We start from the raw sequence: 72,089 nt of genomic DNA, 5'->3' as shown, positions 1-72,089 counted from the left end.
ATTTTTCAAATGTGGCCTACACAAGTGTTAAGTTGTGTTTGGTGAACTTAACTTTTTTTTTGGTGCAGATCGGGCTACAGAGCTAGTTTAAATCACACGGAGACCGTGCAGACAGCCGTAAACGGCGCTGCAAGGCCAAAAAACCCTCCTCTAGGTTATCCTATATAGTGTTTTTCCACTATTTAGCTGGATACAAGTGCAAAGACACTAATAGGAATTTTTTTTTTCAAATTTTAAACTGGCTGCACTATTTGAAAAAAAGGAAATTGTTTTTCAAGGTATGAGGCAGTAACGCACCCTGAGCTGAATCCAACCGGCTATGGCTGCACACAGACTACAGGGCGAGCTGCGCTCACACAGAGACCGTGCAGACAGCCGTAAACGGCGCTGCAAGGCCCAAAAAAAACCCTCTAGGTTATCCTATATAGTGTTTTTCCACTATTTAGCTGGATACGAGTGGAAAGACACTTATAGGATTTTTTTTTTTTTCAAATTTTAAACAGGCTGCACTATTTGAAAAAAAAGGAAAATTTTTCTCAAGGTATGAGCCAGTAACGAACCCTGAGCTGAATCCAACCGGCTATGGCTGCACACAGACTACAGGGCGAGCTGGGCTCACACGGAGACCGTGCAGACAGCCGTAAACGGCGCTGCAAGGCCAAAAAACCCTCCTCTAGGTTATCCTATATAGTGTTTTTCCACTATTTAGCTGGATACAAGTGGAAAGACACTAATAGGAATTTTTTTTTTCAAATTTTAAACTGGCTGCACTATTTGAAAAAAAGGAAATTGTTTTTCAAGGTATGAGGCAGTAACGCACCCTGAGCTGAATCCAACCGGCTATGGCTGCACACAGACTACAGGGCGAGCTGCGCTCACACAGAGACCGTGCAGACAGCCGTAAACGGCGCTGCAAGGCCCAAAAAAAACCCTCTAGGTTATCCTATATAGTGTTTTTCCACTATTTAGCTGGATACGAGTGGAAAGACACTTATAGGATTTTTTTTTTTTCAAATTTTAAACAGGCTGCACTATTTGAAAAAAAAGGAAAATTTTTCTCAAGGTATGAGCCAGTAACGAACCCTGAGCTGAATCCAATCGGCTATGGCTGCACACAGACTGCAGTGCGAGCTGGGCTCACACAGAGACCGTGCAGACAGCCGTAAACGGCGCTGCAAGGCCCTAAAACCCCCCTCTAGGTTATCCTACGTAGTGTTTTTCCACAATAGAGCTGGAGACTGGTGGAAAAACACTAATAGGAAATTTGAGAAAAAATGTGCAGCAGGCTGCACTAAGAGCAAAAAAGAACAACTGTGTGAGGCAGTGTGAACCCCCCCTGAGCTGAATACAACCGGGTATATGGCTGCACACAGACTACAGAGTGAGCTGCACACACACACACACACACAGAGACCTTGCAGAACGCTGTTAAAACAGCGCTGCAAGGCAAGAGCAAGGTGAACAGTGAAGAACACACAGCGTTTTGCTAAATTAGCCTTTGGAAAGGAAAATAAAGCAATTAGCAAGCTCAACTGGCCCTCAGTTAGAACACAGCGTCCTGTCCCTAACTGAAATCACAGCAGAGTGAGCGCAAAATGGCGGCAGCGCTTTTTTATAGTGCAGAGTGACATCATTTCAGCAGCCAATCCCAGCCTTGCCAGTACTTACATGCCCACCATGCTAAACAGGATGTGCCCACACTTTCATTCATTCCTCATTGGCTGCTGCGTTCAATTTGAATTCTGGGAACTTCCGATTCCGGTATCCGATACGCGGGAAGTATCGGAATTCGGTATCGGAATTCCGATACCGCAAATATCGGCCGATACCCGATACTTGCGGTATCGGAATGCTCAACACTAGTGCTCAGAGATTTAGTTTTTATCACCGCAGCTGAAAGATTTACATCTCTTCCCCAACATAAGTACATGTTGGGGTTGCCTGGTTGCTAGGGAATCCCCACATGTACTTATTCTGGCTAAGAGATGTGAATCATTCAGCTGAGGTGATGAAAGCTAAATTTCCGAGCACTAACAAATACTCGGAGGACACCCAAGCGTGCTCGGGAAATCTCGAGTAATGAGTATATTCACTCATCACTACTTATAAATACAATACAAAAATCTGGATTCTAAAATACAGATATTTCTGTTGCAACTATTTATATGAGTGTTGAACCATAGCTCCCAACTATCCTGTATTCAGCAGAACTGTTCCAACTTCCTCTCATTCTCTTTGTCGGCTCCGTGATCCTCCTTAGGCCGGTGTCACACTAGCGTATTGCATCCGATGCGAGATCATCGGATGCGATATGCTAATGACACTCAGCTCCTGCTCGCAGCAGAGCAGGAGCCGAGTGTCATGCGTCTGTGCTCCGATTATCTCGCACAGGGAGGATCGGAGCACAGCTGCGGAGGAGGTGGAGAAATTAATTTCTCCATCTCCTCCATTGCTGGGGTCCGCTTATAGCGCACATCACTCGGATGAAATTCGAGTGGTGTGCACTGTCTCCCTCGCACCCATAGGCTTATATGGGTGCGAGTGAGCCGAGAGTTTTCCTCGGTCCGAGACAATCGCAGCATGCTGCGATTGTCTCGGACCGATGAAAACGGCCGACAAAAACTCGGCTGCTGGGAGCGGCCCCATATGGTAACATTGGTCCGAGTGCAATGCAATTTTTTATCGCATTGCACTCGGCCGTTTTAAACGCCAGTGTGACGCCGGCCTTAGTGACAGGATCTCTGCTCACATGTACATACATTAAATAAATAATTATCTTCTCTTGTAGATCCGAAAATCCTAACTTGCAGCCTCCATGTTTGCAGGCAACAGCTCTGGCTTTGTGTCACAGCCGTCATTGTTGAAGATAGAATTTGGTAATCTGGAGCTCTAGTGCAGTCAGTGAACCCAGAAGCAGATGATACTGATACAGTACAGAGAATGTTAGGGTATGTGCACACGTCCGGATTTCTTGCAGAAATTTCCTGAAGAAAACCGGAAATTTTCTGAAAGAAATCCGCATTTTTTTTTTGCGGTTTTTTTTTGCATTTTTTTCACGTTTTTTTAGCATTCTGCAAGCGTAATTAGCTTGCAGAATGCTAAAGTTTTCCAAGCGATCTGTAGCATCGCTTGGAAAACTGACTGACAGGTTGGTCACACTTGTCAAACATAGTGTTTGACAAGTGTGACCAACTTTTTACTATAGATGCTGCCTATGCAGCATCAATAGTAAAAGATAGAATGTTTAAAAATAAAAAAAAAAAATTAAAAAATGGTTATACTTACCTGCAGACAGCCGATCTCCTTGGCGGCGTCCGTTCCTATAGATGGTTTGTGTGTGAAGGACCTTCGATGACGTCGCAGCTTGTGATTGGTCGCGTGAGCAGTCACATGAGCAGTCACGCGACCAATCACAAGACCGCGACGTCATCGCAGGTCCTTCACACAGACCATCTAAAGGAACGGAACCGGCAGCATGCACCGGAGAGGCGGGAACACTCCTGGGGCCATCAGAGGGTGAGTATATCACTATTTTTTTATTTTAATTCTTTTTTTACCAATTATATGGTGCCCAGTCCGTGGAGGAGAGTCTCCTCTCCTCCACCCTGGGTACCAACCGCACATAATCTGCTTACTTCCCGCATGGTGTGCACAGCCCCATGCGGAAAGTATGCAGATCAATGCACTCCTAGGTGTGTGGAATCCCCGCAATTCCGCATATTTAATGAACATGTTGCTTTTTTTTCCGCGATGCGATTTTTTCGCGGAAAAAAATGCAACATTTGCACAAAAAATGCGGAATACCCTGCAAATAATAGGAGGCATATGTTAGCGGTTTTTTTTTTTGCGTTTTTATCACATTTTTATAGCGAAAAAACGCGAAAAAAACGCAAAAAATCCTGAACGTGTGAGAAAGTTTAAAGGGACCTTCAAGGTCTTTGTGTACAATCTTAAATCTGAAAGTAAGGCAAAGTTGATGTTGTGCTCAAGAGAGATTTTCCTTTGCTGGATTTGAAAATTGTTTATTCATAGAGAAAGAGGACTTGAACTCTAGTGCTAACTATTGGATGTAGCAATGTTCCAAATCAATATTGACCCTTTAACAAGCCATGCAATATGAGAAAGCTTCATTGTGAGTTGATGAAAAATAGGCACTTCTCAGATTATAACTCTAGATCACCTGTGTATAAGACAGGTGCTTTAACCTACTAGGCCACAGGAGCATCACCATAGAGATACATCTGTATATAGCAGTGTATTTCTATGTATCTGTATTCTGGAGTTGAAGAACAAGTCAGATTTTTTTTGTTCCGATAAAACTACAAAAAATAATAGAAATTAATAATAGATGCCAAAAATTATATTTTCTCTTTTTTTGTATGCCTCTTTGGGACTTGAACTGACAATCTCTGTAATGACAGACAACAGCTAAAGCAAAGAGCCACAAGCTTCAGTGACGTCAGTGAGAGAATTTTGTATACTTGAGCTACATTGCAGACACAATACCCACAGGCAGATAATATAGGTACATGGAGATGCATCTTTACACAGCAGTGTATTTCTATGTCCCTGGATTCTAGAAGGAGCATAAAAGAGATGTTTTTTTCCTATAAAATTACTAAACTATAATAAAAAACAATTACAATAATGTTTATTTTTAATGTGCTTTTATTAAAGTATTAAACATCACTAGTGATGAGCGTGTATACTCGTTGCTCGGGTTTTCCCGAGCACACTTGGGTGGTCTCCAAGTATTTGTTAGTGCTTGGAGATCTAGTTTTCGGTCTCTGCAGCTGCATGATTAATGGCTGCTAGACAGGCTGAATACATGTGAGGAATGCCTGTTTATTAGGGAATTCCCACATGTATTCAGGCTGTCCAGCAGCCGTAAATCATGCAGCTGAGGGGACGAAAACTAAATCTCCGAGCACTAACAAATACTCGGAGATCACTCGAGCGTGCTCGGGAAAACCCGGGCAACGAGTATACTCTCTCGTCATCACTAAACATCACAAATCAGCAAATAGTAAACATACTTGGTGTCCCTGTAATCGCAACGACCTAAACAACACAGCGATCAGATTACTTATGGTGATTGGCAAATGGTGTTAAAAAATTAGCAAAAATTAATTTTTTCTCTATTAAACCCATAAAAATATAACATAGAGGCTGTGTTCACATGCAGCATAAATGCTGCATTTTTTCCACTGCTTTTTTTCTGCATCTGTCCACACCACGTAACACAATAACAAACTTCTCTGCTTATTTCATGTTTGCTGCGTTTCTTTAACCTCTTTCTGACCTCGGACAGGATAGTACGTCCGAGGTCAGATACCGCGCTTTGATACAAGGCTTCGGCGGTGAGCCCACATCAAAGCCGGGACATTTCAGCTGTTTTGAACAGCTGACATGTGCCCGCAATAGCGGTGGGTGAAATCGCGATTCACCCGCCGCTATTAACTAGTTAAATGCCGCTGTCAAACGCTGAAAGCGGCATTTAACCGGCGCTTCCGGCCAGGTGGCCGGAAATGACCGCATCGCTGACCCCCATCACATGATCGGGGGTCAGCGATGCTTCTGCATTGTAACCATAGAGGTCTCAAGGACCTCTATGGTTACTGATCCTGGCTAGCTGTGAGCGCCACCCTGTGGACGGCGCTCATAGCACACCTGCATTTCTGCTGCATAGCAGCGATCTGATGATTGCTGCGGTGTAGCAGGGCCGATCGTGTTGTGCCAGCTTCTAGCCTCCTATGGAGGCTATTGAAGCATGGCCAAAGTTAAAAAAAAGTAAAAAAAATTGAAAAAAATAAAAATATATAAAAGTTTAAATCACTCCCCTTTCGCCCCATTCAAAATAAATCAATAAAAAAAAATCAAACCTACACATATTTGGTATCGCTGTGTTCAGAATCGTCTGATCTATCAATAAAAAAAGGATTAACCTGATCGCTAAACGGCGTAGTGAGAAAAAAATTCAAAACGCCAGAATTACGTTTTTTTGGTTGCCGCGACATTGCATTAAAATGCAATAACAGACCATCAAAAGAACATATCTGCACCAAAATGCTATCATTAAAAACGCCAGCTCAGCACACAAAAAATAAGCCCTCACCTGACCCCAGATCATAAAAAATGGAGACGCTACGGGTATCGGAAAATGGCGCAATTTTTTTTTTTTTAGCAAAGTTTGGAATTTTTTTTCACCACTTAGATAAAAGAGAACCTAGACATGTTTGGTGTCTATGAACTCATAATGACCTGTAGAATTGTATTGGCAGGTCAGTTTTAGCATTTAGTGAACCTAGTAAAAAAGCCAATCAAAAAACAAGTGTGGGATTGCACTTTTTTTGCAATTTCACCGCACTTGGATTTTTTTTCCCATTTTCTAGTACACAACATGCTAAAACCAATGATGTCAAACGCACAACTTGTTTCACAAAAAATAAGCCCTCACATGGCCATATGGATGGAAAAATAAAAAAGTTATGGCTGTGGGAAGAAGGGGAGCAAAAAACGAACACGGAAAAACGGAAAATCCCAAGGTCATGAAGGGGTTAATGTGTTTTCCCTCTCACTTGATGCTTTTTTGTACAGATGTCAACCTTCATTTTTATTGCCATTTTATTACCACAGAAATGTTTTTATTCTCCACTTACAAATGCAACAATGTTTTTTCTGCATATGCTTTTTTGAGGCTCTCCATTGAAGCTTATGGAGAAAAAAAGCACCAAAATCACAACATTCAGCAGTGTCTTTAGATTCTGATACAAAATCATATCCGCTTTGCTTGGACATTCAAAGTAGGATAAATGCTGTATTTCTTCAGCTGCTTTTTTTGCCCAGAAATTCTGCTGTAGCTAAGCAAATCAGATGTGATTTCATGAAAAGGGTGCCCTTTTTGTATCTAAAGAAACTTCTAAACTATGTGGAGCCCAAAAACAGAAAAATCTAATTAAAAATGCTGCTTCACATGTGCACCAAAAACATATCAAATAAGGGGAAAAAACATAAAAAAATGCAGTAACAACACAATAGTACAGGGGATTATTATTATGTAGCTTGGTGCGGACACCTGCAGAAAAGATAGTATTTATGGAACGTGTGTGTGGCACCCCAGGAGTTCAGGTACCACAGTCGTATTCCCTTCCTCTCGGGGAGGGTGATGTCATGCCTGGAAGCAAGGAGAATCCCTTTAACAGTTAGCACATACATGCAACATGTTCTGACTCCAGGCCAGAAGGGGGAGCTCTAGACACAGTTTCAGGGGAACTTCCCTATATATGTTCTGGCTTAGAGGAGGAGTTAGTTAATTTTTCAGAGAGTGTGACGGAGGACAGGAGAAGTGAGGAGCTGGAGGGGAGCTGTGACTGATCTCCCTCCACGCTGAAGCACAGGAACCGGACACAAGGAGTCCAAGGCTGAGTGGGACTGCATGCCCCACAGCATAAACCGGAGGGCAGGAGATTAAAAGTTGCCTTTCCACAACTACACCTGAAGGCACATCAGCGTACAGAGCCCAGAGTCGTCACAGTAGAGACACCTGTAAGAAGGCTCGAGTTGCCTGCCATGCGGGTACTGTCCTAGGACTTTGAGAGAGAGGACCTTGTGAAAAGCCCCAGTCAGCAAGGGACGCACATTACGGCACCATAAGGAAGGCTTCCTACCCCACCTAGTTAAAGGGACTCTTAATCGCTTCCAGGCTGCCCGGACCTCACCATACACTAGATTCCTTGATAGGGCGTTGATCCAGGGAACTAGTCTGATTGCCGTATGTGGAGTCGGGAAGGAATTTTTTTCCCCAATTTGGAGCTTACTCTTTGCCACATGGGTTTTTTTGCCTTCCTCTGGATCAACATGTTAGGGCATGTTAGGTTAGGCTATGGGTTGAACTAGATGGACTTATAGTCTTCCTTCAACCTTAATAACTATGTAACTATGTAACTATATATAACCATGTGATCTGTGCCCAGGACTGTGGCAGTATACCACCAGTAAAGGGTAAAGAGACTGCAACATTGTGTTCTCCAATTATTTCCGGAACTACACTGTCTGCCATCTTTACCCACTACACCGTGAGCCCTGGGGATCAAGCTCTACATCTGGGAAGTTATACCATCCCTGCTGCAGGACCATCATCCAAGTGGACCCCTTTAAGCAGCGTCAATGATCCCTGACTGAGCACCTCTGTTGGCATCCCAAACATTCTTTTTTCAGAACAACCCCTTTAAAGACTTTCCCTCTAACTTGGATTCCCAGGGCCATGGACCAGGTCACTGCCACCATGACTACCACTTTAATGACCGACGGACCTTGCCTGAGTACCCCAGGGTCCTAGCGGGCGATCCATGTGAACACCATGATATGGACACCAAAAAGCCTGTTATGGTATAGCGAACGTTACCTCAAGATATGAAAGTTCTGGCTGCTATGACTGTGAATGAATGAATAAAAAATAAATCCATATGTTTCAAATAGAGATGAGCATGATGCTCAGATGATGTCCATCCCACCAGCCCTGGCTAATCTAAAGCTGAGCTGGGGATGCTGGGAGGTAAGAAATTTCCGGCCTCCTGTCCAACCACCAGGCACCACTGATTTGGACGCTAGACCAAAGTCCCGTGAATAGATCCACCACTCTCTAGTCCTAAACATCCTTGTTACAGTAGGAAGGACAGTCCCAGATTTGGGTCTACGCCCTGCATTCTTAGGCATCTGCTGAATGTCCCACACTGTCACCAGAGTAGAAAGATATGGCAAATAGGTGTGGCTTGGGATGTGGCCAGAGGCATGGCCATATATCTGAATAACACATCTGTTATTGTATAAGAATGATATACATTATAGGTGGACTGTCCTGTGAAATGAAAAGCAAATAAGGTCAGTTTTATGCTATATTTCATTAAACAGTATTTTTGTGACCCATTTAGGGGTGTTGCCTAGTGGAAACAATGTTGAGCTTTATATATATATATACAGTGGGGCAAAAAAGTATTTAGTCAGTCAGCAATAGTGCAAGTTCCACCACTTAAAAAGATGAGAGGCGTCTGTAATTTACATCATAGGTAGACCTCAACTATGGGAGACAAACTGAGAAAAAAAAATCCAGAAAATCACATTGTCTGTTTTTTTAACATTTTTTTTGCATATTATGGTGGAAAATAAGTATTTGGTCAGAAACAAACAATCAAGATTTCTGGCTCTCACAGACCTGTAACTTCTTCTTTAAGAGTCTCCTCTTTCCTCCACTCATTACCTGTAGTAATGGCACCTGTTTAAACTTGTTATCAGTATAAAAAGACACCTGTGCACACCCTCAAACAGTCTGACTCCAAACTCCACTATGGTGAAGACCAAAGAGCTGTCAAAGGACACCAGAAACAAAATTGTAGCCCTGCACCAGGCTGGGAAGACTGAATCTGCAATAGCCAACCAGCTTGGAGTGAAGAAATCAACAGTGAGAGCAATAATTAGAAAATGGAAGACATACAAGACCACTGATAATCTCCCTCGATCTGGGGCTCCACGCAAAATCCCTCCCCGTGGGGTCAGAATGATCACAAGAACGGTGAGCAAAAATCCCAGAACCACGCAGGGGGACTTAGTGAATGAACTGCAGAGAGCTGGGACCAATGTAACAAGGCCTACCATAAGTAACACACTACGCCACCATGGACTCAGATCCTGCAGTGCCAGACGTGTCCCACTGCTTAAGCCAGTACACGTCCGGGCCCGTCTGAAGTTTGCTAGAGAGCATTTGGATGATCCAGAGGAGTTTTGGGAGAAAGTCCTATGGTCTGATGAAACCAAACTGGAACTGTTTGGTAGAAACACAACTTGTCGTGTTTGGAGGAAAAAGAATACTGAGTTGCATCCATCAAACACCATACCTACTGTAAAGCATGGTGGTGGAAACATCATGCTTTGGGGCTGTTTCTCTGCAAAGGGGCCAGGACGACTGATCCGGGTACATGAAAGAATGAATGGGGCCATGTATCGTGAGATTTTGAGTGCAAACCTCCTTCCATCAGCAAGGGCATTGAAGATGAAACATGGCTGGGTCTTTCAACATGACAATGATCCAAAGCACACCGCCAGGGCAATGAAGGAGTGGCTTCGTAAGAAGCATTTCAAGGTCCTGGAGTGGCCTAGCCAGTCTCCAGATCTCAACCCTGTAGAAAACCTTTGGAGGGAGTTGAAAGTCCGTGTTGCCAAGCGAAAAGCCAAAAACATCACTGCTCTAGAGGAGATCTGCATGGAGGAATGGGCCAACATACCAACAACAGTGTGTGGCAACCTTGTGAAGACTTACAGAAAACGTTTGACCTCTGTCATTGCCAACAAAGGATATATTACAAAGTATTGAGATTAAATTTTGTTTCTGACCAAATACTTATTTTCCACCATAATATGCAAATAAAATGTTAAAAAAACAGACAATGTGATTTTCTGGATTTTTTTTTCTCAGTTTGTCTCCCATAGTTGAGGTCTACCTATGATGTAAATTACAGACGCCTCTCATCTTTTTAAGTGGTGGAACTTGCACTATTGCTGACTGACTAAATACTTTTTTGCCCCACTGTATATTTATATATATATATATATATATATATATATATAGCATCTTGGAATGCAATCATGTTTTAGAATAAAAAATAATAATGTAAAGGGGTTTTACACAATCTAAGTAGTTATCCATTGCATAGGTCATTAATGGCAAATGAGTGGGGATCTACCAAATGTGAATAGTAGTGTTGAGCGATAACTTCCGATATTTGGAAATATCGGGATCGGATTGTATCGGCTGCTATCCAAAAATATCGGATATCGCCGATACCGATACCGGAAACCAATGCAAGTCAATGGGACACAAATATCGGAATGAAAATAAGCCCTTTCTTTCCTTGCACATCCTGTTCCTGATGGGGAAAGAGTGTGGGCGGTGCGGGGCCGAGACTGCGTGTCTGTGTGGGACCGTGGGGGGTCTGAGCGGCCCTGCCGGGGGTCTGTGTGGGCCTCTCGGGGGACTGTGCGGGATGCCGGCGGTCTGTGTGGGCCTGCTTGGGGTTAGCACAGGTCTCTCGGGGGTCTGTGCGGCCTGCTGGGAATGTGTGTGGCCCACCGGGGGTCTGTATCCGCCATTTTCTACCACGCATGCGCGCCCGAAACTCCGCCCTCTTCTACCCGGACTTCAGAATGGGCAGCGGATGCATTGAATAACTGCATCCGCTGCCCACATCGTGCACAAATTTCACAACATGCGTCGGTATGTCGGCCCGATGCATAGCGACCGACCCGAACCGACGCAAGTATGAAAGAGGCCTTAAGAGCGGTTAATTTAAAAAAATGGAAAAAAACGGCGTGGGCTCCCATGCAATTTTCTGCGCTAGAGGGGGAAAGCCGACGGCCGGGGGCCAATATTTGTAGCTTGCTATAAATATCAGCCCGCAGCTGTCTGCGGTGGGATATGGGGAAATAAGGGGTTAATGTCACCTTGCTATTGTACGGTGACATTAAGCTGGGTTAATCATGGAGAGGCGTCAATAAGACGCCTATCCATTATTAATCCAATAGTAAGAAAGGGTTAATAAAACACGCACACATTAGGAAAAAAGTATTTTAATATTCTTCATTTAACCATACTTACCATACTTCAGAGCCTGCAAAAACGTAAAATAATAAACTGTATACTACCTGTCCGCTGTAATCCAATTAATAACGAGTGTCCCACAACGATCTCCCCTATAGAACAGTGACATCGGGTGATGTCACTGCGCTATAGGACCTTCAGTGACACACTGACAGGAGACAATGGCTCCTGCAATGCATCACTGAGAGGTTACTAGAGTTCAAAGTCTCACTTTATGGCAATTGCTGCATGGGAAAATTTCTCACACAGCAATGCCAAAAGTGAGACTAGGGACTATTTTTTTACAGCGGCGGAGGAATACAGTGCGGAAGCATACCTTCCTCCCATCATTGTATTCCTGAAGCCCCTAGAGAGCGGTCGCATCAGCAGATGCTGCTGTTCTCCACGGGATATCGTTGTGGGACACTCGTGGATTTCTGCGGATCAGGGAGTATATTGTTTGTTTGTTATTTTAATCTTTTTTACAGATGACACTGGCTTCGGGGATCAAAATGACAAGTGATGGTAAGTATGTACTCTATGTTATTTGTACTGTATGTCTGAAGATGTATGTATTTTGTGAAATGTATGAAATTATTGTCGGTAGTATGTATGTCGTATGTATGTATTATGTATGTAGTATGTTGTATGTATGTAGTATGTATGTAGTATGTATGCACGTATGTATGTAGTATGTATGTAGTATGTATGTAGTATGCATGTAGTATGTACAGTATGTAGTATGTATGTATGTAGTATGTAGTATGTATGTAGTATGTATGTAGTATGCATGCAGTATGTATGTATATAGTATGTATATAGTATGCATGTATGTAGTATAGTGTTGAGCATTCCGATACCGCAAGTATCGGGTATCGGCTGATATTTGCGGTATCGGAATTCCGATACCGAATTCCGATACTTCCCGCGTATCGGATACCGGAATCGGAAGTTCCAAGAATTCAAACTGAACGCAGCAGCCAATGAGGAATGATTGGAAGTGTGGGCACATCCTGTTTAGCATGGTGGGCATGTAAGTACTGGCAAGGCTTGGATTGGCTGCTGAAATGATGTCACTCTGCACTATAAAAAACGCTGCCGCAATTTTGCGCTCACTCTGCTGTGATTTCAGTTAGGGACAGGACGCTGTGTTCTAACTGAGGGCCAGTCGAGCTAGCTAATTGCTTTATTTTCCTTTCCAAAGGCTAATTTAGCAAAACGCTGTGTGTTCTTCACTGTTCACCTTGCTCTTGCCTTGCAGCGCTGTTTTAACAGCGTTCTGCAAGGTCTCTGTGTGTGTGTGTGTGTGTGTGTGTGCAGCTCACTCTGTAGTCTGTGTGCAGCCATATACCCGGTTGTATTCAGCTCAGGGGGGGTTCACACTGCCTCACACAGTTGTCCTTTTTTGCTCTTGGTGCAGCCTGCTGCACATTTTTTCTCAAATTTCCTATTAGTGTTTTTCCACCAGTCTCCAGCTCTATTGTGGAAAAACACTACATAGGATAACCTAGAGGGGGGTTTTTGGGCCTTGCAGCGCCGTTTACGGCTGTCTGCACGGTCTCCGTGTGAGCCCAGCTCGCCCTGTAGTCTGTGTGCAGCCATAGCTGGTTGGATTCAGCTCAGGGTTCGTTACTGGCTCATACCTTGAGAAAAATTTTACTTTTTTTCAAATAGTGCAGCCTGTTTAAAATTTGAAAAAAAAAATTCCTATTAGTGTCTTTCCACTCGTATCCAGCTAAATAGTGGAAAAACACTATATAGGATAACCTAGAGGAGGGTTTTTTGGCCTTGCAGCGCCGTTTACGGCTGTCTGCACGGTCTCTGTGTGAGCCCAGCTCGCCCTGTAGTCTGTGTGCAGCCATAGCCGGTTGGATTCAGCTCAGGGTTCGTTACTGGCTCATACCTAGAGAAAAATTTTACTTTTTTTCAAATAGTGCAGCCTGTTTAAAATTTGAAAAACAAAAATTCCTATTAGTGTCTTTCCACTCGTATCCAGCTAAATAGTGGAAAAACACTATATAGGATAACCTAGAGGAGGGTTTTTTGGCCTTGCAGCGCCGTTTACGGCTGTCTGCACGGTCTCTGTGTGAGCCCAGCTCGCCCTGTAGTCTGTGTGCAGCCATAGCCGGTTGGATTCAGCTCAGGGTTCGTTACTGGCTCATACCTAGAGAAAAATTTTACTTTTTTTCAAATAGTGCAGCCTGTTTAAAATTTGAAAAACAAAAATTCCTATTAGTGTCTTTCCACTCGTATCCAGCTAAATAGTGGAAAAACACTATATAGGATAACCTAGAGGAGGTTTTTTTGGCCTTGCAGCGCCGTTTACGGCTGTCTGCACGGTCTCCGTGTGAGCCCAGCTCGCCCTGTAGTCTGTGTGCAGCCATAGCCGGTTGGATTCAGCTCAGGGTTCGTTACTGCCTCATACCTTGAGAAAAATTTTACTTTTTTTCAAATAGTGCAGCCTGTTTAAAATTTGAAAAAAAAATTTCCTATTAGTGTCTTTCCACTCGTATCCAGCTAAATAGTGGAAAAACACTATATAGGATAACCTAGAGGAGGGTTTGTTGGCCTTGCAGCGCCGTTTACGGCTGTCTGCACGGTCTCTGTGTGAGCGCTGCTCGCCCTGTAGTCTGTGTGCAGCCATAGCCGGTTGGATTCACCTCAGGGTGCGTTACTGCCTCATACCTTGAAAAACAATTTCCTTTTTTTCAAATAGTGCAGCCAGTTTAAAATTTGAAAAAAAAAATTCCTATTAGTGTCTTTCCACTCGTATCCAGCTAAATAGTGGAAAAACACTATATGATAACCGAGAGCAGGGTTTTTTGGCCTTGCAGCGCCGTTTACGGCTGTCTACACGGTCTCCGTGTGATTTAAACTAGCTCTGTAGCCCGATCTGCACCAAAAAAAAAGTTAAGTTCACCAAACACAACTTAACACTTGTGTAGGCCACATTTGAAAAATAATAATGTTTAGTCCACAATTTACAACATTAGTGTTTCTTACACCTGTTAGGAGGAGCATTTCAGGAATAAGCACACTAAGGCCTTAGTACTTTTCTGCTTATCTTTATCTGTCAACCAAGATGAAGAGGGCAGGGAGTAAGGCACGTGGGCGTGGGCGCGGAGCAGGGAGAGGAGCAGGGAGAGGACGTGGTGATTCTGTGCCTGCTGCGGGCGCCGGTGACTCGTCGTCACTCAGTTTCAGCAGGGAACAGTCCTTCATGCGCAGCTTTGTCGGAGAGCGCCGTGCACCGCTGCTACGTGAAGACCAAATTGAAGCCGTTGTCGGGTGGATGGCAGCTAACGCCTCGGCATCGACTTCAGTTAGTGCCACATCCTCTCAGGCACAGAGCACTGGAGAGCAGCCATCTGTCTCTTCACCACCTGCCAAATTGGCCAGGCAGTCAGAGAGCCCAGGACAGGAGCCGTCTCTACTTCTGTTCTCTGAATCTCTTGGCTTGGAAACAGGGGGCCAGCCAAGCAGCATTGGAGAAATGGAAGAAGAGGCAGTGTGCAGTGATGCCCAAAAGCTTTATCTCTCTGACTCTGAAGAGGCAGGTGGGCCAGTGCCTCCGGTGACCACAGCGCAGTACGCATCTGATGATGAAACTCAGGTGCCGCTTTCTGATGCGTACTGTGCTGCCGAGACTACCCAGGAGGAGCAGTTGGTGGCAGAGGGTAGTGGAGATGATGAGGTCCTTGACCCATCGTGGCGTGAGGAACAGGAAGGTGGTGGGAGCAGCTCTGAGGAAGAGCTTCCCCTTACGGGCCAAAGAGGGAGAGGGAGGGGAAAGACTGCGGAGCCTGTAGCCTCCACTTTGGCACCCGTTAGGAGCCTGTCTCTTTCCAAAGCCAAAAAGGGCGCTCCCAAGACTTGCAGTGCCTGGTCCTTTTTTGACACAGTTGCAGATGACATTTGTTTTGTCAAATGCAAGCTGTGTCATCAGAAAGTAAAAAGAGGTAAAAGTGTCAGCAACCTCAATACCACAAATATGTGGAAACATGTGCGGAACAGGCACGTGGTGGAGTTACAGAAACACAGTGAAGACGTAGGCCAACCAACAGCGGCAGCTACCCCCTCTTCATCTCGTGTTGCCTCTTCCTCCACTGTTGTCCAGAGACCTAGTGTAATTCCACCCACAGCACCACCTTCCCAGTCATCCTCACACTCCCAGTCTACTCTACAGCCATCGGTAGTACAGGCATGGGAGAAAAGGCGGGCATTCTCGGCCAACCACCCCCGAGCACAGGCTCTGAATGCAGGCATTGCCAAACTGTTGTCCCTGGAAATGCTCTCGTTCAGGCTGGTGGAGACTGACAGCTTCCGTGACTTGATGGCATTGGCAGTCCCACAGTACAAGGTGCCCAGCCGCTTTTACTTCAGCAGGCAGGCTGTCCCTGCCCTGCACAGGCATGTTGAGGCAAACATAAAACATGCGCTACTGAACGCCGTCAGTAGCAAGGTCCACCTCACCACCGATGCGTGGACCAGTCAGCATGGACAGGGGCGATATGTTTCCCTCACTGCCCATTGGGTTAATGTTGTTGAGCCAGGTACAGATCGTGCGAGTGGCGCAGGACGTGTCCTGCCCACTCCAAGGATTGCAGGAATCCAGTCTGTACGCATCGACTCCTCCTCTTACACCAGTTCCTCTGATTCCTCTCTGCAGGATCCGTCACAGTCCACCTCCACATGGACCCGTGAACGTTTACCTATGACCGACATGAGCACAGCCGTGGCCAAACGTCAGCAGGCCGTCTTGAAACTAGTTTCATTGGGGCATCGAAGCCACACAGCGCAGGAGCTCTGGAATGCCATCAAGCAGGAGAGCGATGTGTGGTTACTGCCAGCGAATCTCCAGCCAGGCATGGTAGTGTGTGACAATGGCCGAAATCTGGTGGCAGCTTTGGCCCTTGGCAACCTCACTCACATCCCATGTCTGGCACATGTGCTCAATTTGGTTGTGCAGAGTTTTCTGAGGGACTATCCGGATCTTGATGCCCTGCTGCACAAGGTCCGCCTAGAGTGTGCTCACTTGCGGCGTTCCAGCTTGGCCAGATCCCGCATTGCTGCTCTGCAGCGCCGATTCCGCCTTCCGGAACACCACATCATATGTGACCTACATACCTGGTGGAATTCCACGTTACATATGTTGGAGCGGTTGTGTGAGCAGCAGCAAGCAGTTATGGAGTACCAGCTGCATCAGGCGCAAAGAAGTCGCAGTCAGCGCCGATCAGACTTCACAACCACAGAGTGGGCCACTATGAAGGACGTCTGCCAGGTTTTGCGTCCTTTTGATTATTCCACGCGGATGGCAAGTGCAGATGATGCACTAGTCAGCATGACTGTCCCCCTTATCTGCCTGCTTCAGCAAACTTTGCAAGGGTTAAGGGATGATGTGGTGGAAGAGGTGGAGGATGAGGAGTCACCTTTTCCATCAGCTTCTGGAGAGTCAGCGCCACGTGGTTCCTCACAAAGGGGTAGGCAGGGGCCAATTTGTGAGGAGGATGAGGAGGAGTCAATGGACGAGGAAGAGCTCCGTCCAGAGGAGGGAGCGACACAATTGTCCAGTGGTCAGTGTGTACAGCGAGGGTGGGGTGATGACGAGCGGGCAGAGATCATGTCTCAAGCAGGGGACAGCGTTTCTGGGCCAGTTGGCACTCTGCAGCACATGGTGGATTTCATGCTGCAGTGCCTGAGAAACGACCGCCGCATCGACCACATTCTCAACATGCCTGATTATTGGGTGTTCACCCTCCTCGATCCTCGCTACCGGGACAACGTCCAAAACCTCATCCCTGCGTTGACCCGGGAGCGTAAATTGCGGGAGTACCACGACACACTGGTGAATTCCATCATCTTCTCCTGTCCAACTGAGAGGAGTGCTGCTAGTGCTTTACAAAGCAGCTCAGTGCGTCGAGGCAGTGGGGGAGGCTCTGCCCAAAGAGGGAGCAGAAGCAGTGCCTCTGCCCAAGGCAAGCCCAGTATGGCACAACTCTGGCACACTTTTGTGTGCCCGCCCCAAATGTCTACACCATCACCGGCGGCTCCAGTCAGCAGGAGGCAATGGTTCCGTCAGATGGTGACAGACTACATGGCTTGCCCTCTTACTGTACTCCCAGACGGCTCTTCCCCGTTCAAGTTTTGGGTCTCTAAGCTGGATACATGGCCAGAGCTAAGCCAGTATGCATTGGAGGTGCTGGCTTGCCCTGCGGCTAGTGTCTTATCGGAACGTGTCTTTAGTGCCGCAGGTGGTGTACTAACAGACCGTCGCATGCGACTATCCTCCGATAACGTTGACCGGCTTACTTTCCTGAAAATGAACCAGGCATGGATCTCGCAGGAATTTGCCACTCCTCTGCCTGATTAAGTAATTGGGTGTCATCCAGGTCTCCTGCTGTGTTCATCTTTCTACCACCTGAACTGCTATTCCTGGGCTCCAACACCGCCAGTTGCGGCTCAGAAGTGCAGGCTGCACAGTAAAAACATACGACCCAGTGTTATTGGGTTTCAGTAACGTCAGCTGATCCCCAGCTGTGTAGCCGGCAATGTGTCCTGCGACCGCCACGCTGGCACAACAACCTAAATGTAAGGGAACCTGTCCCCCCCCCCCCGTCGTTTGTTACTGAAAGAGCCATCTTGTGCAGCAGTAATGCTGCACAAGGAAAAGGTAGCTCTTTTTTTTTAGCTCTTTGCACACGCAGAACTTAACACTTATAAAATGTGTTCACTGATACCGTTATACCGTCCCGGAGCTGGGACTTTCCTTCGTAATGTGACGCAGCACGGCCGTCATTCCTACCCCCTTGGTGCCATGCGCTGCCTCCTCAGCGTTGTTTTAAGCTGTCACGGAGCCTGCGCTGTTCTGTTATCCCTTGGGCATGCCCTATTTGCGCTGCCTGTCTTCTGACATAATTTGGTGTCAGGCTGGCTGCGCCTGTGCGGCCGCGCTGCCCGAGATCCCGCCTCGCAGTGTCTTCTGATTGAGTCACACTGCGAGCCTGGGATCCATGGGCATGCGCAGTGCATATCTTCCCCTCGGGCTCTCGCTCATTTCCCTCCGCCTTCTTTAGACTGTGCGCCGTCAGCTGATCCCTAATAGCATGCCACGGCCGTGACACCGCACAGTCTGAATTAGAGGGAAGGAGGGGAGTGAGAGTCGAGGTTATGCACTGTGCATGCCCATGGTTCCAAGGCCCGCAGTGGGATTACGTTAGACGAGACTGCGAGGTGGGATCTGGAGCAGCGTGGACGCACAGGCACTGACAGCCTGACACCAAATTATGTCAGAAGACAGGCAGCGCTAATTGGGCATGGCCAAGGGCTAACAGAACAGCGCAGGCTCCGTGACAGCTTAAAACAACGCTGAGGAGGCAGCGCACGGCATCAAGGGGATAGGAATGACAGCTGTGCTGTGTCCCATTACGAAGGAAATTCGCACCTCCGGAACGGTTTAACGGTATAAAGGGACACATTTTTAGTGTTTACTTCGGTGTTTGCAAGGAGCATAATTAAAAGAGCAACCTTTTCCTTTTGCATCCTTAGTGCTGCACAAGATGGCTCTTTTAGCTACAAACGTCTTGGGGGGGGGGGGGGTTAAAGGTTTCCTTTCAACTTGCTCCAATCAGGCTTCGGCCTACACTCTGTTCCTCTGCTCCTCCTGCTGTCCCTGGGCTCTAACACCGCCAGTTGGTGCCTGGAAGTGCTGTGTGCACAGTCAACAGTCGCTCCTCTGTTATTGGGGTTCAGTAACGTCAGCTGATCCCCAGCTGTGTGTGCGGCAATACCTCCAATCTGCTCCTCCTGCTGTCCCTGGGCTCTAACACCGCCAGTTGGTGCCTGGAAGTGCTGTGTGCACAGTCAACAGTCGCTCCTCTGTTATTGGGGTTCAGTAACGTCAGCTGATCCCCAGCTGTGTGTGCGGCAATACCTCCAATCTGCTCCTCCTGCTGTCCCTGGGCTCTAACACCGCCAGTTGGTGCCTGGAAGTGCTGTGTGCACAGTCAACTGTCGCTCATCTGTTATTGGGGTTCAGTAACGTCAGCTGATCCCCAGCTGTGTGTGCGGCAATACCTCCAATCTGCTCCTCCTGCTGTCCCTGGGCTCTAACACCGCCAGTTGGTGCCTGGAAGTGCTGTGTGCACAGTCAACAGTCGCTCCTCTGTTATTGGGGTTCAGTAACGTCAGCTGATCCCCAGCTGTGTATCCGGCAACGTGTCATGCGACCGCCACGCTGGCACAACTAAAATGTAAGGGGACCTGTCCCCCCCCCAGGCGTTTGTTACTGAAAGAGCCACCATGTGCAGCACTAATACTGCACAAGGGAAAGGTCGCTCTTGAAATTATGCTCCTTGCAAACGCTGAACTACACACTCATGTAATGTGTCCCCTCACACCGTCCAACCGTCCCGGAGGTGGGACTTTCCTTTGTAATGTGACGCAGCACAGCCGTCATTGCTACCCCCTTGGCACCGTGCGCTGCCTCCTTAGCGTTGTTTGATTCCGTCATGGACCCTGCGCTGTTATGTTATCCCTTGGCCATGCACAGTTTGCGCTGCCCGTCCTCTGACATCATTAATTTTTGTCGTCCTGGCTGCGCCTGTGCGTCCACGCTGCCCGAAATCACACCTCGCAGTGTCGTCTAATGTGATCCCACAGTGGGCCTGGTATCCATGGCCATGCGCAGTGCATATACTAGCCTCTCACTCCCCTTCTTCACGCTTCTTCAGACTAGGCGGCGTCAGCTGATCCCTAATAGCATGCCACGGCCGTGACGCCGCACAGTCTGAAGAAGCAGGAAGGAGGTGAGTGAGAGGCGATGATATGCACTGCGCATGCCCATGGATCCCTGGCCCGCAGTGGGACTACATTAGATGACACTGCAAGGTTGGATCTCGGGCAGCTTGGACGCACAGGCACTGCCAGCCTGACACCTACATGATGTCAGAAGACGGGCACCGCTAACTGTGCATGGCCAAGGGATAACATTACAGCGCGGGCTCCGTGACAGAACCAAACAACGTTGAGGAGGTGGCGCCCGGCACCAAAGGGGTTGGAATGACGGCTGTGCTGTGTCACATTACAAAGGAAAGTCCCACTTCCGGGATGGTTTGACGGTGTGAGGGGACACATTATATGAGTGTGTACTTCAGCGTTTGCAAGGAGCATAATTTTCGGAGCCACCATTTTCCATGTGCAGTATTACTGCTGTACAAGATGGCTCTTTCAGCAACAAATGCCTGGGGGGGGGGGGGGGGTTAAAGGTTCCCTTTCAACTTGCTCCACTGCAGGCTTCGGCCTACACTTTGCTCCTCTTTGATTCCCTGGGTTTCAACACTGTCAGTTGCCACCTGGAAGTGTTGTCTACACAGAAAAAACACTAGGTGATGTGTCAGTGGGGTTCAGCACCGCCAGCTGTTCCCCTGCTGTGTAGTAGGCAACGTGTCCAGCACAAGCCACGCTGCCACAACAGAACAAAAGCTGCCACCAGTGCAGGCTTCGGCCTACACTCTGCTCCTCTCCTCCTCCTGCTGACCCTGGGCTCAAACACCGCTAGTTTTTGCCCGGAAGTGCTAGGTGCACAGAGAAAAACACCAGCCAATGTGTTAGTGGGGTTCAGCAACGCCAGCTGTTCCCCTGCTGTGTAGCCGGCAACGTGACCTGCAAACGCCACGCAGGCACATGAACTGAAATTAAAGGGAACCTGGCCCCACCCCCCAGGTGTTTCTATGTATAACAGCCACCTAGTACAGCAGTACTGCTGCATTTGTACAAGGTGGCTGACTTTTTCTCCTTGCCCACGTGGAACTCAACACGTACAAAATGTGTCTCATTGAGACCATTCCACTGTCCCTGAGGTGTGACTTTCCTTTGTAATGATACGCAGCACCACCCTTGTTAGCGCTGCCCGTCTTTTGACATCATTGGTTAGCTGGCTGCGCCTGTGCGTCTGCCCTGCTCGAAACAACGCCCCTCGGTGTCTTATTTTTTTGAACAGCGAGGGTGTGATTGATGGGCATGTGCAGTGCATATGTTTGCCTGTGTTCACTCATCTCCTTCCGCCTTCTTCAGACTGGGTGTCCTCATGGCCGCGGCAGGCGATAAGGGATCAGATGAGGCCGCCCAGTCTGAAGCAGGTGTAAGGACATGTGTGAGCGTCAAACATATTTACTGAACAAGGCCACGAATCCCAGCCACGCAGTGTGATTTTTTGAAAACACACTGTGGGTCTGGGATTCATGTCCATCGCTAACCGTAACGGCCGACATTAAATGAGGTCAGAAGACAGGAAGCGCTCACAGCGCATGGTCAAGGGATCCCAATAGCGCAGACTCCTGTACAGCAAATAACAACACTCAGGAATCTGCGCACAGCAGCTAGGTGTAAATTTGTACACCTGTGCTGCGTCTCCTTAAAAAGACTAGTAGTCACGCCTCCACTACTGTTTGACAGTATAATGGGCTAAATAGTGTACGTGTTTAATTCAGCGTGTGCAAGGAGCAAAATTAAATAGAGCAACCTTTGACTTGTGCATCATTAATGCTGTTCAAGGTGTGGCTCTTGTACCTTGCAACACCTGAGGGGGGAGTTAAAGGTAACCTTTGAAATTGGTTCAACTAGGCTTCGGCCTACACTCTGCTCCTCTACTCCTCCTGCTGACCCTGGGCTCAAACACCGCTAGTTTCTGCCCGGAACTGCTAGCTGCACAGAGAAAAACACCAGTCAATGTGTTCGTGGGGTTCAGCACCGCCAGCTGTTCCCCTGCTGTGTAGTTGGCATCGTGTCCAGCACAAGCCACGCTGGCACAACCGACCAAAAGCTGCCACCAGTGCAGGCTTCGGCCTACACTCTGCTCCTCTCCTCCTCCTGCTGACCCTGGGCTCAAACACCGCCAGTTTCTGCCCGGACATGCTAGCTGCACAGAGAAAAACACCAGTCAATGTGTTAGTGGGGTTCAGCACCGCCAGCTGTTCCCCTGCTGTGTAGTCGGCATCGTGTCCAGCACAAGCCACGCTGGCACAACTGACCAAAAGCTGCCACCAGTGCAGGCTTCGGCCTACACTTTGCTCCTCTCCTCCTCCTGCTGACCCTGGGCTCAAACAACGCCAGTTTCTGCCCGGACATGCTAGCTGCACAGAGAAAAACACCAGCCAATGTGTTAGTGGGGTTCAGCACCGCCAGCTGTTCCCCTGCTGTGTAGCTGGCAACGTGTCCTGCAAACGCCACGCAGGCACATGAACTGAAATTGAAGGGAGCCTGCCCCCCACCCCCCCAGGTGTTTCTATGTATAACAGCCACCTTGTACAGCAGTACTGCTGCATTGGTACAAGGTGGCTGACTTTTTCTCCTTGCACACGTGGAACTCAACAAGTACAAAATGTGTCTCATTACAGACCATTACAATGTCCCTGAGGTGTGACTTTCCTTTTTAATGACACGCAGCACCCCCATTGTTAGCGCTGCCCGTCTCCTGACATCATTGGTTGGCTGGCTGTGCCTGTGCGTCCCCCCTGCCCGACACAACGCCCCCCGTTGTCTCATATATTTTGACTGCGAGGGTGTGATTGATGGGCACGAGCAGTGCATATGTTCCCCTGTCTTCACTCCCCTCCTTCCGCCATCTTCTGACTGTGCGGCCTCATGGCCGCGGCATGCGATAAGGGATCAGCTGAGGCCGCCCAGTCTGAAGCAGGTGTAAGGACATGTGTGAGCGGCGAACATATTTACTGCACAAGGCCACGAATCCCAGCACTGCAGTGTGACTTTAGGAAAAGCCACTGTGGGTCTGGGATTTATGGCCATCGTTAACCGCACCGGCCAACATGAAATGAGGTCATGAGACGGCCTGCACTAACAGGGTATTGCCAAGGGATAACACAAGAGCGCAGTTTCCTGTACTGCAAATAACAACGGTAAGGAATCTGCGCACAGCACCTAGGTGTAAATTTGTACACCTGTGCTGCGTCTCCTTAAAAAGACTAGTAGACTAGTCACGCCTCCACTACTGTTTGACAGTATAATGGGCTAAATAGTGTACGTGTTTAATTCAGCGTGTGCAAGGAGCAAAATTAAATAGAGCAACCTTTGACTTGTGCATCATTAATGCTGTTCAAGGTGTGGCTCTTGTACCTTGCAACACCTGAGGGGGGAGTTAAAGGTAAACTTTGAAATTGGTTCAACTAGGCTTCGGCCTACACTCTGCTCCTCTACTCCTCCTGCTGACCCTGGGCTCAAACACCGCTAGTTTCTGCCCGGAACTGCTAGCTGCACAGAGAAAAACACCAGTCAATGTGTTCGTGGGGTTCAGCACCGCCAGCTGTTCCCCTGCTGTGTAGTCGGCATCGTGTCCAGCACAAGCCACGCTGGCACAACTGACCAAAAGCTGCCACCAGTGCAGGCTTCGGCCTACACTTTGCTCCTCTCCTCCTCCTGCTGACCCTGGGCTCAAACAACGCCAGTTTCTGCCCGGACATGCTAGCTGCACAGAGAAAAACACCAGCCAATGTGTTAGTGGGGTTCAGCACCGCCAGCTGTTCCCCTGCTGTGTAGCTGGCAACGTGTCCTGCAAACGCCACGCAGGCACATGAACTGAAATTGAAGGGAGCCTGCCCCCCACCCCCCCAGGTGTTTCTATGTATAACAGCCACCTTGTACAGCAGTACTGCTGCATTTGTACAAGGTGGCTGACTTTTTCTCCTTGCACACGTGGAACTCAACAAGTACAAAATGTGTCTCATTACAGACCATTACAATGTCCCTGAGGTGTGACTTTCCTTTTTAATGACACGCAGCACCCCCATTGTTAGCGCTGCCCGTCTCCTGACATCATTGGTTGGCTGGCTGTGCCTGTGCGTCCCCCCTGCCCGACACAACGCCCCCCGTTGTCTCATATATTTTGACTGCGAGGGTGTGATTGATGGGCACGAGCAGTGCATATGTTCCCCTGTCTTCACTCCCCTCCTTCCGCCTTCTTCTGACTGTGCGGCCTCATGGCCGCGGCATGCGATAAGGGATCAGCTGAGGCCACCCAGTCTGAAGCAGGTGTAAGGACATGTGTGAGCGGCGAACATATTTACTGCACAAGGCCACGAATCCCAGCACTGCAGTGTGACTTTAGGAAAAGCCACTGTGGGTCTGGGATTTATGGCCATCGTTAACCGCACCGGCCAACATGAAATGAGGTCATGAGACGGCCTGCACTAACAGGGTATTGCCAAGGGATAACACAAGAGCGCAGTTTCCTGTACTGCAAATAACAACGGTAAGGAATCTGCGCACAGCACCTAGGTGTAAATTTGTACACCTGTGCTGCGTCTCCTTAAAAAGACTAGTAGACTAGTCACGCCTCCACTACTGTTTGACAGTATAATGGGCTAAATAGTGTACGTGTTTAATTCAGCGTGTGCAAGGAGCAAAATTAAATAGAGCAACCTTTGACTTGTGCATCATTAATGCTGTTCAAGGTGTGGCTCTTGTACCTTGCAACACCTGAGGGGGGGGGTTAAAGGTAACCTTTGAAATTGGTTCAACTAGGCTTCGGCCTACACTCTGCTCCTCTACTCCTCCTGCTGACCCTGGGCTCAAACACCGCTAGTTTTTGCCCGGAACTGCTAGCTGCACAGAGAAAAACACCAGTCAATGTGTTAGTGGGGTTCAGCAACGCCAGCTGTTCCCCTGCTGTGTAGTCGGCAACGTGTCCAGCACAAGCCACGCTGGCACAACAGAACAAAAGCTGCCACCAGTGCAGGCTTCGGCCTACACTTTGCTCCTCTCCTCCTCCTGCTGACCCTGGGCTCAAACAACGCCAGTTTCTGCCCGGACATGCTAGCTGCACAGAGAAAAACACCAGCCAATGTGTTAGTGGGGTTCAGCACCTCCAGCTGTTCCCCTGCTGTGTAGTCGGCATCGTGTCCAGCACAAGCCACGCTGGCACAACTGAAGAAAAGCTGCCACCAGTGCAGGCTTCGGCCTACACTTTGCTCCTCTCCTCCTCCTGCTGACCCTGGGCTCAAACAACGCCAGTTTCTGCCCGGACATGCTAGCTGCACAGAGAAAAACACCAGCCAATGTGTTAGTGGGGTTCAGCACCGCCAGCTGTTCCCCTGCTGTGTAGCTGGCAACGTGTCCTGCAAACGCCACGCAGGCACATGAACTGAAATTGAAGGGAGCCTGCCCCCCACCCCCAGGTGTTTCTATGTATAACAGCCACCTTGTACAGCAGTACTGCTGCATTTGTACAAGGTGGCTGACTTTTTGTCCTTGCCCACGTGGATCTCAAAACGTACAAAATGTGTCTCATTGAGACCATTCCACTGTCCCTGAGGTGTGACTTTCCTTTCTAATGATACGCAGCACCCCCCTTGGTAGCGCTTCCCGTCTTCTGACATCATTGGTTGGCTTGTTGCGCCTGTGCGTCCACCCTGCCTGAAACAATGCTCCTCCTTGTCTTATTTTGACTGCGAGGGTGTGATTGATGGGCACGAGCAGCGCATATCTTCACCTGTCTTAACTCATCTCCTTCCGCCTTCTTCAGACTGTGCAGCCTCATGGCCGCGGCATGCGAGAAGGGATCAGCAAGGACGTGTGTGAGCGGCCAAAATATTTACTGCTCAAGGCCACGAATCACAGCACCGCAGTGTGACTTTATGAAAAGGCACTGTGGGTCTGGGATTTATGGCCATCATTAACCGCACCGGCCAACATGAAATGAGGTCATAAGACGGGCAGCTCTAACAGGGCATTGCCAAGGGATAACACAAGAGCGCAGACTCCTGTACAGCAAATAACAACGCTCAGGAAGCTGCGCCAAGCACCAAGGCGTTATTTGGGACACCTGTGCTGCGTCTCCTTAAAATGCCAAGTCAAGCATCCACTACAGTTTGACTGTAGAATGGGCTAAATTGTGTACGTCTTTCATTCAGCGTGTGCAAGTAGACAAATTAATAGAGCAACCTTTCACTTGTGCAGCATTAATACTGCACAAGGTGTGTCTCTTGTACTTTGTAACACCTGAGGGGGGGTTAAAGGTTTCCTTTGAAATTGGTTCAAATAGGCTTCGGCCTACACTCTGCTCCTCTCCTCCTCCTCCTGCTTCAACACGGGCTCTAACATCGCTAGTTTTTGACCGCAAGTGCTAGCTGCACAGAGAAAAACACACGCCATTGTGTTAGTGGGGTTCAGCAACGCCAGCTGTTCCCCCACTGTGTAGCCGGCAAAGTGTCCTGCAAACGCAACGCAGACACAAAGCTGCCTCCAGTGCAGGCTTCGGCCTACACTCTGCTCCCCCTGCTTACCCTTAGCTCCAACACCGCTAGTTGGGGCTCTAGGAAGACAATCTTTAATAGGCAACGCATCTGGGTTCCAGCACCGCCAGCTGGTTCTCGGCAGTGTTCTTGTCACAGGTACTCCCTCGTGCCAAGCCTGGTTTCAGCACCGTCAGCTGTTTCCGGGTTGTGTCAAGCTCACTGAGACGCCTATGCTTGCCCCGTCGTGGTGCGGTCGGGTTAGCCAACTCCAGGGTGCCTCCAGTTTAGGAGCTTCCTATGTGGGCTGCGTTAACTGGTAGTCAAGGCTGGTTCTGTAGTGCCAGTAGGCCCAGCTCCCCCTGTACGACTGTTGGGGTTCGGTAACTGCGGCTGCCTCGCGGCCTAGCTGTTCTCTCCTCTCCTGTGGGCCTTGGGGTCCACCACCTGGTTCCAGCACCGTCAGCTGGTTCCAGGCCGAGCCTTTGGCTTAGGTGCCTCCTCCTGGGTATCCGAGTTCCGCCAACGTCAGGCGGTCCTTGGTAGTGCTTTTAAGCGCGGGCACCTACAGCTTAGTAACCGTGTTCCAGCACCGCCAGCTGGTCCTCGGTCGTGCCATTGGCTCTTGCACACTGGGGCAACGCATCTGGGTTCCAGCACCGCCAGCTGGTTCTCGGCAGTGTTTTTGTCACAGGTACTCCCTCGTGCCAAACCTGGTTTCAGCACCGTCAGCTGTTTCCGGGGTGTGTCAAACTCGCTGAGACGCCTATGTTTGCCCCGTCGTGTTGCAGTCGGGTTAGCCAACTCCAGGGTGCCTCCAGTTTAGGAGCTTCCTATGTGGGCTGCGTGAACTGGTAGTCAAGGCTGGTTCTGTAGTGCCAGTAGGCCCAGCTCCCCCTGTAGGACTGTTGGGGTTCGGTAACTGCGGCTGCCTCGCGGCCTAGCTGTTCTCTCCTCTCCTGTGGGCCTTGGGGTCCACCACCTGGTTCCAGCACCGTCAGCTGGTTCCGGGCCGAGCCTTTGGCTTAGGTGCCTCCTCCTGGGTATCCGAGTTCCGCCAACGTCAGGCGGTCCTTGGTAGTGCTTTTAAGCGCGGGCACCTACAGCTTAGTAACCGTGTTCCAGCACCGTCAGCTGGTCCTCGGTCGTGCCATTGGCTCTTGCACACTGGGGCAACGCATCTGGGTTCCAGCACCGCCAGCTGGTTCTTGGCAGTGTTTTTGTCACAGGTACTCCCTCGTGCCAAACCTGGTTTCAGCACCGTCAGCTGTTTCCGGGGTGTGTCAAACTCGCTGAGACTCCTATGTTTGCCCCGTCGTGTTGCAGTCGGGTTAGCCAACTCCAGGGTGCCTCCAGTTTAGGAGCTTCCTATGTGGGCTGCGTGAACTGGTAGTCAAGGCTGGTTCTGTAGTGCCAGTAGGCCCAGCTCCCCCTGTAGGACTGTTGGGGTTCGGAAACTGTGGCTGCCTCGCGGCCTAGCTGTTCTCCCCTCTCCTGTGGGCCTTCGGGTCCACCACCTGGTTCCAGCACCGTCAGCTGGTTCCGGGCTGAGCCTTTGGCTTAGGTGCCTCCTCCTGGGTATCCGAGTTCCGCCAACGTCAGGCGGTCCTTGGTAGTGCTTTTAAGCGCGGGCACCTACAGCTTAGTAACCGTGTTCCAGCGCCGTCAGCTGGTCCTCGGTCGTGCCATTGGCTCTTGCACAATGGGGCAACGCATCTGGGTTCCAGCACCGCCAGCTGGTTCTCGGCAGTGTTCTTGACACAGGTACTCCCTCGTGCCAAGCCTGATTTCAGCACCGCCAGCTGTTTCCGGGTTGTGTCAAGCTCACTGAGACGCCTATGCTTGCCCCATCGTGGTGCGGTCGGGTTAGCCAACTCCAGGGTGCCTCCAGTTTAGGAGCTTCCTATGTGGGCTGCGTGAACTGGCAGTCAAGGCTGGTTCTGTAGTGCCAGTAGGCCCAGCTCCCCTGTAGGACTGTTGGGGTTCGGTAACTGCGGCTGCCTCGCGGCCTAGCTGTTCTCTCCTCTCCTGTGGGCCTTCGGGTCCACCACCTGGTTCCAGCACCGTCAGCTGGTTCCGGGCCGATCCTTTGGCTTAGGTGCCTCCTCCTGGGTATCCGAGTTCCGCCAACGTCAGGCGGTCCTTGGTAGTGCTTTTAAGCGCGGGCACCTACAGCTTAGTAACCGGGTTCCAGCACCGCCAGCTGGTCCTCGGTCGTGCCATTGGCTCTTGCACACTGGGGCAACGCATCTGGGTTCCAGCACCGCGAGCTGGTTCTCGGCAGTGTTCTTGACACAGGTACTCCCTCGTGCCAAGCCTGGTTTCAGCACCGCCAGCTGTTTCCGGGTTGTGTCAAGCTCACTGAGACGCCTATGCTTGCCCCGTCGTGGTGCGGTCGGGTTAGCCAACTCCAGGGTGCCTCCAGTTTAGGAGCTTCCTATGTGGGCTGCGTGAACTGGCAGTCAAGGCTGGTTCTGTAGTGCCAGTAGGCCCAGCTCCCCCTGTAGGACTGTTGGGGTTCGGTAACTGCGGCTGCCTCGCGGCCTAGCTGTTCTCTCCTCTCCTGTGGGCCTTCGGGTCCACCACCTGGTTCCAGCACCGTCAGCTGGTTCCGGGCCGAGCCTTTGGCTTAGGTGCCTCCTCCTGGGTATCCGAGTTCCGCCAACGTCAGGCGGTCCTTGGTAGTGCTTTTAAGCGCGGGCACCTACAGCTTAGTAACCGGGTTCCAGCACCGCCAGCTGGTCCTCGGTCGTGCCATTGGCTCTTGCACACTGGGGCAACGCATCTGGGTTCCAGCACCGCCAGCTGGTTCTCGGCAGTGTTCTTGACACAGGTACTCCCTCGTGCCAAGCCTGGTTTAAGCACCGCCAGCTGTTTCCGGGTTGTGTCAAGCTCACTGAGACGCCTATGCTTGCCCCGTCGTGGTGCGGTCGGGTTAGCCAACTCCAGGGTGCCTCCAGTTTAGGAGCTTCCTATGTGGGCTGCGTGAACTGGCAGTCAAGGCTGGTTCTGTAGTGCCAGTAGGCCCAGCTCCCCCTGTAGGACTGTTGGGGTTCGGTAACTGCGGCTGCCTCGCGGCCTAGCTGTTCTCTCCTCTCCTGTGGACCTTCAGGTCCACCACCTGGTTCCAGCACCGTCAGCTGGTTCCAGGCCGAGCCTTTGGCTTAGGTGCCTCCTCCTGGGTATCCGAGTTCCGCCAACGTCAGGCGGTCCTTGGTAGTGCTTTTAAGCGCGGGCACCTACAGCTTAGTAACCGGGTTCCAGCACCGCCAGCTGGTCCTCGGTCGTGCCATTGGCTCTTGCACACTGGGGCAACGCATCTGGGTTCCAGCACCGCCAGCTGGTTCTCGGCAGTGTTCTTGACACAGGTACTCCCTCGTGCCAAGCCTGGTTTCAGCACCGCCAGCTGTTTTCGGGTTGTGTCAAGCTCACTGAGACGCCTATGCTTGCCCCGTCGTGGTGCGGTCGGGTTAGCCAACTCCAGGGTGCCTCCAGTTTAGGAGCTTCCTATGTGGGCTGCGTGAACTGGTAGTCAAGGCTGGTTCTGTAGTGCCAGTAGGCCCAGCTCCCCCTGTAGGACTGTTGGGGTTCGGTAACTGCGGCTGCCTCGCGGCCTAGCTGTTCTCTCCTCTCCTGTGGGCCTTCGGGTCCACCACCTGGTTCCAGCACCGTCAGCTGGTTCCGGGCCGAGCCTTTGGCTTAGGTGCCTCCTCCTGGGTATCCGAGTTCCGCCAACGTCAGGCGGTCCTTGGTAGTGCTTTTAAGCGCGGGCACCTACAGCTTAGTAACCGGGTTCCAACACCGCCAGCTGGTCCTCGGTCGTGCCATTGGCTCTTGCACACTGGGGCCACGCATCTGGGTTCCAGCACCGCCAGCTGGTTCTCGGCAGTGTTCTTGACACAGGTACTCCCTCGTGCCAAGCCTGGTTTAAGCACCGCCAGCTGTTTCCGGGTTGTGTCAAGCTCACTGAGACGCCTATGCTTGCCCCGTCGTGGTGCGGTCGGGTTAGCCAACTCCAGGGTGCCTCCAGTTTAGGAGCTTCCTATGTGGGCTGCGTGAACTGGCAGTCAAGGCTGGTTCTGTAGTGCCAGTAGGCCCAGCTCCCCCTGTAGGACTGTTGGGGTTCGGTAACTGCGGCTGCCTCGCGGCCTAGCTGTTCTCTCCTCTCCTGTGGACCTTCAGGTCCACCACCTGGTTCCAGCACCGTCAGCTGGTTCCAGGCCGAGCCTTTGGCTTAGGTGCCTCCTCCTGGGTATCCGAGTTCCGCCAACGTCAGGCGGTCCTTGGTAGTGCTTTTAAGCGCGGGCACCTACAGCTTAGTAACCGGGTTCCAGCACCGCCAGCTGGTCCTCGGTCGTGCCATTGGCTCTTGCACACTGGGGCAATGCATCTGGGTTCCAGCACCGCCAGCTGGTTCTCGGCAGTATTCTTGACACAGGTACTCCCTCGTGCCAAGCCTGGTTTCAGCACCGCCAGCTGTTTTCGGGTTGTGTCAAGCTCACTGAGACGCCTATGCTTGCCCCGTCATGGTGCGGTCGGGTTAGCCAACTCGAGGGTGCCTCCAGTTTAGGAGCTTCCTATGTGGGCTGCGTGAACTGGTAGTCAAGGCTGGTTCTGTAGTGCCAGTAGGCCCAGCTCCCCCTGTAGGACTGTTGGGGTTCGGTAACTGCGGCTGCCTCGCGGCCTAGCTGTTCTCTCCTCTCCTGTGGACCTTCAGGTCCACCACCTGGTTCCAGCACCGTCAGCTGGTTCTCGGCAGTGTCTTTTGCTCTTGTACCTTCTGCTCCCCATCCTGGTTCCAGTACCGTCAGCTGGTTCCGGGCAGAGCCTTTGGCTTAGGTGCCTCCTTCTGGGTATCCAAGTTCCACCAACGTCAGGTGGTCCTTGGTAGTGCTTTCGGGCACGGGTACCTCCTGCTTAGTAACCGGGTTCCAGTAACGTCAGCTGGTCCTCGGTAGTTCCATTGGCTCTTGGACCTTCGGCTACCCATCCGGGTTCCAGTACCGTCAGCTGGTTCTCGGCAGTGTCTTTTGCTCTTGTACCTTCTGCTCCCCATCCTGGTTCCAGTACCGTCAGCTGGTTCCGGGCAGAGCCTTTGGCTTAGGTGCCTCCTTCTGGGTATCCGAGTTCCGCCAACGTCAGGCGGTCCTTGGTAGTGCTTTTTAGCACGGGTACCTCCTGCTTAGTAACCGGGTTCCAGTAACGTCAGCTGGTCCTCGGTAGTTCCATAGGCTCTTGAACCTTCGGGTAGCCATCCGAGTTCCAGTTCCATCAGCTGGTTCTTGGCATTTTCTCAGCCTTCTTGTACCTTCTGCTACATTTCCAAGTTGAAGACCCTAAAGTCGACGACCCGGAAGACCACCCCGATGACGACGACGACGACCCGGAAGACCACCCCGATGACGACGACGACGACGGCGGAGACGACGACGGCTGAGACGACGACGGCGGAGATGACGACACTGGAGACGACGACCCTGGAGACGACGACATGGAAGACCGAGAAGCAGAAGAACAAGAGGCTGCAGAACAAAGAGCAGAAGAACATTAAGCATAAGACTTAATATCAGAGCAAAAGATATTATCTAAATTATATGCAGAAGAAGACTAAGCAGTGTATGGGGGTGAGTCCGTTCCTCCTCGTGGTGCCCCTGGATAAAGCCTGATGCTGCAGGCCAAACTGAACGCGGACAAATGTAACTTTTGTGACTGGCAGAACGGAAGGTGTAATCTTCCAACTTTTATAGATAACAACTACGGGAATGCCTGTCACAAATGAGAATATGATGAAGAAGTAGAATAGGAAGAATAATAACAGTGGAATAAAAAGAATATGTAGAATAGGAAGAATAATAATAGTTGAATAAAATGAATATGAAGAATGTAATAAAAAAAAAAATAGGTAGAAGATGAAGAAGAAGATGAATAAGGTGAAGAAGAAGTTGATGTCAAAGATGCTGATGATGATGAAGATGAAAGTGTGGGAAAAGTAAAAAAAAAAAAGAAAAAAAAAGAAGGGGAAGGGCGTGGAATAGTGAAACATCAATATCTGACAAAATAAAAAAAAATTTACATACTCAATATCTTTTTCACTCCGAACGTCTTAAAAAAAAAAAAAAACATGCTATTCTATTTGATTGGGCTAAACCTCATTGCCTTTAATGTCTCCGCCACCTCCCACAATACATCCTACATTATTCTTAGTTGTTTTCCTTGATGTAGAATGAACCTACAAGGAAAGAAAGGGTTTATTTTAATTCCGATATTTTGGTCCCATTGACTTGCATTGGGATCGGGTATCGGTATCGGCGATATCCGATATTTTTTGACTATCGGCCGATCCCAACCGATACCGATACTTTCCGATATCGGAAGGTATCGCTCAACACTAATGTAGTATGTATGTATGTAGTATGTATGTGTGTAGTATGTTGTATGTATGTAATATGTATGTATGTAGTATGTATGTATGTAGTATGTATGTATGTAGTATGTATGTAGTATGTATGTAGTATGTAGTATGTTGTATGCAGTATGTATGTAGTATGTAGTATGTATGTAGTATGTTGTATGCATTGATGTAGTATATATGTATGTATGTATGTATGTAGTATGCAGTATGTATGTAGTTTGTATGTAGTATGTATGTAGCCTGTATGCAGTATGTATGTTGTATGTAGTATGTAGTATGTATGTATGTAGTATGTATGTATGTAGTATGTATGTATGTAGTATGTATGTAGTATGTATGTAGTATGTAGTATGTTGTATGCAGTATGTATGTAGTATGTAGTATGTATGTAGTATGTTGTATGCATTGATGTAGTATATATGTATGTATGTATGTATGTAGTATGCAGTATGTATGTAGTTTGTATGTAGTATGTATGTAGCCTGTATGCAGTATGTATGTTGTATGTAGTATGTAGTATGTATGTATGTATGTAGTATGAAGTTTTTTGTTTGTTTTTTACATACAACACATTAGCCGGATGATGGGACTTCTACTGTCCCATCATTGGCTAATGTGTCAATCACTGCCATTGAAACAGGCATAGCCCGATGGGACTTGTAGTTCCATTGGTCGATGCCTGCACACAAAGACACCCAGCAGGCCTCACAGACCCCCGAGAGGCCCGTACAGACCCCCGGCAGGCCACACAGACCCTCGGCAGGCCGCTCAGACGCCAGAGAGGCCCGTACAGACACCCGGCAGGCCGCACAGACCCCTGGCAGGCCCATCCAGACCCCCGGCAGGCCCGCACAGACCCCCCACGGTCACACACAGACCCCGCCCTCACACACAGACATGCAGTCTCCGCCCACGCACTGCCCACACTCCATTATAGTGCATCATCGCACTATAGGAACTTCCGATTCCAGTATCCGATATCTTAAAAGTATTGGAACTCAGTATCGGAAATTCGATACAGCAAATATCGGCCGTTACCCGATATTTGCAGTATCGGAATGTTCAACACTAGTGAATAGTAATTCTACCATTATATTATGAGTTAGAAATTTTGGTTGTTCTCCATTTATTAGTATGTATCAGGCATTGGTTGTATTATCTCAGCCAGTTATGTTTCTAAGACGCTGCAGAGGCCTTTCACTCCAGGGCAGTGGGAGGTGAGTGGCTGCTGAGGACTCATCTGTCTGACTAGTCGTGATCCCCGGCCTTTTAAAGCATGTTTCTGTTTGAAACATTATGAAGTCACAAAGTCAAACATACCTGGATGAGATGATGCAATGTCCACCCACCCAGCCATGCAATGCAGGCAAGGAAAACAAGTATGTCATTCCCAGACAGCCAACTCTGTATTCATCAAGAGTATATATGCATAAGTAGAATGCAGACTTATCTGACCGTGATTTACATATTGTTTCAATTTGCCCATTTTCCCAAAATGGTCAAATAAGTCGCATAAATTTGATTTGATTTTAAAGCATTGATAAATGTATTCTGCCTTACATACTGAATAGCATAGATTATTTTCTTTCTTTTAGTTCATAGCAAGATATCTATGCATCCCATAAAAGACAGTAGACTGTTCCAACTCAATTACAAAGGGATTATACTGAAGAAGTAACTTTCATGAAACGACCATATAGTGTTACTTCCTAGCTTTGATAAACACATATCCCAGTGATGGTGCAACTACTGTAAGTACTAATATTTAGTTATTTACAACAATCAGTTCAAAGCATTTTATAAACTTGTTTTTCCAGTTTGATGGAGCTGATTGAAACCTTCAGATTACACAAAATGGACTATTTTTTCCAAAGCATAACAAATCAAAGCTATAGAAGTCAAAGAATGATAGCATACAGTAGGTCAATAGGAAAAATGAGAACACAGTTCCTTTTTATTCATATAATTCTTAAGAACTGCAGTTGAAAAACACTTCTATACTGTCATCACTTGTTTTAAGTTTATATGCTGCTACTATTGCTTCACATCCGGATGGATAATATTTTTATCGTTTACACAAGAAATACATTCTGACCTTCTGCTGTAAAGACTTAGATGACCATTATGCTACAGGTCCTTGTATTCTTACACATTTAGAAAATGGCAAATTAAAGATCTGGGACTGAAGATATGTCTTTTGAAAAGTTTGCACAGTATAAATGCATTGAAATATTTATAACATTAAAAAAAATTAAAATTCTGTTTTTCATCGTATTCTATATCAATGAAAATATTTAAGGATATATCTACACCCATGAAAATCAGCTAAAATAGATATCTGCTACACAATAAAAGAAGATGAACATTTAATAAATGTGGAGGTAGTATTGGGTCTGCAAGGAGGGGAGGTTTCTTGGAGAACAGTGTCTGTTTGGCAAAAGTTTCACTGAATAATTAACACAGCTTTTTGTGATCATACGCAAAACTGGACTCGCTTTCGGAACCGAATAACAATTACCCTATTTTGCTTTTATTCCTTTGCTTGATGGTAAGAATACATCAGTCATCCAACAAGCATTGCAACATACAGCTTGCCATGTTTATCAGAATGATTGAGTGTCCTGTTAGTTCACTTTCATCATCCTGCAGTGGCGGTGAATTATCCTAGACAGCGTAGTCATTGTAGTTTAACTCTGTCTACAATATCCCATAGTTGTGCAAAATCAGTGTTCCCTTCCATCCACCTGCTGACAATACTTCTCGTCTTCCTCCTCTAGCACCTCTAACTCCAAATTCTGCAGCATATAACATAGACCTTGAGGATCTCCATCAGAGGCAGACTGGCAATAAACATAAACAGATTATAGTTCTTGTTCCAACCTATCTTGCATTCTGCTGTTATTTTGGTAGAACACATTTTGGGAGGATGACATTGATTCCACAGTTTTCAGATTTCCATACTGATACATATTGTAGCTTCTTTGAAGGGTGTCAATAGATAACATGCTCATCGTCAGCTGCAAAAAGCAGATCTCAAGGAAACTGTAATGCTAGTCACTACTCACTGACAGGTCATGAGGCAGAAGAGTCAGATGTTCCGAGGTCAACACAGAGAGAGTACGTAGATAACAAAGGGAAAGACAAAGGAATAAGTCAGGTCACAGTCCAGGGTCAATAACAAGAGATATCGGTGCAAAAACCGAAGGACAAGACAAAAGGGTAGTCAGAACAGTGTCTAATGGGTCAGGCAGCAGAAGATCAGAACTCAGAGCAACAGAATCAGGCTAAGAGTCACCTAGAAGCACAAACTATGTCTGGCAGGGATCAGAGTCAGACAGCTCAGTTAAGTAACTATGTGATTGCCTGAACACTCAACAACTGCAGAATTCCAGCATGCCCCAGTTACAAATTGGACAGCAGAACTGTCAATTACTGTCAATCAAAGCACCAACAACCCAGCAAGCCCATCACAGAATTGGACAACCAAGTTGACAATCAAAATACAGACAGCTCAGCAAGACAGTTTCCACAGAACAGCATAGCAATCATTCACTGAGTGGAGGAATCTTGACAGTACCCCCACTTCTCGGGGTCAATGGACCCCCAGGTTTCCCAGAAAACCTGTGATGGAAGGCCCTGACCAGACGATTGGCATTGACAGCTCGAGCAGGGACTCAAGATTTCTCTTCTGGTCCGTAACTTCTCCAATGAATGAGGTACTGGAGGGAATTATGGACTTTCTGGGAATCAACAATCTTTTGAACTTCAAACAGTTTCCACAGAACAGCATAGCAATCATTCACTGAGCGGAGGAATCGTGACAGAAACTCATGCTTTAGTTTAGCTGTTGAAAGATATGGTTCATCATTGCTTTATATTAATCAAACAAACAGATGCTTCAAAATATGGAGCCAGTGTCATGTCTATAGAATGGAATTTGATGGAGGTATAGGAAGAGGCAGATTTCTGCTGCCTTCAGGTATAAAAAGACATATAATGGTGGAAGTGGAGAAGGTGGCACTCTGACTCAAAGTGGATTCTTTTTGGTCTCTTTATTCAAAAAGCACACCGTTAAAACATGGTACTGGGGAAGCGGGGTTCCTACAGGACAACGGTCGTTCCACATCTTAATGACACTTCAACGGGACCAGGTACTAGTGCCTGTCTTTTTTCCTTTGATTGTGTGCAAATAGACATAGCTCCCAGTCATGAAGCTTCCCCACCTGTCCTGCTTCTAGTAGTATATCTCATTGTCACTCAAACTGAAACAATTCACCCAGTTGTCTTTGAAACTCATATATTGTCCCTGCCCATGGATGCAGCCTTAGGTGTCTACATTACAGTGCACATTTGAGCGCAAATACAAATAGAGAGAGCAGAATAGGCTTTCCTGTACAAGAGAGCACAGAACCTGTATCCCTATCTGTGAGAAATCATGGTGGCTGGGTATATTTACGTGAGGCTGAGCACACCATCTGTTCTCAGTGCAAAAGTCATACAACTCATTTCAAGAGCATACTCATATATTCATTAGGTAAAAGAACATCATTAATCCCCATTTGATGGTGTTCTTTTACCTGATGAAGACAGCAGTATGCTCTTGAAATGTGTTATATGTCTTTTGCATCATAATAAAGAAAAACCTCAATACAGCTGCTTTGATCCCTTTGGGGGCCCACAGAGATTATCTCGTTTTCAATATCTCCTATGCTGTCTACACAAACTCTTTGGGAATTAAGGAGGAGGTCTGGCAGTCGCACCACTTTACTGCTTTTTAGGGCATGTTAAAAAGTTGCACTCCTAATAAAACCAGATAAGGTGAGCGTACCACTCTTGAGAGTATATATGAATTTTTTATTGTCATGCTTCCTAATGAAGCGCTTTCTTTTCTATTTTTATAATTTTTTGATAGGCAACTGACTCCAGAACGTGGCATGGCAGCAACTCCACAACCAGCAGCATGATCAAGTGACAGTTCAGTTTGGCAAACATGCGGATGACTGGCAGAATATACATTTCCTTGACACACAATTATGAATTGATCTCTGTTGTAGCAGTAGTGGTGAAAGACAATGATGGTGATGATGATGCTGACCAGGTAATAATTGAGGGTACAACCTGACTCAAGTAAGCATGAACATGAGGAGAAAGGAGGGGTTAAAGATAGACAACTTGAGGTTAGCTCTATTTTATGGCCATATTGCTTTCCCAAATGAGCAGGCGATTGCACTTCATGTGGTGCATATGATGAATTCAGTGTGAGGGACGGGGACATCAATTTAATTGAAGGTTGAGGGTGGGGAGAGCAAATGATGATCTAGGGAGAGAACAAATAATGAATTTTGAGGGTGGGGAAGTAAATGATGTATTGAATGTGGGGTAGAGCAGTTGACAATGAATAGATGGTGGGAGAGAAAGACATGACAATAAATTGGGGTGTGAGGGGCATGTAAATATAATGAATCGGGGTTAGGGTTTGAGCGGGACGTACATGATGGGGGGTGTTGAGGATGAAGTGACTGGTAATGAATTGGGGGAAGAGTACAGGTGCTAATTCATTTATATATTGTGAATAAGGAGGAGAATGCAGAGCATTGATGAAAATTAAGCAACAAATTTAATTTGTATTAATCCACATAAAAGTTAAAAATATTGTATCACAAAATAACACAATAATAAGACGACACAAGTCAAAATGCAGAAAAAACACCAAAAACACTGCAAATAAGGGAGACAGGCAGATGATGGACCCCGATGCGTGTTTCCTGGCAGCACAGTGCTGCTTTCTTTACCCTTGAGAAAGCGGCACAGTGCTGCTGCAAAATGCATGTTGGGGTCCATCATCCAGATGTCCCTTCATCACGCCCCTCTACCGGTAAGCCCTGCTCACTTACAGCAGACTTCTTACACTTGCTATGATATTCAGTGACGCTTAACTTTTTTAGGAAGTCTGTGGCTATGGTACGTTGTTGTGCGAGCTCACCTGCTAGAGACCATCAGTTATTTTTACATATATTGGACCATGGTGGTCCCTCTTTGGGGTGTTTTGGGTCATTTTTCTGCATTTTGACTGGCGTCATCTTGTTATTGTGTTATTTTGTGATACAATATTTTTAACCTTTATATGGATTAATAAAAGTTAACTTTGTTACTTAATTTTCATTGATGCTCTGCATTCTCCTCTTTATTCACACGATTTCTTTGGGGTGGATTGAGTTAGTCTGGGGGTGGGTGTTATTGCTCGCCACATTCTCAACTTTCTAATATGTATTTGGGATTTTTGTTATCCTTAATTTATATATTGAATGGGGAAAGAGGCTATGTATAGACAGTGGTGGCAGAGTGGTGGATTATATTTTGTGTTTGGAATGGTGGGATAATAATAATAATAATAAAAATAATAATTTTATTTCTAAAGCGCCAACATATTCTGCAACAATTTACATTTTAGAAAGGGCTTGTACAGACAATGGACATTAACAATAACAATATACACATAATGGACATTATGCATAACAATAAACACACAATAAACACATAGACCAACCGATACCTAAAGGAATGAGGGTCCTGCTCACATGCTTACAGTCTGAGGTTGCATAATAACCAATAATATATTGATTGTGGGTGCACATCTGTATTCAGATGAGTAGTGTAGAAGAAAGGAAAAAAGTGGGGAATGTGCTCTGGAAGCGGTGCTCTAGGTAACTGTGTTATTTTATGCTGAAAAGAGTCCTGGCTGGTATAGGTGATGGCGGTCAGTGCTGGATGAAAAAGAAAAACAAAGATGAAGGACTTCAGCTGGAGATGTCACTGATGAGTCAGTGTGTTACCTGTACACTGACACTATACACTGTATACTATATACAAAGCTCCTGTGTATAATGTCACTGGCCGTGGTGATCACTGTATTACCTGTACACTGACACTATATACAGAGCTCCTGGGCATAATGTCACCAGTGATCCCTGTATTACCTGTACACTGACACTATACACTGTATACTATATACAGAGCTCCTGTGTATAATGTCACTGGCAGTTGTGATCACTGTATTACCTGTACACTGACAGTAAATACAGAGTTCCTGTATACATTGACACTTTGTTTTGTGTTTTTTTTTAATTAATGATCAGTATTGTAGTATTCAGTCACTATGTGGCGTTAATATGTGGTCTGGTCATGGTGTGGTGGTATTTGTTCCTTGTATGTGGTATTCAGTCACTGTGTTGTGGTAATTTGTGGTCTGGCCATGGTGTGGCAGTATTTGTTCCTTGTATTTGTATTTGTTCCTTGTATGTGGTATTATTCGTTCACTATGTGGTGGTAATATGTGGTCTGGTCATGGTGTGACAATATTTGTCCCTTGTATGTGGTATTTATGGTTGTTTAAAAAAATGTAAATGTATGTCACTCATTCATGATACTATTAGTGATGAGCGAGTGTACTCGTTGCTCGGGTTTTCCCAAGCACGCTCGGGTGACTTCTGAGTATTTGTGACTGCTCGGAGATTTACTTTTCATCGCAGCAGCTGAATGATTTACAGCTATTAGCCAGCCTGAGTACATGTGGGGGGTTGCCTGGTTGCTAGGGAATCCCCACATGTAATCAAGCAGGCTAGTAGCTGAAAATCATTCAGCTGCCGCAATGAAAACTAAGTATCCGAGCAGTCATAAATACTCAGAGGTCAAACCCGAGCAACGAGTACACTCGCTCATCACTAGATACTATATATAGAGGGGATGCGGGATCATCATACTATACATAGGAACCTGTGAGGTACATAATATAGCAATTAATGAGCTGTATGGGACCATCATACTATATATAGGGGTTTTTGGAGACATAATATTTGTGGGGAGCTACAATATACGGTATATAGAAAACTATAAAGCCTCATACTATATATAGGAGGCAGTGGAGACATCATATTGAATATCCCATATCTATGTACCAGCCTGTTTTTAAAGCCTGCTATCTCTGCTGCTTTAATGCAATGGCCAGAGATAAGCAGGAAAAAGGAGGGCCACCGCAACTCGAGGGCCACTGTCTTGTGATTGCCCCCCAGGCTGAAAAGTGCCAGCCAGCCCCTGTCAGGCATCACCTGCTCTAGAGCTGATGTCAGAATGGGTAGATATATACCCTGAAGATCTGTTAGCCACATGTTGCCTGTGCTGTGCAAAATATATTCCAACACCTTTCTCCTCTGATGACATGACCTCCACAGCACCACTGCTTGGCTAGAATTTCTTTTCCACTGCAGATTCATTGACGTCATCCCTAACTTGACTGACCATACCTTCTGTGTAGGAACTATCCTGAGCTTCTTGCTCCCCACGTGATCCTGTTCTTAACCCTTTTACCCCAATGGGTGATTTGCACGTTAATGACCAGGCCAATTATTATAATTCTGACTACTGTCCCTTTATGAGGTTATAACTCTGGAACACTTGAACAGATCCCGGTGATTCTGGCAATATTTTCTCATGACATATTGTACTTCATGATAGTGGTAAAATTTATTTGATATTACCTGCGTTTATTTGTGAAAAAAATTGAAATTTGGCAAACATTTTGTAAATTTAGCAATTTTCCAAATTTTAATTTTCATGCCCTTAAATCACAGAGAAATGTTACACAAAATACTTAATAAGTAACATTTTCCACATGTCTACTTCACATCAGCACAATTTTGGAACAGATTTTTTTTTTTGTTAGGGAGTTATAAGGGTTAAAATTGACCAGCGATTTCTCATTTTTACAACACCATTTTTTTTAGGGACCACATCACATTTGAAGTCACTTTGAGGGGTCTATATGATAGAAAATACCAAAAAGTGACACTATTCTAAAAACTGCACCGCTCAAGGTGCTCAAAACAACATTTTAGAAGTTTTTTTAACCCTTCAGGTGCTTCACAGGAATTTTTGGAATGTTTAAAAAAATAAACTAAACATTTAACTTTTTTTCACAAAAAAATTACTTCAGATCCAATTTGTTTTATTTTATCAACAGGAAAAATTGGACCCTACAAATTGTTGTACAATTTGTCCTGAGTACGATGATACTCCATATGTGGGGGTAAACCACTGTTTAGGTGTATGGCAGAGCTCGGAAGGGAAAGAGAGCAATTTGACTTTTCAATGCAAAATTGCCTGGAACTGAGATAAGACGCCATGTCGCGTTTTGCAAAGCCCCTGATGAACCTAAACAGTAGAAACTCCCCACAAATGACCCCATATTGGAAACTAGACCCCAAAGGAACTTATCTAGATGTGTTGTGAGAACTTTATACCCCCAAGTGTTACAAGTTATACTGCAGAGCCGTTAAAATAAAATAAAAAATTCCCTCAAAAATTATTTTTTAGCCCCCAGTTTTGTATTTTTCCAAGGGTAACAGGAAAAATTGGACCCCAATAGTTGTTGTCCAATTTGTCCTGAGTACGCTGATACCCCATATGTGGGAGAAAACTACTGTTTGGGCACACGTCGGGGCCCCAAAAGGAAGAAGTGGCATTTTGGAATGCAGACTTTGATGGAATGGTCTTCGAGCGTCACTTTGAATTTGCAGAGCCCCTGATGTGCCAAAACAGTAGAAACCCCCACAAGTGACCCCATATTGAAAACTACACCCCTAAAGGAACCTATCTAGATTTGTTGTGAGAACTTTGAACCCACAAGTATTTCAGTAAAGTTTATAATGCATAACCGTGAAAATTAAAAATTATTTTTTTCCCACAAAAATGATATTTTAGCCCCCAAATTTTTATTTTCCCAAGGGTAACAGGAAAAATTGGATCACAAAAGTTGTTGTACAATTTGTCCTGAGTACGCTGATACCCCATATGAGTGGGTAAACCACTATTTGGGCACACGGCAGAATTCGGATGGGAAGGAGCACCATTTTACTTTTTCAACGCAGAATTGGATGGAATTGAGATCAGATGTCATGCGTTTGCAGAGCCCCTGATGTGCCTAAACAGTTGAAATCCCGCAATTCAAAATCCATCCCTAACCCCAACACACAGGTAACCTTAATCCCAACCCTAACCACACCCCTAGCCTCAACACACCTCTAACCCCAACACACCCCTAACCCTAATCCCAACCCTAACCATAACCCTAACCACACCCTAACCCAAAAACACCCCTAAACCTAATCCCAACCCCAACACACCACTAACCCTAATCCCAACCCCAGCACACCCCTAACCCTAGTCCCAACTCTTATAATAACCATGCCCCTAACCCTGATACACCCCTAACCCAACCTTAAATGTAATCCAAACCCTAACCCCAACTCTAGCCCCAACCCTGAACCTACCTTTAGCCCAACCCCTAACTTTAGCCCCAACCCTAACTCTAACTTTAGCCTCAACCCTATCCCTAACTTTAGCCTAAACCCTAACCCTAACCCTAATGGGAAAATGGAAATAAATACATTTTTTTATTTTATTACTTTTCCCTAACTAAGGGGGTGATGAAGGGGCATTTGATTTACTATTTATAGAGGGTTTTTATAGTGAGTTTTTATGTTTGGCAGATGTCACACACTAAAAGATGCTTTTTATTGCAAAAAAATAGCGTGTGTGTCACCACATTTTGAGAGCTATAATTTTTCCATGTTTTGGTCCACAAAGTCATGTGAGGTCTTGTTTTTTGCGGGACGAGTTGACGCTTTTATTGGTACCATATTAGGAAACATGACATTTTTTGATCACTTCTTATTCCGATTTTCATGAGGCAGAATGAAGAAAAAGCCATCAATTCATGAATTTCTTTTGGAGGGGGGGGGGGGCGTTTATACCGTTAAATTGATAAAGGAGTTTTATTCTTCGGATCAGTATGATTACAGTGATACCTCATTTATATCTTTTTATGATGTTTTGGCAGTTTTATACAATAAAACTATTTTATATAAAAATAATTATATTTGTATCGCTTTATTCTGAGGGCTATAACTTTTTTTGCTGATGAGGCTGTGATGCAGTTTGTTTTTTGCAGGACAAGATGCCGTTTTCAGTGGTGCCATGCTTATTTATATCCATCTTTCTGATCACGTGTTATTCCACTTTTTGTTCATTGGTATGATGATCAAGCATTGATTTTTGCCTTGGTTTTTTTTTTACGTGTTCACTGAAGGGGTTAACTACTAGGACAGTTTTATAGGTCGGGTCGTTACGGATGCAGAGATAGTAAATATGTGTACTTTTATTGTTTTTTTTATTGATATAAAGAAATGTATTTATTGGAACAATATTTTTTTTTTATCTGGGAATTTTTGTAAAAATATTTTTCTACATGTTAACTTTTTTTTTAAACTTTTTTACTTTGCCACTATATAGTGTCAGATCACTGATCTGACACTTTGCACAGCACTGTGTCAGATCAGCAATCTTACAGGTAGTGCAGGAGGCTTGCTGGTGCCTTCTTTCAGCAGGCAGTGACAAGCCACCTCCCTGCAGGTCCCGGAAGAACCCCGTGGCCATCTTGGATTTGGGAGCCTGCAGGAAGGAGGCCTTCCAAACACCGTTTTCACATTGCGTTGTTCTGAGGGTCTCAGGGAAGTACACAAGAAGCCTTCTTCCTGTGCGATGCTTCCCTACGCTGCAATCTTGTTTGAGCGCAGTGTTCCAGGGGTTAATGTGACAGGAGTGGTCCGTGACTGCTCCTGGAACTTAGTGCCGGATGTCAGCTGTGATAATCAGCTGACACCTGGCCGTGATCGGCCGCGTTTTTCCCGGGAGTGCGGCTGATCGCATGTGATGTACTATTCCATCCATGGGAAATAGGGCATGGGTCACATGGACGGAATAGTACGTCCAATAGTAAAGAGGTTAAGATTTTCCCTTTCTCAAAGTGCTACTATGACTGACAGTTAGAGATGGGCAGACTCCTGGAAGTTCGGGTCTGGCGGGTTTAGCTGAACAGTTAAAAAAAAAATTTGGTTTCGGGTGCCAGAACAGTACCTGGACCTGAACCCAAACCCCATTTACATGAATGGTGGGCCCAAACTTCCAGTGATTGCCATGCTGTCATGTGCATGAAAACACGGCAAACACCACTTCTGATCTGCAGTAAAATCATTATCGCCGGTCAGACAGCCGCGGTTCCCATTATGTCAATTGACAGCGTGAGGCCTCAGCTGTGTCAGAAATAAAAAGTTTACCTCCTGTCACTGGCATCAGCTGATGGGATTACTGCTCCCATCAACCTACGCCTGCTGCCTAACAGCGAGAGCAGGTAGCTTCAGATGGGAGTATTCAACAGCCGGTATCTGCGCTCAAAATAAATTATTTAAGAAAAAAAAAGGCATGGTTTCATGTGTATCTTATATATAATTGTCTAAGGGTCACTTCCGTCTGTCTGTCCTTCTGTCACGGTTATTCATTCGCTGATTGGTCTCGCCAGCTGCCTGTCATGGCTGCCGCGACCAAACAGTCCGGAAGAAAATGGCCTATCCTTACTCCCCGCAGTCAGTGCCAGTCGCCCGCATACTCCCCTCCGGTCACCGCTAGCACAGGGTTAATGCCGGCGGTAACGGACCGCATTATGCCACGGGTAACGTACTCCGTTACCGCCGCTATTAACCCTGTGTGTCCCCAACTTTTTACTATTGACGCTGCCTAGGCGGCATCAATAGTAAAAAATGTAATGTTAAAAATAATAAAACAAAAAAAAACCTGCTATACTCACGCTCCGTAGTCGCTTGCGCCGGCCGCCATCTTCCGTTGCAGGTTCCGGTGGCAAAGATGGTATGGGAGAAGGACCTGCCATGACATCATGGTCATGTGACCGCGACATCATCACAGGCCCTGCGCGACTGCGCTAGAAAGACCTGCCATGACGTCACGGTCATGTGACCGCGACGTCATCACAGGTCCTGTGCTCATACCAACCCTGGGACCGGACGCTGCCGTGGACTACAAGGGGCCCTCGGAAAGGTGACAAACCTGGCTGGGCAATATACTATGGGGCTCTGTGCTGTATACTACTTCGCTGTGCAATATACTACATGGCTCTGTGCTGTATACTGCGTCACTGGGCAATATACTATGTAACTGGCCAATATACTACGTGGCTCTGTGCTGTATACTACGTTGCTGTGCAATATACTACGTGGCTCTGTGCTGTATACTACGTCACTGGGCAATATACTACGTGACTGGGCAATATACTACACCACTGGGCAATATACTACGTGGCTGCACAATTTACTACGTCACTAGGCAATGTACTATGTAACTGGGCAAGATACTACGTGGCTGCACAATATACTACGTCACTAGGCAAGATACTACATAACTGGGCAATAAACTACGTGGCTGGGCAATATACTACGTGGTTGGGCAATATACTACATCACTGGGCAATATACTACATATCTGGGCAATATACTACGTGGTTGGGCAATATACTACGTGACTGTGCAATATACTACGGGGTTGGGCAATATACTAGGTCACTGGGCAATATACTACGTCACTGAGCAATATACTATGTAGCTGGGCAATATGCTATGTGTCTGGGCAATATACTACGTCACTGGGTAATATTCTACATGTCTAGGCAATATACTATGTGGCTGGACAATATACTACGTGACTGGCCAATATACTACGTGGCTGGGCAATATACTGCGTGGCTGGGCAATATACTACGTGGATGGGCAATATAATATGTGGCTGGGCAATATACTACGTGACTGGGCAATATACTACGTGGACATGCATATTCTACCTGATGTGTTAGAATCGGGCCATCATCTAGTTTTTGATAACCATCCAGACAGTGTCGGACTGGAGCACCTTGGGCCCACCAGAGAAAATCATTCTTGGGGCCCACTATGTAGCTACATAGAAATAGATACAAGACCACCAATTGTGCGGTAAAAAGCGCTAATATCAGGGTATAATATAAGGTAGTTCACGTCTTAATAATGTAGCAAGGGTTGGGGTAGCCCCCTCACAGAATATAATGTAGCCCCCTCATAAAATATAATGCAGTCCCCTCTCATAGAATATAATGCAGCACCCCACAAAATATAATGCAACCCCCTCAGATATGACACAGTCCCCACCATAGAATATAATGTAGCACCCCATAGGGTATATTGCAGCCCCCTCATATAGTATAATGCCACCCACCACAGAATATAATGTAGTCCCAAGAGAATGCAGTTCCACCACAGAATATAATGCAGCCCCCCCATAGAGTATACTGTAGCCCCCTCATATAGTATGATGTACCCTTCATAATATTATGTAGTACCTTGAGTATAATGCAGTCCCCCCACAGAATATAATGTAGCCCCCAGGGCCGTATTTAGAGTTTCTGCTGCCCTAGGCACTTTTAGTGCTGCCCCCCCCTTTGGTGAGTATGACACTATCGGCATAGACTTTGGCAAGAATCGCTGATGTGAAAGTCGCCTTTTGCAGCAGATCCGGCAGTTTTTCTGCATCTGCCGCGTAACGGATTACTTACGGCAACACTGCGTTCGGCCTCATTCATTCCCTATGGGATTTGCGGCACTTCCCCGTGATCTGGCAAATGTGGTATCATACCTCCCAACTTTTGAAGAAGGGAAGGAGGTATAACGTTTGCGGCGCGCGTAGTGCGCCGTGGCAAATTTTAGGCCACGCCTCTGACCAGACCCATTTCACAACTAGTCACACCCATAACCACGTCCCAACCGCAGCCGTTTAGCACTGCTGATCACACTGTTTGCTTATAATTATTGTATATAAAGCAAAAATATGGCCACACAGTGCTCCATACTGTATAATGGCCACACATGATGCTCAATACTGTATAACGGCCACCACACATGATGCTCCATACTGTATAATAGCCACACATGATGCTCAATACTGTATAACGGCCACCACACATGATGCTCCATACTGTATAATGGCCACACATGATGCTGCATACTGTATAATGGCCACACACAGTTCTTCATACTGTATAATGGCCACACATGATGCTCCATACTGTATAATGGCCACACATTGCTCCATACTGTATAATGATCCCACATAATGCTCAATACTGTATAATGGCCACAAATGATGCTCCATACTGTATAACGGCCACACATGATGCTCCATACTGTATTATGTCCATTGGCCACACATGATGCTCCATACTGTATAACGGCCACACATGATGCTGAATACTGTATAATGACCCCCCTCCTGTATGCATGGCTCATCTCCCTCCTATCCCATATACATAGCTCATATTACCCCCCCCTGTATGCATGGCTTATATTCCCCCCTGTATGGCTCATATTCCCCCCCGTATGCATGGCTCATTCCCCCCTGTATGGCTTATATTCCCCCCTGCATGGCTCATATTCCCCCCTGTATGGCTTATATTCCCCCCTGTATGGCTCATATTCCCCCCCGTATGCATGGCTCATTCCCCCCTGCATGGCTTATATTCCCCCCTGCATGGCTTAGATTCCCCCCTGCATGGCGGCTTATCTCTCTGCCCCCGCACCTGCTCCTGCTCGGCGCGCCGGCTTATGTCCTCCTTCCTCCCCCCCGTCCCCCCGTCCCCCCCGTCCCTCATACTGACCTGTTCCACTGCACGGCCGTGCCGACATCCCTCGCGCTCTGTCCCGACTCCAGGCGGTGGCGCCGGCGCAGCAGCTTCTTCCTGCTTGAGCGGTCATGTGACACCGTTCATTAAGATCATGAATATGCGCATATTCATGATCTTAATGAGCGGTGTCACGTGACCGCTCGTTCAGGACGCGCTGCAGTGCAGACGCCGAGACCATCGCTGGAGCAGGGTGAGTATTCAAGGCGGGCGGCGGGGGGGGGGCCCTGGAGCGGAGGGGGGGGGGGCCCTGGAGCAGTGGGGGCCCTGCCAGTAGGTGTCAGTGCCAGGGCCCACCGGAGGATCCTCCGGTTCCCCGGTGGGCCAGTCCGAGCCTGCATCCAGACAAAACTGACAGCTGTTGGCTGCAACCTTCAGCTGTCAGCCTTAGCAAGGTTGGTAATCAAGAAAAGAGGGTACCTCATGTGTCTTTTTTTTTATTTTTAAACAGTTTTTGACAACCAGCATTGCTAGAGCAGATAGATGGGGGCTGGTATTCTCTGGTTGGTAAGCACTATTGATATTGGCCCCCCAGCCTAAAAACAGTAGACTGCAGCTGCCCTGAAAACAAGCATCTATTAGAATCTAAACAGTAACCCGGACTTCCTGGTGAAGTCTGTGTTCGGCGTCAGTGCCTTTACTATTCGGGTTTGACCATCTTTACTGACAGTGCTGCTATTACCACTGTTCCCAGAGCCATCAACAAAGCTTGACAATAAAATAAATAGCCCAAGGGGGTCACACAGTAACATGGGAGTAAAATACATATAAAAGCCTAAACTCCCATTGACAGGATTATAAGGTCAAATCAATAATTTTTATTAAGTGACAAAATAAAATAAAACAAACGAGAACATAATTTTACCTCTATACAAGTCACTAGTTCGACTACACTTAGAATATTGTGCACAGTTCTGGTCTCCGGTGTATAAGAAAGACATAGCTGAACTAGAGCGGGTGCAGAGAAGAGCGACCAAGGTTATTAGAGGACTGCGGGGTCTGCAATACCAAGATAGATTATTACACTTGGGGCTATTTAGTTTGGAAAAATGAAGACTAAGGGGTGATCTTATTTTAATGTATAGATATATGAGCGGACAGTACAAAGACCTTCCTGATGATCTTTTTAATCATAGACCTGAGACAGATGATCTTTTTAATCATAGACCTGAGACAGGGACAAGGGGGCATCCTCTACGTCTGGAGGAAAGAAGGTTTAAGCATAATAACAGACACGGGTTCTTTACTGTAAGAGCAGTGAGACTATGGAACTCTCTGCCGTATAATGTTGTAATGAGTGATTCATTAATTAAACTTAATACCTTTCTGGAAAAGTATAATGTTACAGGGTATATATACTAGATTCCTTGATAGGGCGTTGATCCAGAGAACTAGTCTGATTACCGTATGTGGAGTCGGGAAGGAATTTTTTTTGGAGATTACTCTTTGCCACATGGGTTTTTTTTTGCCTTCCTCTGGATCAACATGTTAGGGCATGTTAAGTTAGGCTATGGGTTGAACTACATGGACTTAAAGTCTTCCTTCAACCTTAATAACTATGTTACTATGAAATTAAATAAAAACATTTAACCCCTTAAGGATCGGAGGTATTTCCATTTTTGCATTTCCATAACATTTTTATTGTCTGGGCAAAATGGCCATGTGAGAGGTTGTTTTTTGCGGGACAAGTTGTACTGTTTGATGCCATCATTGGTTTTACCATGTCGGGTACTCGAAAGCGGGAAAAAAATTCTATGTGCGGTGAAATTGCAAAAAAAGTACAATCCCACGCATGTTTGTTGTTTGGCTTTTTTACTAGGTTCAATAAATGCTAAAACTGACCTGCCATTATGATTCTCCGGGTCATTATGAATTCACAGACAACAAACATGTCTAGGTTCTTTTTTATCTAAGTGGTGAAAAAAAATTCAAAATTTGTTAAAAAAAAATGTCTGATTTTATAATACCTATAATGTCTCAATTTTTCGGCATCTGGGGTCATGTGACGGCTTATTTTTTGCATGCCAAGCTGACGTTTTTAATTATACCATTTTGGTGCACATACATTCTTTTGATCGCCCGTTATTGCATTTTAATGTTGTGGCAAGTAAAAAAACTTAATTCTGGTGGTTTGACTTTTTCCTTGCTATGCCATTTAGTGATCAGGTTATTCCTTTTTAATTGATAGATCAGGCGATTCTGAACATGGCGATACCAAATATGTGTATGTTTGGGTTTTTTTTAATTGTTTTATTGTGAATCGGGTGAAAGGGGGGTTACTTGAACTTTTATATTTTTTTTATGTTTTTTTTTTTATTTTGTTTTACTTTTGGCATGCTTCAATAGTCTCTATGGGAGACTAGAAGCTGCCATAACTCGATCGGCGGCAATCATAGCAATCTGGTAGCGACAACTAGAGAGGTCTCCTGGAGACCTCTGGTTGTCATGCCGACCCATCAGCAACCCGCGGTCATGTGACACGGGTACCGATGGGAGGAGGTAATGACGTGCTTCCTACGTATGAATGTTAAAGGCCTTTGTCAGAGTTTGACAGCGGCATTTAACATGTTAACAGCTGTGGGTGGATCACAATTTTTCCCGCGGCTGTTAAGGGCACACGTCAACTGATCAGATCAGCTGTCCTGTACCGGAAAAGATGTGGGGTGAGGTGTACAATGACGGAATATGTCCGTCATTGGATGCTAAGGGGTTAAAGGATATACGCTAGCTAATTGCTTTATTTTCCTTTCCAAAGGCTAATTTAGCAAAACGCTGTGTGTTCTTCACTGTTCACCTTGCTCTTGCCTTGCAGCGCTGTTTTAACAGCGTTCTGCAAGGTCTCTGTGTGTGTGTGTGTGTGCAGCTCACTCTGTAGTCTGTGTGCAGCCATATACCCGGTTGTATTCAGCTCAGGGGGGGTTCACACTGCCTCACACAGTTGTCCTTTTTTGCTCATAGTGCAGCCTGCTGCACATTTTTTCTCAAATTTCCTATTAGTGTTTTTCCACCCGTCTCCAGCTAAATTGTGGAAAAACACTACATAGGATAACCTAGAGGGGGGTTTTTGGGCCTTGCAGCGCCGTTTACGGCTGTCTGCACGGTCTCCGTGTGAGCCCAGCTCGCCCTGTAGTCTGTGTGCAGCCATAGCCGGTTGGATTCAGCTCAGGGTTCGTTACTGGCTCATACCTCGAGAAAAATTTTTCTTTCTTTCAAATAGTGCAGCCTGTTTAAAAATTTAAAAAAAAATTCCCTATTAGTGTTTTTCCACCCGTCTCCAGCTAAATTGTGGAAAAACACTACATAGGATAACCTAGAGGGGGGTTTTTGGGCCTTGCAGCACCGTTTACGGCTGTCTGCACGGTCTCCGTGTGAGCCCAGCTCGCCCTGTAGTCTGTGTGCAGCCATAGCCGGTTGGATTCAGCTCAGGGTTCGTTACTGGCTCATACCTTGAGAAAAATTTTCCTTTTTTTCAAATAGTGCAGCCTGTTTAAAAATTAAAAAAAAAATTCCCTATTAGTGTTTTTCCACTCGTCTCCAGCTAAATAGTGGAAAAACACTACATAGGATAACCTAGAGGGGGTTTATTGGGCCTTGCAGCGCCGTTTACGGCTGTCTGCACGGTCTCTGTGTGAGCGCAGCTTGCCCTGTAGTCTGTGTGCAGCTCTAGCCGGTTGGATTCAGCTCAGGGTGCGTTACTGCCTCATACCTTGAAAAACAATTTCCTTTTTTTTCAAATAGTGCAGCCTGTTTAAAATTTAAAAAAAAAAATTCCTATTAGTGTCTTTCCACCCGTCTCCAGCTAAATAGTGGAAAAACACTACATAGGATAACCTAGAGGAGGGTTTTTTGGCCTTGCAGCGCCGTTTACGGCTGTCTGCACGGTCTCCGTGTGATTTAAACTTGCTCTGTAGCCCGATCTGCACAAAAAAAAAAGTAAAGTTCACCAAACACAACTTAACACTTGTGTAGGCCACATTTGAAAAATAATAAAGTTTAGTCCACACTTTACAACATTAGTGTTTCTTACACCTGTTAGGAGGAGCATTTCAGGAATAAGCACGCTAAGGCCTTAGTACTTTTCTGCTTATCTTCATCTGTCAACCAAGATGAAGAGGGCAGGGAGTAAGGCACGTGGGCGTGGGCGCGGAGCAGGGAGAGGAGCAGGGAGAGGACGTGGTGATTCTGTGCCTGCTGCGGGCGCCGGTGACTCGTCGTCACTCAGTTTCAGCAGGGAACAGTCCTTCATGCGCAGCTTTGTCGGAGAGCGCCGTGCACCGCTGCTGCGTGAAGACCAAATTGAAGCCGTTGTCGGGTGGATGGCAGCTAACGCCTCAGCATCGACTTCAGTTAGTGCCACATCCTCTCAGGCACAGAGCACTGGAGAGCAGCCATCTGTCTCTTCACCACCTGCCAAATTGGCCAGGCAGTCAGAGAGCCCAGGACAGGAGCCGTCTCTACTTCTGTTCTCTGAATCTCTTGGCTTGGAAACAGGGGGCCAGCCAAGCAGCATTGGAGAAATGGAAGAAGAGGCAGTGTGCAGTGATGCCCAACAGCTTTTTCTCTCTGACTCTGAAGAGGCAGGTGGGCCAGTGCCTCCGGTGACCACAGCGCAGTACGCATCTGATGATGAAACTCAGGTGCCGCTTTCTGATGCGTACTGTGCTGCCTAGACTACCCAGGAGGAGCAGTTGGTGGCAGAGGGTAGTGGAGATGATGAGGTCCTTGACCCATCGTGGCGTGAGGAACAGGAAGGTGGTGGGAGCAGCTCTGAGGAAGAGCTTCCCCTTACGGGCCAAAGAGGGAGAGGGAGGGGGAAGACTGCGGAGCCTGTAGCGTTCACTTTGGCACCCGTTAGGAGCCTGTCTCTTTCCAAAGCCAAAAAGGGCGCTCCCAAGACTTGCAGTGCCTGGTCCTTTTTTGACACAGTTGCAGATGACATTTGTTTTGTCAAATGCAAGCTGTGTCATCAGAAAGTAAAAAGAGGGAAAAATGTCAGCAACCTCAATACCACAAATATGTGGAAACATGTGCGGACCAGGCACGCGGTGGAGTTACAGAAACACAGTGAAGACGTAGGCCAACCAACAGCGGCAGCTACCACCTCTTCATCTCGTGTTGCCTCTTCCTCCACTGTTGTCCAGAGACCTAGTGTAATTCCACCCACAGCACCACCTTCCCAGTCATCCTCACACTCCCAGTCTACTCTACAGCCATCGGTAGTACAGGCATGGGAGAAAAGGCGGGCAACCACCCCCGAGCACAGGCTCTGAATGCAGGCATTGCCAAACTGTTGTCCCTGGAAATGCTCTCGTTCAGGCTGGTGGAGACTGACAGCTTCCGTGACTTGATGGCATCGGCAGTCCCACAGTACAAGGTGCCCAGCCGCTTTTACTTCAGCAGGCAGGCTGTCCCCGCCCTGCACAGGCATGTTGAGGCAAACATAAAACATGCGCTACTGAACGCCGTCAGTAGCAAGGTCCACCTCACCACCGATGCGTGGACCAGTCAGCATGGACAGGGGCGATATGTTTCCCTCACTGCCCATTGGGTTAATGTTGTTGAGCCAGGTACAGATCGTGCGAGTGGCGCAGGACGTGTCCTGCCCACTCCAAGGATTGCAGGAATCCAGTCTGTACGCATCGACTCCTCCTCTTACACCAGTTCCTCAGATTCCTCTCTGCAGGATCTGTCACAGTCCACCTCCACATGGACCCGTGAACGTTTACCTATGACCGACATGAGCACAGCCGTGGCCAAACGTCAGCAGGCCGTCTTGAAACTAGTTTCATTGGGGCATCGAAGCCACACAGCGCAGGAGCTCTGGAATGCCATCAAGCAGGAGAGCGATGTGTGGTTACTGCCAGCGAATCTCCAGCCAGGCATGGTAGTGTGTGACAATGGCCGAAATCTGGTGGCAGCTTTGGCCCTTGGCAACCTCACTCACATCCCATGTCTGGCACATGTGCTCAATTTGGTTGTGCAGAGTTTTCTGAGGGACTATCCGGATCTTGATGCCCTGCTGCACAAGGTCCGCCTAGAGTGTGCTCACTTGCGGCGTTCCAGCTTGGCCAGATCCCGCATTGCTGCTCTGCAGCGCCGATTCCGCCTTCCGGAACACCGCATCATATGTGACCTACCTACCCGGTGGAATTCCACGTTACATATGTTGGAGCGGTTGTGTGAGCAGCAGCAAGCAGTTATGGAGTACCAGCTGCATCAGGCGCAAAGAAGTCGCAGTCAGCGCCGATCAGACTTCACAACCACAGAGTGGGCCACTATGAAGGACGTCTGCCAGGTTTTGCGTCCTTTTGATTATTCCACGCGGATGGCAAGTGCAGATGATGCACTAGTCAGCATGACTGTCCCCCTTATCTGCCTGCTTCAGCAAAACTTTGCAAGGGTTAAGGGATGATGTTGTGGAAGAGGTGGAGGATGAGGAGTCACCTTTTCCATCAGCTTCTGGAGAGTCAGCGCCACGTGGTTCTTCACAAAGTGGTACGCAGGGGCCAATTTGTGAGGAGGATGAGGAGGAGTCAATGGAGGAGGAAGAGCTCCGTCCAGAGGAGGGAGCGACACAATTGTCCAGTGGTCAGTGTGTACAGCGAGGGAGGGGTGATGACGAGCGGGCAGAGATCAAGTCTCAAGCAGGGGACAGCGTTTCTGGGCCAGTTGGCACTCTGCAGCACATGGTGGATTTCATGCTGCAGTGCCTGAGAAACGACCGCCGCATCGACCACATTCTCAACATGCCTGATTATTGGGTGTTCACCCTCCTCGATCCTCGCTACCGGGACAACGTCCAAAACCTCATCCCTGCGTTGACCCGGGAGCGTAAATTGCGGGAGTACCACGACACACTGGTGAATTCCATCATCTTCTCCTGTCCAACTCAGAGGAGTGCTGCTAGTGCTTTACAAAGCAGCTCAGTGCGACGAGGCAGTGGGGGAGGCTCTGCCCAAAGAGGGAGCAGAAGCAGTGCCTCTGCCCAAGGCAAGCCCAGTATGGCACAACTCTGACACACTTTTGTGTGCCCACCCCAAATGTCTACACCATCACCGGCGGCTCCAGTCAGCAGGAGGCAACGGTTCCGTCAGATGGTGACAGACTACATGGCTTGCCCTCTTACTGTACTCCCAGACGGCTCTTCCCCGTTCAAGTTTTGGGTCTCTAAGCTGGATACATGGCCAGAGCTAAGCCAGTATGCATTGGAGGTGCTGGCTTGCCCTGCGGCTAGTGTCTTATCGGAACGTGTCTTTAGTGCCGCAGGTGGTGTACTAACAGACCGTCGCATGCGACTATCCTCCGATAACGTTGACCGGCTTACTTTCCTGAAAATGAACCAGGCCTGGATCTTGCAGGAATTTGCCACTCCTCTGCCTGATTAAGTAATTGGGTGTCATCCAGGTCTCCTGCTGTGTTCATCTTTCTACCACCTGAACTGCTATTCTTGGGCTCCAACACCGCCAGTTGCGGCTCAGAAGTGCAGGCTGCACAGTAAAAACATACGACCCAGTGTTATTGGGTTTCAGTAACGTCAGCTGATCCCCAGCTGTGTAGCCGGCAATGTGTCCTGCGACCGCCACGCTGGCACAACAACCTAAATGTAAGGGAACCTGTCCCCCCCCGTCGTTTGTTACTGAAAGAGCCATCTTGTGCAGCAGTAATGCTGCACAAGGAAAAGGTAGCTCTTTTTTTTAAGCTCCTTGCACACGCAGAACTTAACACTTATAAAATGTGTTCACTGATACCGTTATACTGTCCCGGAGCTGGGACTTTCCTTCACAATGTGACGCAGCACAGCCGTCATTCCTACCCCCTTGGTGCCATGCGCTGCCTCCTCAGCGTTGTTTTAAGCTGTCACGGAGCCTGCGCTGTTCTGTTATCCCTTGGGCATGCCCTATTTGCGCTGCCTGTCTTCTGACATACTTTGGTGTCAGGCTGGCTGCGCCTGTGCGGCCGCGCTGCCCGAGATCCCGCCTCGCTGTGTCTTCTGATTGAGTCACACTGCGGGCCTGGGATCCATGGGCATGCGCAGTGCATATCTTCCCCTCGGGCTCTCGCTCATTTCCCTCCGCCTTCTTTAGACTGTGCGCCGTCAGCTGATCCCTAATAGCATGCCACGGCCGTGACACCGCACAGTCTGAAGAAAAGGGAAGGAGGGGAGTGAGAGTCGAGGATATGCACTGTGCATGTCCATGGTTCCAAGGCCCGCAGTGGGATTACGTTGGACGAGACTGCGAGGTGGGATCTGGAGCAGCGTGGACGCACAGGCAGTGACAGCCTGACACCAAATTATGTCAGAAGACAGGCAGTGCTAATTGGGCATGGCCAAGGGCTAACAGAACAGCGCAGGCTCCGTGACAGCTTAAAACAACGCTGAGGAGGCAGCGCACGGCACCAAGGGGATAGGAATGTCAGCTGTGCTGTGTCCCATTACGAAGGAAATTCGCACCTCCGGGACGGTTTAACGGTATAAGGGGACACATTTTTAGTGTTTACTTCGGTGTTTGCAAGGAGCATAATTGAAAGAACCACCTTTTCCTTTTGCATCGTTAGTGCTGCACAAGATGGCTCTTTCAGCTACAAACGTCTTGGGGGGGGGTTAAAGGTTCCCTTTCAACTTGCTACAATCAGGCTTCAGCCTACACTCTGTTCCTCTGCTCCTCCTGCTGTCCCTGGGCTCTAACACCGCCAGTTGGTGCCTGGAAGTGCTGTCTGCACAGTCAACAGTCGCTCCTCTGTTATTGGGGTTCAGTAATGTCAGCTGATCCCCAGCTGTGTGTGCGGCAATACCTCCAATCTGCTCCTCCTGCTGTCCCTGGGCTCTAACACCGCCAGTTGGTGCCTGGAAGTGCTGTGTGCACAGTCAACAGTCGCTCCTCTGTTATTGGGGTTCAGTAACGTCAGCTGATCCCCAGCTGTGTGTGCGGCAATACCTCCAATCTGCTCCTCCTGCTGTCCCTGGGCTCTAACACCGCCAGTTGGTGCCTGGAAGTGCTGTGTGCACAGTCAACAGTCGCTCCTCTGTTATTGGGGTTCAGTAACGTCAGCTGATCCCCAGCTGTGTGTGCGGCAATACCTCCAATCTGCTCCTCCTGCTGTCCCTGGGCTCTAACACCGCCAGTTGGTGCCTGGAAGTGCTGTGTGCACAGTCAACAGTCGCTCCTCTGTTATTGGGGTTCAGTAACGTCAGCTGATCCCCAGCTGTGTATCCGGCAACGTGTCATGCGACCGCCACGCTGGCACAACTAAAATGTAAGGGGACCTGTCCCCCCCCCCCCCCCTAGGCGTTTGTTACTGAAAGAGCCACCATGTGCAGCACTAATACTGCACAAGGGAAAGGTCGCTCTTGAAATTATGCTCCTTGCAAACGCTGAACTACACACTCATGTAATGTGTCCCCTCACACCGTCCAACCGTCCCGGAGGTGGGACTTTCCTTTGTAATGTGACGCAGCACAGCCGTCATTGCTACCCCCTTGGCACCGTGCGCTGCCTCCTTAGCGTTGTTTGATTCCGTCATGGACCCTGCGCTGTTATGTTATCCCTTGGCCATGCAAAGTTTGCGCTGCCCGTCCTCTGACATCATTTGTTGTCGTCCTGGCTGCGCCTGTGCGTCCACGCTGCCCGAAATCACACCTCGCAGTGTTATCTAATGTGATCCCACAGTGGGCCTGGTATCCATGGCCATGCGCAGTGCATCTACTAGCCTCTCACTCCCCTTCTTCACGCTTCTTCAGACTAGGCGGCGTCAGCTGATCCCTAATAGCATGCCACGGCCGTGACGCCGCACAGTCTGAAGAAGCAGGAAGGAGGTGAGTGAGAGGCGATGATATGCACTGCGCATGCCCATGGATCCCTGGCCCGCAGTGGGACTACATTAGATGACACTGCAAGGTTGGATCTCGGGCAGCTTGGACGCACAGGCACTGCCAGCCTGACACCTACATGATGTCAGAAGACGGCCACCGCTAACTGTGCATGGCCAAGGGATAACATTACAGCGCGGGCTCCGTGACAGAACCAAACAACATTGAGGAGGTGGCGCCCGGCACCAAGGGGGTTGGAATGACGGCTGTGCTGTGTCACATTACAAAGGAAAGTCCCACTTCCGGGATGGTTTGACGGTGTGAGGGGACACATTATATGAGTGTGTACTTCAGCGTTTGCAAGGAGCATAATTTTCGGAGCCACCATTCTCCATGTGCAGTATTACTGCTGTACAAGATGGCTCTTTCAGCAACAAATGCCTGGGGGGGGGGGTTAAAGGTTCCCTTTCAACTTGCTCCACTGCAGGCTTCGGCCTACACTCTGCTCCTCTTTGATTCCATGGGTTTCAACACTGTCAGTTGCCACCTGGAAGTGTTGTCTACACAGAAAAAACACTAGGTGATGTATCAGTGGGGTTCAGCACAGCCAGCTGTTCCCCTGCTGTGTAGTCGGCAACGTGTCCAGCACAAGCCACGCTGGCACAACAGAACAAAAGCTGCCACCAGTGCAGGCTTCGGCCTACATTCTGCTCCTCTCCTCCTCCTGCTGACCCTGGGCTCAAACACCGCTAGTTTTTGCCCGGAAGTGCTAGCTGCACAGAGAAAAACACCAGCCAATGTGTTAGTGGGGTTCAGCAATGCCAGCTGTTCCCCTGCTGTGTAGCCGGCAACGTGACCTGCAAACGCCACGCAGGCACATGAACTGAAATTAAAGGGAACCTGGCCCCACCCCCCCAGGTGTTTCTATGTATAACAGCCACCTAGTACAGCAGTACTGCTGCATTTGTACAAGGTGGCTGACTTTTTCTCCTTGCCCACGTTGAACTCAACACGTACAAAATGTGTCTCATTGAGACCATTCCACTGTCCCTGAGGTGTGACTTTCCTTTCTAATGATACGCAGCACCCCCCTTGGTAGCGTTTCCCGTCTTTTGTCATCATGGTTAGCTGGCTGCGCCTGTGCATCCGCCCTGCTAGAAACAACGCCCCTCGTTGTCATATTTATTTTGTCAGCGAGGGTGTGGTTTATGGGCACGAGCAGTGCATATGTTCGCCTGTCTTAACTCATCTCCTTCCGCCTTCTTCAGACTGTGCGGCCTCCTGGCCGTGGTAGGCGATAAGGGATCAGCTGAGGCCGCCCAGTCTGAAGCAGGTGTAAGGACATGTGTGAGCGGCAAACCTATTTACTGCACAAGGCCACGAATCCCAGCCACGCAGTGTGATTTTTTGAAAACACACTGTGGGTCTGGGATTCATGTCCATCGCTAACCGCAACGGCCGACATGAAATGAGGTCAGAAGACAGGAAGCGCTCACAGCGCATGGCCAAGTTATCACAATAGCGCAGACTCCTGTACAGCAAATAACAACGCTCAGGAATCTGCGCCCAGCAGCTAGGTGTAAATTTTGACACCTGTGCTGCATCTCCTTAAAAAGACAAGTCACGCCTCCACTACTGTTTGACAGTATAGTGGGCTAAATAGTGTACGTGTTTTATTCAGCGTGTGCAAGGAGCAAATTAAATAGAGCAACCTTTTACTTGTGCAGCATTAATGCTGCACAAGGTGTGGCTCTTGTACCTTGCAACACCTGAGGGGGGGTTAAAGGTAACCTTTGAAATTGGTTCAACTAGGCTTCGGCCTACACTCTGCTCCTCTCCTGCTGACCCTGGGCTCAAACACCGCTAGTTTTTGCCCGGAACTGCTAGCTGCACAGAGAAAAACACCAGTCAATGTGTTAGTGGGGTTCAGCACCGCCAGCTGTTCCCCTGCTGTGTAGTCGGCATCGTGTCCAGCACAAGCCACGCTGGCACAACTGACCAAAAGCTGCCACCAGTGCAGGCTTCGGCCTACACTCTGCTCCTCTCCTCCTCCTGCTGACCCTGGGCTCAAACACCGCCAGTTTCTGCCCGGACATGCTAGCTGCACAGAGAAAAACACCAGCCAATGTGTTAGTGGGGTTCAGCAACGCCAGCTGTTCCCCTGCTGTGTAGCTTGCATCGTGTCCAGCACAAGCCACGCTGGCACAACCGACCAAAAGCTGCCACCAGTGCAGGCTTCGGCCTACACATTGCTCCTCTCCTCCTCCTGCTGACCCTGGGCTCTAACACCGCCAGTTTTTGCCCGGACATGCAAGCTGCACAGAGAAAAACACCAGTCAATGTGTCAGTGGGGTTCAGCAACGCCAGCTGTTCCCCTGCTGTGTAGCTTGCAACGTGACCTGCAAACGCCACGCAGGCACATGAACTGAAATTGAAGGGAGCCTGCCCCCCATCCCCAGGTGTTTCTATGTATAACAGCCACCTTGTACAGCAGTACTGCTGCATTTGTACAAGGTGGCTGACTTTTTCTCCTTGCCCACGTGGAACTCAACACGTACAAAATGTGTCTCATTGAGACCATTCCACTGTCCCTGAGGTGTGACTTTCCTTTCTAATGACACGCAGCACCACCCTTCTTAGCGCTGCCCGTCTTTTGACATCATTGGTTAGCTGGCTGCGCCTGTGCGTCTGCCCTGCTCGAAACAACGCCCCTCGGTGTCTTATTTTTTTGGACAGCGAGGGTGTGATTGATGGGCATGTGCAGTGCATATGTTTGCCTGTGTTCACTCATCTCCTTCCGCCTTCTTCAGACTGTGCGGCCTCATGGCCACGGCATGCGATAAGGGATCAGCTGAGGCCGCCCAGTCTGAAGCTGGTGTAAGGACATGTGTGAGCGGCGAACATATTTACTGCACAAGGCCACGAATCCCAGCACCGCAGTGTGACTTTAGGAAAAGGCACTGTGGGTCTGGGATTTATGGCCATCGTTAACCGCACCGGCCAACATGAAATGAGGTCATGAGACGGCCTGCACTAACAGGGTATTGCCAAGGGATAACACAAGAGCGCAGTTTCCTGTACTGCAAATAACAACGGTAAGGAATCTGCGCCCAGCACCTAGGTGTAAATTTGTACACCTGTGCTGCGTCTCCTTAAAAAGACAAGTCACGCCTCCACTACTGTTTGACAGTATAATGGGCTAAATAGTGTACGTGTTTTATTCAGCGTGTGCAAGGAGAAAAATTAAGAGAGCAACCTTTGACTTGTGCATCATTAATGCAGTTCAAGGTGTGGCTCTTATACCTTGCAACGCCTGAGGGGGGGTTAAAGGTTACCTTTGAAATTGGTTCAACTAGGCTTCGGCCTACACTCTGCTCCTCTCCTCCTCCTGCTGACCCTGGGCTATAACACCGCCAGTTGTAGCCTGGAAGTGCTAGCTGCACAGAGAAAAACACCAGCCAATGTGTTAGTGGGGTTCAGCACCGCCAGCTGTTCCCCTGCTGTGTAGCCGGCATCGTGTCCAGCACAAGCCACGCTGGCACAACCGACCAAAAGCTGCCACCAGTGCAGGCTCCGGCCTACACTCTGCTCCTCTCCTCCTGCTGACCCTGGGCTCAAACACCGCTAGTTTTTGCCCGGAACTGCTAGCTGCACAGAGAAAAACACCAGCCAATGTGTTAGTGGGGTTCAGCACCGCCAGCTGTTCCCCTGCTGTGTAGTCGGCATCGTGTCCAGCACAAGCCACGCTGGCACAACTGACCAAAAGCTGCCACCAGTGCAGGCTTCGGCCTACACTCTGCTCCTCTCCTCCTCCTGCTGACCCTGGGCTCAAACACCTCCAGTTTCTGCCCGGAAGTGCTAGCTGCACAGAGAAAAACACCAGCCAATGTGTTAGTGGGGTTCAGCACCGCCAGCTGTTCCCCTGCTGTGTAGCCGGCAACGTGTCCTGCAAACGCCACGCAGGCACATGAACTGAAATTGAAGGGAGCCTGCCCCCCACCCCCAGGTGTTTCTATGTATAACAGCCAACTTGTACAGCAGTACGGCTGCATTTGTACAAGGTGGCTGACTTTTTTCTCCTTGCCCATGTGGAACTCAACACGTACAAAATGTGTCTCATTAGAGACCATTCCACTGTCCCTGAGGTGTGACTTTCCTTTCTAATGACACGCAGCACCCCCATTGTTAGCGCTGCCCGTCTTCTGACATCATTGGTTGGCTGGCTGTGCCTGTGCGTCCGCCCTGCCCGACACAACGCCCCTCGTTGTCTCATATATTTTGACTGCGAGGATGTGATTGATGGGCATGAGCAGTGCATATGTTCCCCTGTCTTCACTCCCCTCCTTCCGCCTTCTTCTGACTGTGCGGCCTCATGGCCGCGGCATGCGATAAGGGATCAGCTGAGGCCGCCCAGTCTGAAGCTGGTGTAAGGACATGTGTGAGCGGCGAACATATTTACTGCACAAGGCCACGAATCCCAGCACCGCAGTGTGACTTTAGGAAAAGGCACTGTGGGTCTGGGATTTATGGCCATCGTTAACCGCACCGGCCAACATGAAATGAGGTCATAAGACAGGCAGCTCTAACAGGGCATTGCCAAGGGATAACACAAGAGTGCTGACTACTGTACAGCAAATAACAACGCTCAGGAAGCTGCGCCAAGCACCAAGGCGTTATTTGGGACAACTGTGCTGCGTCTCCTTAAAAAGCCAAGTCACGCATCCACTACAGTTTGACTGTAGAATGGGCAAAATTGTGTACGTCTTTCATTCAGCGTGTGCAAGTAGACAAATTAATAGAGCAACCTTTCACTTGTGCAGCATTAATACTGCACAAGGTGTGTCTCTTGTACTTTGTAACACCTGAGGGGGGGTTAAAGGTTTCCTTTGAAATTGGTTCAACTAGGCTTCGGCCTACACTCTGCTCCTCTCCTCCTCCTCCTCCTGCTTCACCACGGGCTCTAACATCACTAGTTTTTGCCCGCAAGTGCTAGCTGCACAGAGAAAAACACCCGCCATTGTGTTAGTGGGGTTCAGCAACGCCAGCTGTTCCCACACTGTGTAGCCGGCAAAGTGTCCTGCAAACGCAACGCTGACACAAAGCTGCCTCCAGTGCAGGCTTCGGCCTACACTCTGCTCCCCCTGCTTACCCTTTGCTCCAGCACCGCTAGTTGGGGCTCTAGGAAGACAATCTTTAATAGGCAACGCATCTGGGTTCCAGCACCGCCAGCTGGTTCTCGGCAGTGTTTTTGTCACAGGCACTCCCTCGTGCCAAACCTGGTTTCAGCACCGTCAGCTGTTTCCAGGTTGTGTCAAACTCGCTGAGACGCCTATGCTTGCCCCGTCGTGTTGCGGTCGGGTTAGCCAACTCCAGGGTGCCTCCAGTTTAGGAGCTTCCTATGTGGGCTGCGTGAACTGGTAGTCAAGGCTGGTTCTGTAGTGCCAGTAGGCCCAGCTCCCCCTGTAGGACTGTTGGGGTTCGGTAACTGCGGCTGCCTCGCGGCCTAGCTGTTCTCTCCTCTCCTGTGGGCCTTCGGGTCCACCTCCTGGTTCCAGCACCGTCAGCTGGTTCCAGGCCGAGCCTTTGGCTTAGGTGCCTCCTCCTGGGTATCCGAGTTCCGCCAACGTCAGGTGGTCCTTGGTAGTGCTTTTAAGCGCGGGCACCTACAGCTTAGTAACCGGGTTCCAGCACCGCCAGCTGGTCCTCGGTCGTGCCATTGGCTCTTGCACACTGGGGCAACGCATCTGGGTTCCAGCACCGCCAGCTGGTTCTCGGCAGTGTTCTTGACACAGGTACTCCCTCATGCCAAGCCTGGTTTCAGCACCGTCAGCTGTTTCCGGGTTGTGTCAAGCTCACTGAGACGCCTATGCTTGCCCCGTCGTGGTGCGGTCGGGTTAGCCAACTCCAGGGTGCCTCCAGTTTAGGAGCTTCCTATGTGGGCTGCGTGAACTGGTAGTCAAGGCTGGTTCTGTAGTGCTAGTAGGCCCAGCTCCCCCTGTAGGACTGTTGGGGTTCGGTAACTGCGGCTGCCTCGCGGCCTAGCTGTTCTCTCCTCTCCTGTGGGCCTTCAGGTCCACCACCTGGTTTCAGCACCGTCAGCTGGTTCTCGGCAGTGTCTTTTGCTCTTGTACCTTCTGCTCCCCATCCTGGTTCCAGTACCGTCAGCTGGTTCCGGGCAGAGCCTTTGGCTTAGGTGCCTCCTTCTGGGTATCCAAGTTCCACCAACATCAGGTGGTCCTTGGTAGTGCTTTCAGGCACGGGTACCTCCTGCTTAGTAACCAGGTTCCAGTAACGTCAGCTGGTCCTCGGTAGTTCCATTGGCTCTTGGACCTTCGGCTACCCATCCGGGTTCCAGTACCATCAGCTGGTTCTCGGCAGTGTCTTTTGCTCTTGTACCTTCTGCTCCCCATCCTGGTTCCAGTACCGTCAGCTGGTTCCGGGCAGAGCCTTTGGCTTAGGTGCCTCCTTCTGGGTATCCGAGTTCCGCCAACGTCAGGCGGTCCTTGGTAGTGCTTTTTAGCACGGGTACCTCCTGCTTAGTAACCGGGTTCCAGTAACGTCAGCTGGTCCTCGGTAGTTCCATAGGCTCTTGAACCTTCGGGTAGCCATCCGAGTTCCAGTTCCATCAGCTGGTTCTTGGCATTTTCTCAGCCTTCTTGTACCTTCTGCTACATTTCCAAGTTGAAGACCCTAAAGTCGACGACCCGGAAGACCACCCCGATGACGACGACGACGACCCGGAAGACCACCCCGATGACGACGACGACGACGGCGGAGACGACGACGGCGGAGACGACGACGGCGGAGACGACGACGGCGGAGACGACGACGGCTGAGACGACGACGGCGGAGATGACGACACTGGAGACGACGACCCTGGAGACGACGACATGGAAGACCGAGAAGCAGAAGAACAAGAGGCTGCAGAACAAAGAGCAGAAGAACATTAAGCATAAGACTTAATATCAGAGCAAAAGATATTATCTAAATTATATGCAGAAGAAGACTAAGCAGTGTATGGGGGTGAGTCCGTTCCTCCTCGTGGTGCCCCTGGATAAAGCCTGATGCTGCAGGCCAAACTGAACGCGGACAAATGTAACTTTTGTGACTGGCAGAACGGAAGGTGTAATCTTCCAACTTTTATAGATAACAACTACGGGAATGCCTGTCACAAATGAGAATATGATGAAGAAGTAGAATAGGAAGAATAATAACAGTGGAATAAAAAGAATATGTAGAATAGGAAGAATAATAATAGTTGAATAAAAAGAATATGAAGAATGTAATCAAAAAAAAAAAAAAAAAAGGTAAAGGATGAAGAAGAAGATGAATAAGGTGAAGAAGAAGTTGATGTCAAAGATGCTGATGATGATGAAGATGAAAGTGTGGGAAAAGAAAAAAAAAAAAGAAAAAAAGAAGGGGAAGGGCGTGGAATAGTGAAACATCAATATCTGACAAAATAAAAAAAAAAATTTACATAGTCAATATCTTTGTCACTCCGAACGTCTTAAAAAAAAACAAAAAACATGCTATTCTATTTGATTGGGATAAACCTCTATGACTTTAATGTCTCCGCCACCTCCCCAAATATATCCGGCATTATTCTTAGTTGTTTTCCTTCATGTAGAATGAACCTAAAAGGCAAGAAAGGGTTTATTTTAATTCCGATATTTTGGTCCCATTGACTTGCATTGGGATCGGGTATCGGTATCGGCGATATCCGATATTTTTTGAATATCGGCCGATCCAATCCGATACCGATACTTTCCGATATCGGAAGGTATCGCTCAACACTACTTGAGAGTGACAACAATTTTGTCTGGCCCATTTTGGGGGTTTTGTGTGAAATTATCTGCTTTTTAGTGTTGTTCCAATTCATGCAAAGGAAATAAACATGTGAAAAATAAAACATGGTCTAACTGCATGAATTTTCTAGGAGAAATACTTCATTTTCTGGAACAATTTCAAGGGTGCTAACTCTTATGAACAGGTAATTCAGAACCACAATGGACATAGAAGTACAGAGCACACAAAGTGACCTGACAATTACCAAAAACAAAGGACGAGCTCTGAGACGTGGGAACTCTGCTGACCGCAATCCCTAATCCTAACACACCACACTAGAGGTAGCCATGGATTGCGCCTAACGCTCCCAATGCAACTCGGCACAGCCTGAGAAACTAACTAGCCCTGAAGATAGAAAAATAAGCCTACCTTGCCTCAGAGAAATTCCTCAAAGGAAAAGGCAGCCCCCCACATATAATTACTGTGAGTAAGATGAAAATACAAACACAGAGATGAAATAGAATTAGCAAAGTGAGGCCCGACTTACTGAATAGACCGAGGATAGGAAAGATAGCTTTGCGGTCAACACAAAAACCTACAAACAACCACGCAGAGGGGCAAAAAGACCCTCCGCACCGACTAACGGTACGGAGGTGCTCCCTCTGCGTCTCAGAGCTTCCAGCAAGCAAGAAAAACCAATATAGCAAGCTGGACAGAAAAAATAGCAAACAAAAATAACACAAGCAAAACTTAGCTTATGCAGGATAGACAGGCCACAGGAACGATCCAGGAGGAAGCAAGACCAATACTAGAACATTGACTGGAGGCCAGGATCAAAGCACCAGGTGGAGTTAAATAGAGCAGCTACTAACGACTTAACCTCATCACCTGAGGAAGGAAACTCAGAAGCCGCAGTACCACTCTCATCCACCAAAGGAAGCTCATAGACAGAACCAGCCGAAGTACCACTCTCGACCACAGGAGGGAGCTTGGCCACAGAATTCACAACAGTACCCCCCCTTGAGGAGGGGTCACCGAACCCTCACCAGAGCCCCCAGGCCGACCAGGATAAGCCACATGAAAGGCACAAACCAGATCGGCAGCATGGACATCAGAGGCAAAGACCCAGGAATTATCCTCCTGACCATAACCCTTCCACTTAACCAGATACTGGAGTTTCCGTCTCGAAACACGAGAATCCAAAATCTTCTCCACTATATACTCCAATTCCCCTTCAACCAAAACCGGAGCAGGAGGATCAATAGATGGAACCACAGGTGCCACGTATCTCCGCAACAATGACCTATGGAACACGTTATGGATGGAAAAAGAAGCTGGAAGAGTCAAACGAAAAGACACAGGATTAAGAACCTCAGAAATCCTATATGGACCAATGAAATGAGGCTTAAATTTAGGAGAGGAAACCTTCATAGGAATATAACGAGATGACAACCAAACCAAATCCCCAACACGAAGTCGGGGACCCACACAGCGTCTGCGGTTAGCAAAGCGTTGAGCCTTCTCCTGGGACAAAGTCAGATTGTCCACTACATGAGTCCAAATCTGCTGCAACCTATCCACCACAGTATCCACACCAGGACAGTCCGAAGACTCAACCTGCCCTGAAGAGAAACCAGGGTGGAACCCAGAATTGCAGAAAAACGGCGAAACCAAAGTAGCCGAGCTGGCCCGAATATTAAGGGCGAACTCAGCCAAAGGCAAAAAGGACACCCAATCATCCTGATCAGCAGAAACAAAACATCTCAGATATGTTTCCAAGGTCTGATTGGTTCGTTCAGTCTGGCCATTTGTCTGAGGATGGAAAGCCGAGGAAAAAGACAAATCAATGCCCATCCTAGCACAAAAGGCTCGCCAAAACCTCGAAACAAACTGGGAACCTCTGTCAGAAACGATGTTCTCTGGAATGCCATGTAAACGAACCACATGCTGGAAGAACAATGGCACCAAATCAGAGGAGGAAGGTAATTTAGACAAGGGTACCAAATGGATCATCTTAGAGAAGCGATCACAAACCACCCAAATGACCGACATTCTTTGAGAGACGGGGAGATCCGAAATAAAATCCATAGAGATATGTGTCCAAGGCCTCTTTGGGATCGGCAAGGGCAAAAGCAACCCACTGGCACGAGAACAGCAGGGCTTAGCCCGAGCACAAATCCCACAGGACTGCACAAAAGAACGCACATCTCGCGACAGAGACGGCCACCAAAAGGATCTAGCCACCAAATCTCTGGTACCAAAGATTCCAGGATGACCAGCCAACACCGAACAATGAACCTCAGAGATAACTTTATTCGTCCACCTATCAGGGACAAACAGTTTCTCCGCTGGGCAACGATCAGGTTTATTAGCCTGAAATTTTTGCAGCACCCGCCGCAAATCAGGGGAGATGGCAGACACAATTACTCCCTCTTTGAGAATACCCGCCGGCTCAGGCAAACCCGGAGAGTCGGGCACAAAACTCCTAGACAGGGCATCCGCCTTCACATTTTTAGAGCCCAGAAGGTACAAAACCACAAAGTCAAAACGGGAGAAAAACAGCGACCAACGAGCCTGTCTAGGATTCAACCGTTTGGCAGACTCGAGATAAGTCAAGTTCTTGTGATCAGTCAAGACCACCACGCGATGCTTAGCTCCTTCAAGGCAATGACGCCACTCCTCGAATGCCCACTTCATGGCCAGCAACTCTCGATTGCCAACATCATAATTTCGCTCAGCAGGCGAAAACTTCCTGGAAAAGAAGGCGCATGGCTTCATCACCGAGCAATCAGCACCTCTTTGCGACAAAACAGCCCCCGCTCCAATTTCAGAAGCATCAACCTCAACCTGGAACGGAAGCGAAACATCTGGTTGACACAACACAGGGGCAGAAGAAAAACGACGCTTTAACTCTTGAAAAGCTTCCACAGCAGCAGAAGACCAATTGACCACATCAGTACCCTTCTTGGTCAAATCGGTCAATGGTTTAGCAATACTAGAAAAATTACAGATGAAGCGACGGTAAAAATTAGCAAAGCCAAGGAACTTTTGCAGACTCTTCAGAGATGTCGGCTGAGTCCAATCATAAATGGCCTGGACCTTAACAGGGTCCATCTCGATGGTAGAAGGGGAAAAAATGAACCCCAAAAATGAAACCTTCTGAACACCAAAGAGACACTTTGATCCCTTCACAAACAAAGAATTAGCACGCAGGACCTGGAACACCATTCTGATCTGCTTCACATGAGACTCCCAATCATCCGAGAAGACCAAAATATCATCCAAGTATACAATCAGGAATTTATCCAGGTACTCTCGGAAGATGTCATGCATAAAGGACTGAAATACTGATGGAGCATTGGCAAGTCCGAATGGCATAACTAGGTACTCATAATGGCCCTTGGGCGTATTAAATGCAGTTTTCCATTCATCGCCCCGTTTAATACGCACAAGATTATATGCACCACGAAGATCTACCTTGGTGAACCAACTAGCCCCCTTAATCCGAGCAAACAAATCAGATAGCAGCGGCAAGGGGTACTGAAATTTGACCGTGATTTTATTTAGAAGGCGGTAATCAATACAAGGTCTCAGCGAACCATCCTTCTTGGCCACAAAAAAGAACCCCGCTCCCAATGGCGATGACGACGGCCGAATATGACCCTTCTCCAAGGATTCTTTTACGTAACTCCGCATAGCGGCGTGCTCAGGTACAGATAAATTAAACAGTCGACCCTTAGGAAACTTACTACCAGGAATCAACTCGATAGCACAATCACAATCCCTATGCGGAGGTAGGGCATTGGACTTGGGCTCATTGAATACATCCCGGTAATCAGACAAGAACTCTGGGACCTCAGAAGGAGTGGATGATGAGATAGACAGAAATGGAACATCACCATGTACCTCCTGACAACCCCAGCTGGACACAGACATTGATTTCCAATCTAATACTGGGTTATGGACTTGTAGCCATGGCAACCCCAACACGACCACATCATGCAGATTTTGCAACACCAGAAAGCGAATATCCTCCCGGTGCGCAGGAGCCATGCACATGGTCAGCTGGGTCCAATACTGAGGCTTATTCTTGGCCAAAGGCGTAGCATCAATTCCTCTCAATGGAATCAGACACTGCAAGGGCTCCAAGACAAACCCACAGCGCCTAGCAAACTCCAAGTCCATCAAATTCAGGGCAGCGCCTGAATCCACAAAAGCTATGACAGAATAGGAAGACAAAGAGCAGATCAAAGTAACGGACAAAAGTAATTTCGACTGTACCGTAGCAATGGTGGCAGACTTAGCGAACCGCTTAGTGCGCTTAGGACAATCGGAGATAGCATGAGTGGAATCACCACAGTAGAAACACAGCCCATTCTGACGTCTGTGTTCCTGCCTTTCAGCTCTGGTCAAAGTCCTATCGCACTGCATAGGCTCAGGTTTATGCTCAGATAATACCGCCAAATGGTGCACAGATTTACGCTCACGCAAGCGTCGACCGATCTGAATGGCCAAAGACATAGACTCATTCAGACCAGCAGGCATAGGAAATCCCACCATTACATCCTTAAGGGCTTCAGAGAGACCCTTTCTGAAGATTGCTGCCAAAGCACATTCATTCCATTGAGTGAGCACAGACCACTTTCTAAACTTCTGACAATAAATCTCTATCTCATCCTGACCCTGACACAGAGCCAGCAAATTTTTCTCTGCCTGATCCACTGAATTAGGTTCATCGTACAGTAATCCGAGCGCCAGAAAAAACGCATCAATATTACATAATGCAGGATCTCCTGGCGCAAGGGAAAATGCCCAGTCTTGAGGGTCGCCACGTAATAAAGAAATAATGATCTTAACTTGTTGAACTGGGTCACCAGAGGAGCGAGGTTTCAACGCCAGAAACAGTTTGCAATTATTTTTGAATCTCAGAAATTTAGCTCTATCTCCAGAAAACAAATCAGGAATAGGAATTCTTGGTTCTAACATAGAATTCTGAGCCACAAAGTCTTGAATATTTTGTACTCTTGCAGTGAGAAGATCCACACATGAAGACAGACTTTTAATGTCCATCACCACACCTGTGTCCTGAACCACCCAAATGTCTAGGGGAAAAAAAAGGCAAAACACAGTGCAAAGAAAAAAAAATGGTCTCAGAACTTCTTTTTTCCCTCTATTGAGAAGCATAGTACTTTGGGCCTCCAGTACTGTTATGAATACAGCAGTGAGATGAAGAAACTTGGCGGCACTCACCGGTCTTCAACAGGTATCTTTATTGCTTCACGGCACGGGGGTACGAACAAGAAAAGAGCAGCAGGCTAACGACGGCCGTTTCGCGCCCTTCCGGCGCTTCAACGGGTTCAATGGAGATGCGGATGTGACGCCTGAAGTAGCGCTGAAATCAAAACGCCACTCCCTGCGCCTACACCCACCTACCCCCAGTACACTGCACATACAATTAAAACAACAGTAATAATAGTGCGTTAAAAACAAAACTTAACACTTAAACACTGAGCTATTGTTACACTAACTATACAATATTGCGTGAGTTACAAAGTTTCTTATGAGATTTCCGCAAAGAGCAATACACCGAAAAAACTTTAGGCAAA

This window comes from Ranitomeya imitator, chromosome 2, assembly GCF_032444005.1.
Source record: "Ranitomeya imitator isolate aRanImi1 chromosome 2, aRanImi1.pri, whole genome shotgun sequence".
NCBI classification, from domain to species: Eukaryota; Metazoa; Chordata; class Amphibia; order Anura; family Dendrobatidae; genus Ranitomeya; species Ranitomeya imitator.
Note: the sequence above shows the minus strand (reverse complement) of the source record.